Source organism: Pseudophryne corroboree, unplaced genomic scaffold (assembly GCF_028390025.1).
Source record: "Pseudophryne corroboree isolate aPseCor3 unplaced genomic scaffold, aPseCor3.hap2 scaffold_1932, whole genome shotgun sequence".
In the NCBI taxonomy this organism is placed as follows: Eukaryota; Metazoa; Chordata; class Amphibia; order Anura; family Myobatrachidae; genus Pseudophryne; species Pseudophryne corroboree.
Window position 1 is genome coordinate 16,994 of NW_026968572.1, and position 67,039 is coordinate 84,032.

General features: G+C 46.0%; 26 non-coding genes and 2 pseudogenes across 26 annotated transcripts; 2 read left to right on the forward strand and 26 right to left on the reverse strand.

Moving 5' to 3' along the window:
* Positions 1 to 32,129: 32,129 nt before the first annotated feature.
* LOC135004397 (U1 spliceosomal RNA) lies at positions 32,130 to 32,308 on the reverse strand (annotated as a pseudogene).
* A 3,497-nt stretch (positions 32,309 to 35,805) lies between these two features.
* On the forward strand, positions 35,806 to 35,969 carry LOC135004378 (U1 spliceosomal RNA). Its single transcript, XR_010205153.1, has one exon. It is a non-coding gene; the product is annotated as a U1 spliceosomal RNA (small nuclear RNA).
* A 152-nt stretch (positions 35,970 to 36,121) lies between these two features.
* LOC135004385 (U1 spliceosomal RNA) lies at positions 36,122 to 36,284 on the forward strand. The gene has a single exon (XR_010205159.1). It is a non-coding gene; the product is annotated as a U1 spliceosomal RNA (small nuclear RNA).
* Positions 36,285 to 36,582: 298 nt separating this feature from the next.
* On the reverse strand, positions 36,583 to 36,745 carry LOC135004391 (U1 spliceosomal RNA). Its single transcript, XR_010205165.1, has one exon. It is a non-coding gene; the product is annotated as a U1 spliceosomal RNA (small nuclear RNA).
* A 152-nt stretch (positions 36,746 to 36,897) lies between these two features.
* On the reverse strand, positions 36,898 to 37,061 carry LOC135004377 (U1 spliceosomal RNA). The gene has a single exon (XR_010205152.1). It is a non-coding gene; the product is annotated as a U1 spliceosomal RNA (small nuclear RNA).
* A 674-nt stretch (positions 37,062 to 37,735) lies between these two features.
* On the reverse strand, positions 37,736 to 37,896 carry LOC135004395 (U1 spliceosomal RNA). The gene has a single exon (XR_010205169.1). It is a non-coding gene; the product is annotated as a U1 spliceosomal RNA (small nuclear RNA).
* Positions 37,897 to 38,048: 152 nt separating this feature from the next.
* Positions 38,049 to 38,212, reverse strand: LOC135004399 (U1 spliceosomal RNA). Its single transcript, XR_010205172.1, has one exon. It is a non-coding gene; the product is annotated as a U1 spliceosomal RNA (small nuclear RNA).
* A 674-nt stretch (positions 38,213 to 38,886) lies between these two features.
* LOC135004390 (U1 spliceosomal RNA) lies at positions 38,887 to 39,049 on the reverse strand. The gene has a single exon (XR_010205164.1). It is a non-coding gene; the product is annotated as a U1 spliceosomal RNA (small nuclear RNA).
* Positions 39,050 to 39,201: 152 nt separating this feature from the next.
* Positions 39,202 to 39,365, reverse strand: LOC135004373 (U1 spliceosomal RNA). The gene has a single exon (XR_010205148.1). It is a non-coding gene; the product is annotated as a U1 spliceosomal RNA (small nuclear RNA).
* Positions 39,366 to 40,039: 674 nt separating this feature from the next.
* LOC135004387 (U1 spliceosomal RNA) lies at positions 40,040 to 40,202 on the reverse strand. Its single transcript, XR_010205161.1, has one exon. It is a non-coding gene; the product is annotated as a U1 spliceosomal RNA (small nuclear RNA).
* A 152-nt stretch (positions 40,203 to 40,354) lies between these two features.
* On the reverse strand, positions 40,355 to 40,518 carry LOC135004379 (U1 spliceosomal RNA). The gene has a single exon (XR_010205154.1). It is a non-coding gene; the product is annotated as a U1 spliceosomal RNA (small nuclear RNA).
* A 674-nt stretch (positions 40,519 to 41,192) lies between these two features.
* On the reverse strand, positions 41,193 to 41,355 carry LOC135004392 (U1 spliceosomal RNA). The gene has a single exon (XR_010205166.1). It is a non-coding gene; the product is annotated as a U1 spliceosomal RNA (small nuclear RNA).
* A 152-nt stretch (positions 41,356 to 41,507) lies between these two features.
* On the reverse strand, positions 41,508 to 41,671 carry LOC135004374 (U1 spliceosomal RNA). The gene has a single exon (XR_010205149.1). It is a non-coding gene; the product is annotated as a U1 spliceosomal RNA (small nuclear RNA).
* A 674-nt stretch (positions 41,672 to 42,345) lies between these two features.
* LOC135004389 (U1 spliceosomal RNA) lies at positions 42,346 to 42,508 on the reverse strand. Its single transcript, XR_010205163.1, has one exon. It is a non-coding gene; the product is annotated as a U1 spliceosomal RNA (small nuclear RNA).
* A 152-nt stretch (positions 42,509 to 42,660) lies between these two features.
* On the reverse strand, positions 42,661 to 42,824 carry LOC135004375 (U1 spliceosomal RNA). Its single transcript, XR_010205150.1, has one exon. It is a non-coding gene; the product is annotated as a U1 spliceosomal RNA (small nuclear RNA).
* A 674-nt stretch (positions 42,825 to 43,498) lies between these two features.
* On the reverse strand, positions 43,499 to 43,661 carry LOC135004393 (U1 spliceosomal RNA). The gene has a single exon (XR_010205167.1). It is a non-coding gene; the product is annotated as a U1 spliceosomal RNA (small nuclear RNA).
* A 152-nt stretch (positions 43,662 to 43,813) lies between these two features.
* Positions 43,814 to 43,977, reverse strand: LOC135004376 (U1 spliceosomal RNA). Its single transcript, XR_010205151.1, has one exon. It is a non-coding gene; the product is annotated as a U1 spliceosomal RNA (small nuclear RNA).
* A 674-nt stretch (positions 43,978 to 44,651) lies between these two features.
* On the reverse strand, positions 44,652 to 44,814 carry LOC135004382 (U1 spliceosomal RNA). The gene has a single exon (XR_010205156.1). It is a non-coding gene; the product is annotated as a U1 spliceosomal RNA (small nuclear RNA).
* A 152-nt stretch (positions 44,815 to 44,966) lies between these two features.
* On the reverse strand, positions 44,967 to 45,130 carry LOC135004372 (U1 spliceosomal RNA). Its single transcript, XR_010205147.1, has one exon. It is a non-coding gene; the product is annotated as a U1 spliceosomal RNA (small nuclear RNA).
* A 674-nt stretch (positions 45,131 to 45,804) lies between these two features.
* On the reverse strand, positions 45,805 to 45,967 carry LOC135004386 (U1 spliceosomal RNA). Its single transcript, XR_010205160.1, has one exon. It is a non-coding gene; the product is annotated as a U1 spliceosomal RNA (small nuclear RNA).
* A 152-nt stretch (positions 45,968 to 46,119) lies between these two features.
* On the reverse strand, positions 46,120 to 46,284 carry LOC135004388 (U1 spliceosomal RNA). Its single transcript, XR_010205162.1, has one exon. It is a non-coding gene; the product is annotated as a U1 spliceosomal RNA (small nuclear RNA).
* A 671-nt stretch (positions 46,285 to 46,955) lies between these two features.
* LOC135004384 (U1 spliceosomal RNA) lies at positions 46,956 to 47,118 on the reverse strand. The gene has a single exon (XR_010205158.1). It is a non-coding gene; the product is annotated as a U1 spliceosomal RNA (small nuclear RNA).
* Positions 47,119 to 47,270: 152 nt separating this feature from the next.
* Positions 47,271 to 47,436, reverse strand: LOC135004381 (U1 spliceosomal RNA). The gene has a single exon (XR_010205155.1). It is a non-coding gene; the product is annotated as a U1 spliceosomal RNA (small nuclear RNA).
* Positions 47,437 to 48,408: 972 nt separating this feature from the next.
* On the reverse strand, positions 48,409 to 48,572 carry LOC135004394 (U1 spliceosomal RNA). Its single transcript, XR_010205168.1, has one exon. It is a non-coding gene; the product is annotated as a U1 spliceosomal RNA (small nuclear RNA).
* Positions 48,573 to 49,246: 674 nt separating this feature from the next.
* Positions 49,247 to 49,409, reverse strand: LOC135004396 (U1 spliceosomal RNA). The gene has a single exon (XR_010205170.1). It is a non-coding gene; the product is annotated as a U1 spliceosomal RNA (small nuclear RNA).
* A 152-nt stretch (positions 49,410 to 49,561) lies between these two features.
* LOC135004398 (U1 spliceosomal RNA) lies at positions 49,562 to 49,725 on the reverse strand. The gene has a single exon (XR_010205171.1). It is a non-coding gene; the product is annotated as a U1 spliceosomal RNA (small nuclear RNA).
* Positions 49,726 to 50,417: 692 nt separating this feature from the next.
* LOC135004380 (U1 spliceosomal RNA) lies at positions 50,418 to 50,559 on the reverse strand (annotated as a pseudogene).
* Positions 50,560 to 50,711: 152 nt separating this feature from the next.
* LOC135004383 (U1 spliceosomal RNA) lies at positions 50,712 to 50,875 on the reverse strand. Its single transcript, XR_010205157.1, has one exon. It is a non-coding gene; the product is annotated as a U1 spliceosomal RNA (small nuclear RNA).
* Positions 50,876 to 67,039: the final 16,164 nt, after the last annotated feature.

Here is a 67,039-nt window from a genome sequence, read left to right on the forward strand (position 1 = left end):
ATAGCCCTGCATTTTCCAATGCCTAGCTCTTTGCAAAAGAGAGATATTGGCAAGGAAAAGCTGTATTGTACCTTTGCATTTTTCTCCCAAACGAAAGACACTAGAATGAAAATTTTAAAGCCTCCTGTTAGTGCTTCATCTACGCGTTATAGCCCTGAATTTTCCAATGCCTATCTCTTTGCCAAATAGAGATATCGGCAAGGAAAAACTGTATTGTACCTTTGCATTTTTCTCCCAAACGAAAGACACTAAAATGAAAATTTTAAAGCCTCCTGTTAGTGCTTCATCTACACGTTATAGCCCTGAATTTTCCAATGCCTATCTCTTTGCCAAAGAGAGATATCGGCAAGGAAAAACTGTATTGTACCTTTGCATTTTTCTCCCAAACGAAAGACACTAGAATTAAAATTTTAAAGCCTCCTGTTAGTGCTTCATCTACACGTTATAGCCCTGAATTTTCCAATGCCTATCTCTTTGCAAAAGAAAGATATCGGCAAGGAAAAGCTGTATTGTACCTTTGCATTTTTCTCCCAAACGAAGGACACTAGAATGAAAATTTAAAAGCCTCCTGTTAGTGCTTCATCTACACGGTATAGCCCTGAATTTTCCAATGCCTAGCTCTTTGCAAAAGAGAGATATTGGCAAGGAAAAGCTGTATTGTACCTTTGCATTTTTCTCCCAAACGAAAGACACTAGAATTAAAATTTTAAAGCCTACTGTTAGTGCTTCATCTACACGTTATAGCCCTGAATTTTCCAATGCCTAGCTCTTTGCAAAAGAGAGATATCGGCAAGGAAAAGCTGTATTGTACCTTTGCATTTTTCTCCCAAACGAAAGACACTAGAATGAAAATTTTAAAGCCTCCTGTTAGTGCTTCATCTACACGTTATAGCCCTGAATTTTCCAATGCCTATCTCTTTGCAAAAGAGAGATATCGGCAAGGAAAAGCTGTATTGTACCTTTGCATTTTTCTCCCAAACGAAGGACACTAGAATGAAAATTTAAAAGCCTCCTATTAGTGCTTCATCTACACGGTATAGCCCTGAATTTTCCAATGCCTAGCTCTTTGCAAAAGAGAGATATTGGCAAGGAAAAGCTGTATTGTACCTTTGCATTTTTCTCCCAAACGAAGGACACTAGAATGAAAATTTTAAAGCCTCCTGTTAGTGCTTCATCTACACGTTATAGCCCTGAATTTTCCAATGCCTAGCTCTTTGCAAAAGAGAGATATCGGCAAGGAAAATCTGTATTGTACCTTTGCATTTTTCTCCCAAACGAAAGACACTAGAATGAAAATTTTAAAGCCTCCTGTTAGTGCTTCATCTACACGTTATAGCCCTGCATTTTCCAATTGCTATCTCTTTGCAAAAGAGAGATATCGGCAAGGAAAAGCTGCATTGTACTTTTGCATTTTTCTCCCAAACGAAAGACACTAGAATGAAAATTTTAAAGCCTCCTGTTAGTGCTTCATCTACGCGTTATAGCCCTGAATTTTCCAATGCCTATCTCTTTGCCAAAGAGAGATATCGGCAAGGAAAAACTGTATTGTACCTTTGCATTTTTCTCCCAAACGAAAGACACTAGAATGAAAATTTTAAAGCCTCCTGTTAGTGCTTCATCTACACGTTATAGCCCTACATTTTCCAATGCCTAGCTCTTTGCAAAAGAGAGATATTGGCAAGGAAAAGCTGTATTGTACCTTTGCATTTTTCTCCCAAACGAAAGACACTAGAATGAAAATTTTAAAGCCTCCTGTTAGTGCTTCATCTACGCGTTATAGCCCTGAATTTTCCAATGCCTATCTCTTTGCCAAAGAGAGATATCGGCAAGGAAAAACTGTATTGTACCTTTGCATTTTTCTCCCAAACGAAAGACACTAGAATGAAAATTTTAAAGCCTCCTGTTAGTGCTTCATCTACACGTTATAGCCCTTAATTTTCCAATGCCTATCTCTTTGCCAAAGAGAGATATCGGCAAGGAAAAACTGTATTGTACCTTTGCATTTTTCTCCCAAACGAAGGACACTAGAATGAAAATTTAAAAGCCTCCTGTTAGTACTTCATCTACACGGTATAGCCCTGAATTTTCCAATGCCTAGCTCTTTGCAAAAGAGAGATATTGGCAAGGAAAAGCTGTATTGTACCTTTGCATTTTTTCTCTCAAACGAAAGACACTAGAATGAAAATTTTAAAGCCTCCTGTTAGTGCTTCATCTACACGTTATAGCCCTGCATTTTCAAATGCCTATCTCTTTGCAAAAGAGAGATATCGGCAAGGAAAAGCAGCATTGTACTTTTGCATTTTTCTCCCAAACGAAAGACACTAGAATGAAAATTTTAAAGCCTCCTGTTAGTGCTTCATCTACACGTTATAGCCCTGAATTTTCCAATGCCTATCTCTTTGCAAAAGAGAGATATCGGCAAGGAAAAGCTGTATTGTACCTTTGCATTTTTCTCCCAAACGAAAGACACTAGAATGAAAATTTTAAAGCCTCCTGTTAGTGCTTCATCTACACGTTATAGCCCTGAATTTTCCAATGCCTATCTCTTTGCAAAAGAGAGATATCGGCAAGGAAAAGCTGTATTGTACCTTTGCATTTTTCTCCCAAACGAAAGACACTAGAATGAAAATTTTAAAGCCTCCTGTTAGGGCTTCATCTACACGTTATAGCCCTGAATTTTCCAATGCCTATCTCTTTGCAAAAGAGAGATATCGGCAAGGAAAAGCTGTATTGTACCTTTGCATTTTTCTCCCAAACGAAGGACACTAGAATGAAAATTTAAAAGCCTCCTGTTAGTGCTTCATCTACACGGTATAGCCCTGAATTTTCCAATGCCTAGCTCTTTGCAAAAGAGAGATATTGGCAAGGAAAAGCTGTATTGTACCTTTGCATTTTTCTCCCAAACGAAGGACACTAGAATGAAAATTTTAAAGCCTCCTGTTAGTGCTTCATCTGCACGTTATAGCCCTGAATTTTCCAATGCCTATCTCTTTGCAAAAGAGATATATTGGCAAGGAAAAACTGTATTGTACCTTTGCATTTTTCTCCTAAACGAAAGACACTAGAATGAAAATTTTAAAGCCTCCTGTTAGTGCTTCATCTACACGTTATAGCCCTGAATTTTCCAATGCCTAGCTCTTTGCAAAAGAGAGATATTGGCAAGGAAAAGCTGTATTGTACCTTTGCATTTTTCTCCCAAACGAAAGACACTAGAATGAAAATGTTAAAGCCTACTGTTAATGCTTCATCTACACGTTATAGCCCTGAATTTTCCAATGCCTATCTCTTTGCAAAAGAGAGATATCGGCAAGGAAAAGCTGTATTGTACCTTTGCATTTTTCTCCCAAACGAAGGACACTAGAATGAAAATTTTAAAGCCTCCTGTTAGTGCTTCATCTACACGTTATAGCCCTGAATTTTCCAATTCCTATCTCTTTGCAAAAGAGAGATATCGGCAAGGAAAAGCTGTATTGTACCTTTGCATTTTTCTCCCAAACGAAAGACACTAGAATGAAAATTTTAAAGCCTCCTGTTAGTGCTTCATCTACACGTTATAGCCCTGAATTTTCCAATGCCTATCTCTTTGCAAAAGAGAGATATCGGCAAGGAAATGCTGTATTATACCTTTGCATTTTTCTCCCAAACGAAAGACACTAGAATGAAAATTTTAAAGCCTCCTGTTAGTGCTTCATCTACACGTTATAGCCCTGCATTTTCCAATGCCTATCTCTTTGCAAAAGAGAGATATCGGCAAGGAAAAGCTGCATTGTACTTTTGCATTTTTCTCCCAAACGAAAGACACTAGAATGAAAATTTTAAAGCCTCCTGTTAGTGCTTCATCTACACGTAATAGCCCTGAATTTTCCAATGCCTATCTCTTTACAAAAGAGAGATATCGGCAAGGAAATGCTGTATTGTACCTTTGCATTTTTCTCCCAAACGAAAGACACTAGAATGAAAATTTTAAAGCCTCCTGTTAGTGCTTCATCTACACGTTATAGCCCTGAATTTTCCAATGCCTATCTCTTTGCAAAAGAGAGATATCGGCAAGGAAAAGCTGTACTGTACCTTTGCATTTTTCTCCCAAACGAAAGACACTAGAATGAAAATTTTAAAGCCTCCTGTTAGTGCTTCATCTACACGTTATAGCCCTGAATTTTCCAATGCCTATCTCTTTGCCAAAGAGAGATATCGGCAAGGAAAAACTGTATTGTACCTTTGCATTTTTCTCCCAAACGAAAGACACTAGAATTAAAATTTTAAAGCCTCCTGTTAGTGCTTCATCTACACGTAATAGCCCTGAATTTTCCAATGCCTATCTCTTTACAAAAGAGAGATATCGGCAAGGAAATGCTGTATTGTACCTTTGCATTTTTCTCCCAAACGAAAGACACTAGAATGAAAATTTTAAAGCCTGCTGTTAGTGCTTCATCTACACGTTATAGCCCTGCATTTTCCAATGCCTATCTCTTTGCAAAAGAGAGATATCGGCAAGGAAAAGCTGCATTGTACTTTTGCATTTTTCTCCCAAACGAAAGACACTAGAATGAAAATTTTAAAGCCTCCTGTTAGTGCTTCATCTACACGTTATAGCCCTGAATTTTCCAATGCCTATCTCTTTGCCAAAGAGAGATATCGGCAAGGAAAAACTGTATTGTACCTTTGCATTTTTCTCCCAAACGAAAGACACTAGAATTAAAATTTTAAAGCCTCCTGTTAGTGCTTCATCTACACGTTATAGCCCTGAATTTTCCAATGCCTATCTCTTTGCAAAAGAGAGATATCGGCAAGGAAAAGCTGTATTGTACCTTTGCATTTTTCTCCCAAACGAAGGACACTAGAATGAAAATTTAAAAGCCTCCTGTTAGTGCTTCATCTACACGGTATAGCCCTGAATTTTCCAATGCCTAGCTCTTTGCAAAAGAGAGATATTGGCAAGGAAAAGCTGTATTGTACCTTTGCATTTTTCTCCCAAACGAAAGACACTAGAATGAAAATTTTAAAGCCTACTGTTAGTGCTTCATCTACACGTTATAGCCCTGAATTTTCCAATGCCTAGCTCTTTGCAAAAGAGAGATATCGGCAAGGAAAAGCTGTATTGTACCTTTGCATTTTTCTCCCAAACGAAAGACACTAGAATGAAAATTTTAAAGCCTCCTGTCAGTGCTTCATCTACACGTTATAGCCCTGAATTTTCCAATGCCTATCTCTTTGCAAAAGAGAGATATCGGCAAGGAAAAGCTGTATTGTACCTTTGCATTTTTCTCCCAAACGAAGGACACTAGAATGAAAATTTAAAAGCCTCCTGTTAGTGCTTCAACTACACGGTATAGCCCTGAATTTTCCATGCCTAGCTCTTTGCAAAAGAGAGATATTGGCAAGGAAAAGCTGTATTGTACCTTTGCATTTTTCTCCCAAACGAAGGACACTAGAATGAAAATTTTAAAGCCTCCTGTTAGTGCTTCATCTACACGTTATAGCCCTGAATTTTCCAATGCCTAGCTCTTTGCAAAAGAGAGATATCGGCAAGGCTAATCTGTATTGTACCTTTGCATTTTTCTCCCAAACGAAAGACACTAGAATGAAAATTTTAAAGCCTCCTGTTAGTGCTTCATCTACACGTTATAGCCCTGCATTTTCCAATGCCTATCTCTTTGCAAAAGAGAGATATTGGCAAGGAAAAGCTGTATTGTACCTTTGCATTTTTCTCCCAAACGAAAGACACTAGAATGAAAATTTTAAAGCCTACTGTTAGTGCTTCATCTACACGTTATAGCTCTGAATTTTCCAATGCCTAGCTCTTTGCAAAAGAGAGATATCGGCAAGGAAAAGCTGTATTGTACCTTTGCATTTTTCTCCCAAACGAAAGACACTAGAATGAAAATTTTAAAGCCTCCTGTTAGTGCTTCGTCTACACGTTATAGCCCTGAATTTTCCAATGCCTATCTCTTTGCAAAAGAGAGATATCGGCAAGGAAAAGCTGTATTGTACCTTTGCATTTTTCTCCCAAACGAAAGACACTAGAATGAAAATTTTAAAGCCTCCTGTTAGTGCTTCATCTACACGTTATAGCGCTGCATTTTCCAATGCCTATCTCTTTGCAAAAGAGAGATATCGGCAAGGAAAAGCTGCATTGTACTTTTGCATTTTTCTCCCAAACGAAAGACACTAGAATGAAAAATTTAAAGCCTCCTGTTAGTGCTTCATGTACACGTAATAGCCCTGAATTTTCCAATGCCTATCTCTTTGCAAAAGAGAGATATCGGCAAGGAAATGCTGTATTGTACCTTTGCATTTTTCTCCCAAACGAAAGACACTAGAATGAAAATTTTAAAGCCTCCTGTTAGTGCTTCATCTACACGTTATAGCCCTGCATTTTCCAATGCCTATCTCTTTGCAAAAGAGAGATATCGGCAAGGAAAAGCTGCATTGTACTTTTGCATTTTTCTCCCAAACGAAAGACACTAGAATGAAAATTTTAAAGCCTCCTGTTAGTGCTTCATCTACACGTTATAGCCCTGAATTTTCCAATGCCTAGCTCTTTGCAAAAGAGAGATATCGGCAAGGAAAAGCTGTATTGTACCTTTGCATTTTTCTCCCAAACGAAAGACGCTAGAATGAAAATTTTAAAGCCTCCTGTTAGTGCTTCATCTACAATTTATAGCCCTGAATTTTCCAATGCCTATCTCTTTGCAAAAGAGAGATATCGGCAAGGAAAAGCTGTATTGAACCTTTGCATTTTTCTCCCAAACGAAGGACACTAGAATGAAAATTTTAAAGCCTCCTGTTAGTGCTTCATCTACACGTTATAGCCCTGAATTTTCCAATGCCTATCTCTTTGCAAAAGAGAGATATCGGCAAGGAAAAGCTGTATTGTACCTTTGCATTTTTCTCCCAAACGAAAGACACTAGAATGAACATTTTAAAGCCTCCTGTTAGTGCTTCATCTACACGTTATAGCCCTGAATTTTCCAATGCCTATCTCTTTGCAAAAGAGAGATATCGGCAAGGAAATGCTGTATTGTACCTTTGCATTTTTCTCCCAAACGAAAGACACTAGAATGAAAATTTTAAAGCCTCCTGTTAGTGCTTCATCTACACGGTATAGCCCTGAATTTTCCAATGCCTAGCTCTTTGCAAAAGAGAGATATCGGCAAGGAAAAGCAGCATTGTACCTTTGCATTTTTCTCCCAAACGAAAGACACTAGAATGAAAATTGTAAAGCCTCCTGTTAGTGCTTCATCTACACGTTATAGCCCTGCATTTTCCAATGCCTAGCTCTTTGCAAAAGAGAGATATTGGCAAGGAAAAGCTGTATTGTACCTTTGCATTTTTCTCCCAAACGAAAGACACTAGAATGAAAATTTTAAAGCCTCCTGTTAGTGCTTCATCTACACGTTATAGCCCTGAATTTTCCAATGCCTAGCTCTTTGCAAAAGAGAGATATTGGCAAGGAAAAGCTGTATTGTACCTTTGCATTTTTCTCCCAAACGAAGGACACTAGAATGAAAATTTTAAAGCCTACTGTTAGTGCTTCATCTACACGTTATAGCCCTGAATTTTCCAATGCCTAGCTCTTTGCAAAAGAGAGATATCGGCAAGGAAAAGCTGTATTGTACCTTTGCATTTTTCTCCCAAACGAAAGACACTAGAATGAAAATTTTAAAGCCTCCTGTTAGTGCTTCATCTACACGTTATAGCCCTGCATTTTCCAATGCCTAGCTCTTTGCAAAAGAGAGATATTGGCAAGGAAAAGCTGTATTGTACCTTTGCATTTTTCTCCCAAACGAAAGACACTAGAATGAAAATTTTAAAGCCTCCTGTTAGTGCTTCATCTACGCGTTATAGCCCTGAATTTTCCAATGCCTATCTCTTTGCCAAAGAGAGATATCGGCAAGGAAAAACTGTATTGTACCTTTGCATTTTTCTCCCAAACGAAAGACACTAGAATGAAAATTTTAAAGCCTCCTGTTAGTGCTTCATCTACACGTTATAGCCCTGAATTTTCCAATGCCTATCTCTTTGCCAAAGAGAGATATCGGCAAGGAAAAACTGTATTGTACCTTTGCATTTTTCTCCCAAACGAAGGACACTAGAATGAAAATTTAAAAGCCTCCTGTTAGTGCTTCATCTACACGGTATAGCCCTGAATTTTCCAATGCCTAGCTCTTTGCAAAAGAGAGATATTGGCAAGGAAAAGCTGTATTGTACCTTTGCATTTTTTCTCTCAAACGAAAGACACTAGAATGAAAATTTTAAAGCCTCCTGTTAGTGCTTCATCTTCACGTTATAGCCCTGCATTTTCAAATGCCTATCTCTTTGCAAAAGAGAGATATCGGCAAGGAAAAGCAGCATTGTACTTTTGCATTTTTCTCCCAAACGAAGGACACTAGAATGAAAATTTAAAAGCCTCCTGTTAGTGCTTCATCTACACGGTATAGCCCTGAATTTTCCAATGCCTAGCTCTTTGCAAAAGAGAGATATTGGCAAGGAAAAGCTGTATTGTACCTTTGCATTTTTCTCCCAAACGAAGGACACTAGAATGAAAATTTTAAAGCCTCCTGTTAGTGCTTCATCTGCACGTTATAGCCCTGAATTTTCCAATGCCTATCTCTTTGCAAAAGAGATATATTGGCAAGGAAAAGCTGTATTGTACCTTTGCATTTTTTCTCTCAAACGAAAGACACTAGAATGAAAATTTTAAAGCCTCCTGTTAGTGCTTCATCTACACGTTATAGCCCTGAATTTTCCAATGCCTATCTCTTTGCAAAAGAGAGATATCGGCAAGGAAAAGCTGTATTGTACCTTTGCATTTTTCTCCCAAACGAAGGACACTAGAATGAAAATTTAAAAGCCTCCTGTTAGTGCTTCATCTATACGGTATAGCCCTGAATTTTCCAATGCCTAGCCCTTTGCAAAAGAGAGATATTGGCAAGGAAAAGCTGTATTGTACCTTTGCATTTTTCTCCCAAACGAAGGACACTAGAATGAAAATTTTAAAGCCTCCTGTTAGTGCTTCATCTGCACGTTATAGCCCTGAATTTTCCAATGCCTATCTCTTTGCAAAAGAGATATATTGGCAAGGAAAAACTGTATTGTACCTTTGCATTTTTCTCCTAAACGAAAGACACTAGAATGAAAATTTTAAAGCCTCCTGTTAGTGCTTCATCTACACGTTATAGCCCTGAATTTTCCAATGCCTAGCTCTTTGCAAAAGAGAGATATTGGCAAGGAAAAGCTGTATTGTACCTTTGCATTTTTCTCCCAAACGAAAGACACTAGAATGAAAATTTTAAAGCCTACTGTTAATGCTTCATCTACACGTTATAGCCCTGAATTTTCCAATGCCTAGCTCTTTGCAAAAGAGAGATATCGGCAAGGAAAAGCTGTATTGTACCTTTGCATTTTTCTCCCAAACGAAAGACACTAGAATGAAAATTTTAAAGCCTCCTGTTAGTGCTTCATCTACACGTTATAGCCCTGAATTTTCCAATGCCTATCTCTTTGCAAAAGAGAGATATCGGCAAGGAAAAGCTGTATTGTACCTTTGCATTTTTCTCCCAAACGAAGGACACTAGAATGAAAATTTTAAAGCCTCCTATTAGTGCTTCATCTACACGTTATAGCCCTGAATTTTCCAATTCCTATCTCTTTGCAAAAGAGAGATATCGGCAAGGAAAAGCTGTATTGTACCTTTGCATTTTTCTCCCAAACGAAGGACACTAGAATAAAAATTTTAAAGCCTCCTGTTAGTGCTTCATCTACACGTTATAGCCCTGAATTTTCCAATGCCTATCTCTTTGCAAAAGAGAGATATCGGCAAGGAAAAGCTGTATTGTACCTTTGCATTTTTCTCCCAAACGAAAGACACTAGAATGAAAATTTTAAAGCCTCCTGTTAGTGCTTCATCTACACGTTATAGCCCTGAATTTTCCAATGCCTATCTCTTTGCAAAAGAGAGATATCGGCAAGGAAATGCTGTATTGTACCTTTGCATTTTTCTCCCAAACGAAAGACACTAGAATGAAAATTTTAAAGCCTCCTGTTAGTGCTTCATCTACACGTTATAGCCCTGCATTTTCCAATGCCTATCTCTTTGCAAAAGAGAGATATCGGCAAGGAAAAGCTGCATTGTACTTTTGCATTTTTCTCCCAAACGAAAGACACTAGAATGAAAATTTTAAAGCCTCCTGTTAGTGCTTCATCTACACGTTATAGCCCTGCATTTTCCAATGCCTAGCTCTTTGCAAAAGAGAGATATTGGCAAGGAAAAGCTGTATTGTACCTTTGCATTTTTCTCCCAAACGAAAGACACTAGAATGAAAATTTTAAAGCCTCCTGTTAGTGCTTCATCTACGCGTTATAGCCCTGAATTTTCCAATGCCTATCTCTTTGCCAAATAGAGATATCGGCAAGGAAAAACTGTATTGTACCTTTGCATTTTTCTCCCAAACGAAAGACACTAGAATGAAAATTTTAAAGCCTCCTGTTAGTGCTTCATCTACACGTTATAGCCCTGAATTTTCCAATGCCTATCTCTTTGCCAAAGAGAGATATCGGCAAGGAAAAACTGTATTGTACCTTTGCATTTTTCTCCCAAACGAAAGACACTAGAATTAAAATTTTAAAGCCTCCTGTTAGTGCTTCATCTACACGTTATAGCCCTGAATTTTCCAATGCCTATCTCTTTGCAAAAGAAAGATATCGGCAAGGAAAAGCTGTATTGTACCTTTGCATTTTTCTCCCAAACGAAAGACACTAGAATGAAAATTTTAAAGCCTCCTGTTAGTGCTTCATCTACACGTTATAGCCCTGAATTTTCCAATGCCTATCTCTTTGCAAAAGAGAGATATCGGCAAGGAAAAGCTGTATTGTACCTTTGCATTTTTCTCCCAAACGAAGGACACTAGAATGAAAATTTAAAAGCCTCCTATTAGTGCTTCATCTACACGGTATAGCCCTGAATTTTCCAATGCCTAGCTCTTTGCAAAAGAGAGATATTGGCAAGGAAAAGCTGTATTGTACCTTTGCATTTTTCTCCCAAACGAAGGACACTAGAATGAAAATTTTAAAGCCTCCTGTTAGTGCTTCATCTACACGTTATAGCCCTGAATTTTCCAATGCCTAGCTCTTTGCAAAAGAGAGATATCGGCAAGGAAAATCTGTATTGTACCTTTGCATTTTTCTCCCAAACGAAAGACACTAGAATGAAAATTTTAAAGCCTCCTGTTAGTGCTTCATCTACACGTTATAGCCCTGCATTTTCCAATTGCTATCTCTTTGCAAAAGAGAGATATCGGCAAGGAAAAGCTGCATTGTACTTTTGCATTTTTCTCCCAAACGAAAGACACTAGAATGAAAATTTTAAAGCCTCCTGTTAGTGCTTCATCTACGCGTTATAGCCCTGAATTTTCCAATGCCTATCTCTTTGCCAAAGAGAGATATCGGCAAGGAAAAACTGTATTGTACCTTTGCATTTTTCTCCCAAACGAAAGACACTAGAATGAAAATTTTAAAGCCTCCTGTTAGTGCTTCATCTACACGTTATAGCCCTACATTTTCCAATGCCTAGCTCTTTGCAAAAGAGAGATATTGGCAAGGAAAAGCTGTATTGTACCTTTGCATTTTTCTCCCAAACGAAAGACACTAGAATGAAAATTTTAAAGCCTCCTGTTAGTGCTTCATCTACGCGTTATAGCCCTGAATTTTCCAATGCCTATCTCTTTGCCAAAGAGAGATATCGGCAAGGAAAAACTGTATTGTACCTTTGCATTTTTCTCCCAAACGAAAGACACTAGAATGAAAATTTTAAAGCCTCCTGTTAGTGCTTCATCTACACGTTATAGCCCTTAATTTTCCAATGCCCATCTCTTTGCCAAAGAGAGATATCGGCAAGGAAAAACTGTATTGTACCTTTGCATTTTTCTCCCAAACGAAGGACACTAGAATGAAAATTTAAAAGCCTCCTGTTAGTGCTTCATCTACACGGTATAGCCCTGAATTTTCCAATGCCTAGCTCTTTGCAAAAGAGAGATATTGGCAAGGAAAAGCTGTATTGTACCTTTGCATTTTTTCTCTCAAACGAAAGACACTAGAATGAAAATTTTAAAGCCTCCTGTTAGTGCTTCATCTACACGTTATAGCCCTGCATTTTCAAATGCCTATCTCTTTGCAAAAGAGAGATATCGGCAAGGAAAAGCTGTATTGTACCTTTGCATTTTTCTCCCAAACGAAAGACACTAGAATGAAAATTTTAAAGCCTCCTGTTAGTGCTTCATCTACACGTTATAGCCCTGAATTTTCCAATGCCTATCTCTTTGCAAAAGAGAGATATCGGCAAGGAAAAGCTGTATTGTACCTTTGCATTTTTCTCCCAAACGAAAGACACTAGAATGAAAATTTTAAAGCCTCCTGTTAGGGCTTCATCTACACGTTATAGCCCTGAATTTTCCAATGCCTATCTCTTTGCAAAAGAGAGATATCGGCAAGGAAAAGCTGTATTGTACCTTTGCATTTTTCTCCCAAACGAAGGACACTAGAATGAAAATTTAAAAGCCTCCTGTTAGTGCTTCATCTACACGGTATAGCCCTGAATTTTCCAATGCCTAGCTCTTTGCAAAAGAGAGATATTGGCAAGGAAAAGCTGTATTGTACCTTTGCATTTTTCTCCCAAACGAAGGACACTAGAATGAAAATTTTAAAGCCTCCTGTTAGTGCTTCATCTGCACGTTATAGCCCTGAATTTTCCAATGCCTATCTCTTTGCAAAAGAGATATATTGGCAAGGAAAAACTGTATTGTACCTTTGCATTTTTCTCCTAAACGAAAGACACTAGAATGAAAATTTTAAAGCCTCCTGTTAGTGCTTCATCTACACGTTATAGCCCTGAATTTTCCAATGCCTAGCTCTTTGCAAAAGAGAGATATTGGCAAGGAAAAGCTGTATTGTACCTTTGCATTTTTCTCCCAAACGAAAGACACTAGAATGAAAATGTTAAAGCCTACTGTTAATGCTTCATCTACACGTTATAGCCCTGAATTTTCCAATGCCTATCTCTTTGCAAAAGAGAGATATCGGCAAGGAAAAGCTGTATTGTACCTTTGCATTTTTCTCCCAAACGAAGGACACTAGAATGAAAATTTTAAAGCCTCCTGTTAGTGCTTCATCTACACGTTATAGCCCTGAATTTTCCAATTCCTATCTCTTTGCAAAAGAGAGATATCGGCAAGGAAAAGCTGTATTGTACCTTTGCATTTTTCTCCCAAACGAAAGACACTAGAATGAAAATTTTAAAGCCTCCTGTTAGTGCTTCATCTACACGTTATAGCCCTGAATTTTCCAATGCCTATCTCTTTGCAAAAGAGAGATATCGGCAAGGAAATGCTGTATTATACCTTTGCATTTTTCTCCCAAACGAAAGACACTAGAATGAAAATTTTAAAGCCTCCTGTTAGTGCTTCATCTACACGTTATAGCCCTGCATTTTCCAATGCCTATCTCTTTGCAAAAGAGAGATATCGGCAAGGAAAAGCTGCATTGTACTTTTGCATTTTTCTCCCAAACGAAAGACACTAGAATGAAAATTTTAAAGCCTCCTGTTAGTGCTTCATCTACACGTAATAGCCCTGAATTTTCCAATGCCTATCTCTTTACAAAAGAGAGATATCGGCAAGGAAATGCTGTATTGTACCTTTGCATTTTTCTCCCAAACGAAAGACACTAGAATGAAAATTTTAAAGCCTCCTGTTAGTGCTTCATCTACACGTTATAGCCCTGAATTTTCCAATGCCTATCTCTTTGCAAAAGAGAGATATCGGCAAGGAAAAGCTGTACTGTACCTTTGCATTTTTCTCCCAAACGAAAGACACTAGAATGAAAATTTTAAAGCCTCCTGTTAGTGCTTCATCTACACGTTATAGCCCTGAATTTTCCAATGCCTATCTCTTTGCCAAAGAGAGATATCGGCAAGGAAAAACTGTATTGTACCTTTGCATTTTTCTCCCAAACGAAAGACACTAGAATTAAAATTTTAAAGCCTCCTGTTAGTGCTTCATCTACACGTAATAGCCCTGAATTTTCCAATGCCTATCTCTTTACAAAAGAGAGATATCGGCAAGGAAATGCTGTATTGTACCTTTGCATTTTTCTCCCAAACGAAAGACACTAGAATGAAAATTTTAAAGCCTCCTGTTAGTGCTTCATCTACACGTTATAGCCCTGCATTTTCCAATGCCTATCTCTTTGCAAAAGAGAGATATCGGCAAGGAAAAGCTGCATTGTACTTTTGCATTTTTCTCCCAAACGAAAGACACTAGAATGAAAATTTTAAAGCCTCCTGTTAGTGCTTCATCTACACGTTATAGCCCTGAATTTTCCAATGCCTATCTCTTTGCCAAAGAGAGATATCGGCAAGGAAAAACTGTATTGTACCTTTGCATTTTTCTCCCAAACGAAAGACACTAGAATTAAAATTTTAAAGCCTCCTGTTAGTGCTTCATCTACACGTTATAGCCCTGAATTTTCCAATGCCTATCTCTTTGCAAAAGAGAGATATCGGCAAGGAAAAGCTGTATTGTACCTTTGCATTTTTCTCCCAAACGAAGGACACTAGAATGAAAATTTAAAAGCCTCCTGTTAGTGCTTCATCTACACGGTATAGCCCTGAATTTTCCAATGCCTAGCTCTTTGCAAAAGAGAGATATTGGCAAGGAAAAGCTGTATTGTACCTTTGCATTTTTCTCCCAAACGAAAGACACTAGAATGAAAATTTTAAAGCCTACTGTTAGTGCTTCATCTACACGTTATAGCCCTGAATTTTCCAATGCCTAGCTCTTTGCAAAAGAGAGATATCGGCAAGGAAAAGCTGTATTGTACCTTTGCATTTTTCTCCCAAACGAAAGACACTAGAATGAAAATTTTAAAGCCTCCTGTCAGTGCTTCATCTACACGTTATAGCCCTGAATTTTCCAATGCCTATCTCTTTGCAAAAGAGAGATATCGGCAAGGAAAAGCTGTATTGTACCTTTGCATTTTTCTCCCAAACGAAGGACACTAGAATGAAAATTTAAAAGCCTCCTGTTAGTGCTTCAACTACACGGTATAGCCCTGAATTTTCCATGCCTAGCTCTTTGCAAAAGAGAGATATTGGCAAGGAAAAGCTGTATTGTACCTTTGCATTTTTCTCCCAAACGAAGGACACTAGAATGAAAATTTTAAAGCCTCCTGTTAGTGCTTCATCTACACGTTATAGCCCTGAATTTTCCAATGCCTAGCTCTTTGCAAAAGAGAGATATCGGCAAGGAAAATCTGTATTGTACCTTTGCATTTTTCTCCCAAACGAAAGACACTAGAATGAAAATTTTAAAGCCTCCTGTTAGTGCTTCATCTACACGTTATAGCCCTGCATTTTCCAATGCCTATCTCTTTGCAAAAGAGAGATATTGGCAAGGAAAAGCTGTATTGTACCTTTGCATTTTTCTCCCAAACGAAAGACACTAGAATGAAAATTTTAAAGCCTACTGTTAGTGCTTCATCTACACGTTATAGCTCTGAATTTTCCAATGCCTAGCTCTTTGCAAAAGAGAGATATCGGCAAGGAAAAGCTGTATTGTACCTTTGCATTTTTCTCCCAAACGAAAGACACTAGAATGAAAATTTTAAAGCCTCCTGTTAGTGCTTCGTCTACACGTTATAGCCCTGAATTTTCCAATGCCTATCTCTTTGCAAAAGAGAGATATCGGCAAGGAAAAGCTGTATTGTACCTTTGCATTTTTCTCCCAAACGAAAGACACTAGAATGAAAATTTTAAAGCCTCCTGTTAGTGCTTCATCTACACGTTATAGCGCTGCATTTTCCAATGCCTATCTCTTTGCAAAAGAGAGATATCGGCAAGGAAAAGCTGCATTGTACTTTTGCATTTTTCTCCCAAACGAAAGACACTAGAATGAAAAATTTAAAGCCTCCTGTTAGTGCTTCATGTACACGTAATAGCCCTGAATTTTCCAATGCCTATCTCTTTGCAAAAGAGAGATATCGGCAAGGAAATGCTGTATTGTACCTTTGCATTTTTCTCCCAAACGAAAGACACTAGAATGAAAATTTTAAAGCCTCCTGTTAGTGCTTCATCTACACGTTATAGCCCTGCATTTTCCAATGCCTATCTCTTTGCAAAAGAGAGATATCGGCAAGGAAAAGCTGCATTGTACTTTTGCATTTTTCTCCCAAACGAAAGACACTAGAATGAAAATTTTAAAGCCTCCTGTTAGTGCTTCATCTACACGTTATAGCCCTGAATTTTCCAATTCCTATCTCTTTGCAAAAGAGAGATATCGGCAAGGAAAAGCTGTATTGTACCTTTGCATTTTTCTCCCAAACGAAGGACACTAGAATGAAAATTTTAAAGCCTCCTATTAGTGCTTCATCTACACGTTATAGCCCTGAATTTTCCAATGCCTATCTCTTTGCAAAAGAGAGATATCGGCAAGGAAAAGCTGTATTGTACCTTTGCATTTTTCTCCCAAACGAAGGACACTAGAATGAAAATTTTAAAGCCTCCTATTAGTGCTTCATCTACACGTTATAGCCCTGAATTTTCCAATGCCTATCTCTTTGCAAAAGAGAGATATCGGCAAGGAAAAGCTGTATTGCACCTTTGCATTTTTCTCCCAAACGAAGGACACTAGAATGAAAATTTTAAAGCCTCCTGTTAGTGCTTAATCTACACGTTATAGCCCTGAATTTTCCAATGCCTATCTCTTTGCAAAAGAGAGATATCGGCAAGGAAATGCTGTATTGTACCTTTGCATTTTTCTCCCAAACGAAAGACACTAGAATGAAAATTTTAAAGCCTCCTGTTAGTGCTTCATCTACACGTTATAGCCCTGCATTTTCCAATGCCTATCTCTTTGCAAAAGAGAGATATCGGCAAGGAAAAGCTGCATTGTACTTTTGCATTTTTCTCCCAAACGAAAGACACTAGAATGAAAATTTTAAAGCCTCCTGTTAGTGCTTCATCTACACGTAATAGCCCTGAATTTTCCAATGCCTATCTCTTTGCAAAGAGAGATATCGGCAAGGAAATGCTGTATTGTACCTTTGCATTTTTCTCCCAAACGAAAGACACTAGAATGAAAATTTTAAAGCCTCCTGTTAGTGCTTCATCTACACGTTATAGCCCTGCATTTTCCAATGCCTATCTCTTTGCAAAAGAGAGATATCGGCAAGGAAAAGCTGCATTGTACTTTTGCATTTTTCTCCCAAACGAAAGACACTAGAATGAAAATTTTAAAGCCTCCTGTTAGTGCTTCATCTACACGTTATAGCCCTGAATTTTCCAATGCCTATCTCTTTGCAAAAGAGAGATATCGGCAAGGAAAAGCTGTATTGTACCTTTGCATTTTTCTCCCAAACGAAGGACACTAGAATAAAAATTTTAAAGCCTCCTGTTAGTGCTTCATCTACACGTTATAGCCCTGAATTTTCCAATGCCTATCTCTTTGCAAAGAGAGATATCGGCAAGGAAAAGCTGTATTGTACCTTTGCATTTTTCTCCCAAACGAAGGACACTAGAATGAAAATTTTAAAGCCTCCTGTTAATGCTTCATCTACACGTTATAGCCCTGAATTTTCCAATGCCTATCTCTTTGCAAAAGAGAGATATCGGCAAGGAAAAGCTGTATTGTACCTTTGCATTTTTCTCCCAAACGAAAGACACTAGAATGAAATTTTAAAGCCTCCTGTTAGTGCTTCATCTACTTGTTATAGCCCTGAATTTTCCAATGCCTATCTCTTTGTTATCATGCTGTTAACTGGGTTCAGATCACAAGTTGTACGGTGTGATTGGTGTGGCTGGTATGAGTCTTACCCGGGATTCAAAATCCTTCCTTATTGTGTACGCTCGTCCGGGCACAGTATCCTAACTGAGGCTTGGAGGAGGGTCATAGGGGGAGGAGCCAGTGCACACCAGCTAGTCCTAAAGCTTTTACTTTGTGCCCAGTCTCCTGCGGAGCCGCTATTCCCCATGGTCCTTTCGGAGTCCCCAGCATCCACTACGGACTATGAGAAATAGAATTATCGGTAAGTAAATTCTTATTTTCTGGACTGTGTCCAGGATCATCCTTAGGAATAGAAGACGTGTCGTCGGGATCAGCTGCGATTTTGGAATATTAAGAATCCAACCGTGCTGCCGCAACACTACCTGAGATAGTGCTACCCCGACTACCAACTGTTCCCTGGATCTTGCCCTTATCCGGAGATCGTCCAAGTAAGGGATAATTAAAACTCCCTTCCTTCGAAGGAGTATCATCATTTCGGCCATTACTTTGGTAAAGACCCGGGGTGCCGTGGACAAACCAAACGGCAGCGTCTGAAACTGATAGTGACAGTTCTGTACCACAAACCTGAGGTACCCTTGGTGAGAAGGGTAATTTGGGACATGGAGATAAGCATCCTTGATGTCCAGAGACACCATATAATCCCCTTCTTCCCGGTTTGCCATCACCGCTCTGAGTGACTCCATCTTGAATTTGAACCTTTGTATGTAAGTGTTCAAGGATTTCAGATTTAAATTAGGTCTCACCGAGCCGTCCGGCTTCGGTACCACAAACAGCGTGGAATAATACCCCTTTCCCTGTTGTAGGAGGGGTACCTTGATTATCACCTGCTGGGAATACAGCTTGTGAATGGCTTCCCATACCGCCTCCCTGTCGGAGGGAGACGTCGGTAAAGCAGACTTTAGGAAAACGGCGAAGGGGAGACGTCTCGAATTCCAATTTGTACCCCTGAGATACCACCTGAAGGATCCAGGGGTCCACCTGTGAGTGAGCCCACTGCACGCTGAAATTTATGAGACGGGCCCACACCGTTTCTGTTCCTGGGAACTGGCTGTTTGCTGCAGCCTTTTTCCTCTCCCTCTGCCACGGGGCAGAAATGAGGAGCCTTTTGCCCGCTTGCCCTTATGGGGCCCAAAGGACTGCGCCTGATAATACGGCGTCTTCTTATGTTGAGAGGCTACCTGGGGTAAAAATGTGGATTTCCCAGCCGTTGCCGTGGCCACCAGGTCTGTTAGACCTACCCCAAATAACTCCTCCCTTTTATAAGGCGATACTTCCATATGCCTTTTGGAATCAGCATCACCTGACCACTGTCTTGTCCATAACCCTCTTCTGGCAGAAATGGACAGCGCACTTACTCTTGATGCCAGTCGGCAAATATCCCTCTGTGCATCACGCATATATAGAAAGCATATTTTAAATGCTCTATAGTCAGTAATATACTGTCCCTATCTAGGGTATCAATATTGTCAGTCAGGGAATCCGACCAAGCCACCCCAGCACTGCACATCCAGGCTGAGGCGATTGCTGGTCGCAGTATCACACCCGTGTGAGTGTATATACATTTTAGGATATTTTACTGCTTTCTGTCAGCAGGTTCCTTAAGGGCGGCCGTATCCGGGGACGGTAGTGCCACCTGTTTAGACAAGCGTGTGAGCGCTTTATTCACCCTAGGGGGTGTTTCCCAATGTGCCCTATCCTCTGGCGGGAAGGGGTATGATGCTAATAACTTTTTAGGAATTAACAGTTTTTATCGGGGGAAACCCACGCATCATCACACACTTCATTTAATTCCTCAGATGCAGGAAAAACTACAGGCAGTTTTTTCTCACCCAACATAGGCCCTCATTCCGAGTTGTTCGCTCGGTATTTTTCATCGCATCGCAGTGAGAATTCTCTTAGTGCGCATGCGTAATGTTCGCACTGCGCATGCGTCAAGTAACTTTACTAAGAAGAAAGTAATTTTACTCACGGCTTTTTCGTCGCTCCGGAGAACGCATTGTGATTGACAGGAAATGGGTGTTACTGGGCGGATGTACGGCGTTTTAGGGGCGTGTGGCAGGAAACGCTACCGTTTCCGGAAAAAACGCAGGCGTGTCTGGAGAAACGGTGGGAGTGCTTGGGCGAACGCTGGGTGTGTTTATGACGTCAGCCGGGACCGAAAAGCACTGAATTGATCGCACAGGCAGAGTAAGTCTGGAGTTACTCAGAAACTGCTAACTCGGTTTTGATCGCAATATTGCGAATACATCGGTCGCACATTTAAGATGTTTAGATTCACTCCCAGTAGGCGGCGGCTTAGCGTGTGTAACTCTGCTATAATCGCCTTGCGAGCGAACAACTCGGAATGAGGGCCATAATACCCTTTTTAGTGGTACTGGTATTATCAGAAATGTGTAAAAACATTTTCCATAGCCTCAATCATGTAACGTGTGGCCCTACTGGAAGTCACATTCGTCTCTTAATCGTCGACACTGGAATCAGTATCCGTGTCGGCGTCTGTATCTGCCATCTGCGGTAACGGGCGTTTTAGAGCCCCTGATGGCTTTTGAGACACCTGGACAGGCACAGGCTGAGTAGCCGGCTGTCTCATGTCATCAATCTTTTGTAAAGAGCTGACACTGTCACGTAATTCCTTCCATAAGCTCAGCCACTCAGGTGTTGACTCCCTAGGGGGTGACAACTCCATTACAGGCAATTGCTCCGCCTCCACACCATTTTCCTCCTCATACATGTCGACACAATCGTACCGACACACAGCACACACACAGGGAATGCTCTGATAGAGGACAGGACCCCACTAGCCCTTTGGGGAGACAGAGGGAGAGTATGCCAGCACACACCAGAGCGCTAATAATATATATACAGGGATAACCTTATATAAGTGTTTTTCCCCTTATAGCTGCTGTATTGTTATACTACGCCTAATTAGTGCCCCCCTCTCTTTTTTAACCCCTTTCTGTAGTGTAGTAACTGCAGGGGAGAGCCAGGGAGCTTCCCTCCAACGGAGCTGTGAGAGAAAATGGCGCCAGTGTGCTGAGGAGATAGGCTCCGCCCCCTTCTCGGCGGCCTTTTCTCCCGTTTTTCTGTGGAATCTGGCAGGGGTTAAAATTCATCCATATAGCCCTGGGGGCTATATGTGATGTATTTTCGCCAGCCAAGGTGTTTCTATTGCTGCTCAGGGCGCCCCCCCCTAGCGCCCTGCACCCTCAGTGACCGAAGTGTGAAGTGTGCTGAGGAGCAATGGCGCACAGCTGCAGTGCTGTGCGCTACCTTGGTGAAGACAGGATGTCTTCTGCCGCCGATTTTCCGGACCTCTTCTTGCTTCTGGCTCTGTAAGGGGGCCGGCGGCGCGGCTCTGGGACCGAGCTCCGAGGCTGGGCCTGTGTTCGGTCCCTCTGGAGCTAATGGTGTCCAGTAGCCTAAGAAGCCCAATCCACTCTGCACGCAGGTGAGTTCGCTTCTTCTCCCCTTAGTCCCTCGATGCAGTGAGCCTGTTGCCAGCAGGTTTCACTGAAAATAAAAAACCTAAAACTAAACTTTCACTAAGAAGCTCAGGAGAGCCCTAGTGTGCACCCTTCTCGGCCGGGCACAAAAATCTAACTGAGGCTTGGAGGATTGTCATAGGGGGAGGAGCCAGTGCACACCAGGTAGTCCTAAAGCTTTACTTTTGTGCCCAGTCTCCAGCGGAGCCGCTAATCCCCATGGTCCTTATGGAGTTCCCAGCATCCACTAGGACGTCAGAGAAACACTGATAGAGTACATTATATTTATGAATTAATTGCTTCCAGATTCTGCAGCAGCATCATCAGCACCACCAGTGTTACTCACAGTCACTTCACACTGACTGCTGCACAACACATCACTTAATTTCCGGGCCGCCCGCCACCTGGTGAAGAGACATGGGAGATGAAGGACCAGCAGTGCCACGTTGAGCGGAAGTATTGTGAATTAGTTACCCACACACTCCTTGTGACACCTGCTCCCCGTCTGCCCTCCCACCCGCCGCCTGCCGTCCGGAACCCGCACTGACAAGTAAGTCTCAGCAGAATGTGTCTGCCAGCAGCTCCCAGTCCCTCCTAGAGGAACACTGCCAGTGGTGTGACGGCCGCGGCACACTAGGACTGAGAGACCGCAGCAGGAGGAAAGCACAGGTGGGCGGGAGGAGAGCATGGGCGGACATCACCATGTCACATTGCAAGGTGACGCCAGTCCCCCCAGTGAGGCCGCCGACGAATGCACTCAGCATAGTATTAGCAGCAGGCAGAGGGGGGTCGGGTGCAGCGGTGGTGGGAGGTACGGAAATGAGCTGCAGGCTAGGCTCCACCGATCACACACTCAGCGATCACTGTGCTACAGCAAGCGTGGCGTGCAGCGGTGCTGGACATTAGGGAGTGCCTGTGCGCACCAGGCACCCCCTGTACGCACGCCTATGCGCTACCACCACCCATATGCCACACTACATCACTATGCTACAGCCCTCCCATATGCTGCACTTCATAATTACACTATACCCCCCATACAACATACTACATCACCACACTACACTACTCACAATAAAATTAAAACATCCCAGTTCCTCATTCTTAATGAGCTCACGTGAGTTCTCTCCCCAACGGAGCTCCAGACCAAGTAACAATGAAGACACCAGCAGCGTGTAGGGGGCAGGCCTGGTCCACTTGTCAGGAGAGAGCAGTCACAGGAGGGTAAGAAGGGGGCGGGGCCTAGTCCTACAGACGGGAGAGAGCACAGACAGGAGAGAGCAAGGTACAGGGGTAGAAGGGGACGGAGCCTATTCTTACACGCTTTCAAATTCGACTTTAAAATTCGACATTTGACAAATTCGACTTTTCTGCAATGGTACAAATGCGGCAATTCGACAAAAGTATATTCAATTGAAGTTTGTAAATTCGACAACAGTGCTTTTAAACAGTAAATTCGTCATTTTCAATCCGCCACACTTTGCTGGCGGAATCTAATAAAAAAAATTTAAAAACATGTTTTTTTTTTGCAGTTTTTTTTTTTTGGTAATAGCATATCTATTTATATTAGAAGGGATTTTTTGGAGGCACAAGTATTATTTATATATTTTTTAAAATATTATTTATTTTTTAAATGGAATGTGAAAAACCCGAAAAAAAATTGCGTGGGTCCCCCCTCCAAAGCATACCAGCCTCGGGCTCTTCGAGCCGGTACTGGTTCTAAAAATCTGGGGGAAAAACGGACAGGGGATCCCCCGTATTTTTAAAACCAGCACCGGGCTCTGCGCCTGGTGCTGGTGCAAAAAATACGGGGAACAAAAAGAGTAGGGGTCCCCCGTATTTTTTACACCAGCATCGGGCTCCACTAGCTGGACAGATAATGCCACAGCCGGGGGTCACTTTTATACAGTGCCCTGCGGCCGTGGCATTAAATATCCAACTAGTCACCCCTGGCCGGGGGTACCCTTGGGGAGTGGGGACCCCTTCAATCAAGGGGTCCCCCCCAGCCACCCAAGGGCCAGGGGTGAAGCCCGAGGCTGTCCCCCCCATCCAAGGGCTGCGGATGGGAGGCTGATAGCCTTGAGAAAATTTAAATAATATTGTTTTTTCTAGTAGTACTACAAGTCCCAGCAAGCCTCCCCCGCAAGCTGGTACTTGGAGAACCACAAGTACCAGCATGCAGGAGAAAAACGGGGCCCGCTGGTACCTGTAGTTCTACTGGGGAAAAAATACCCAAATAAAAACAGGACACAGACACCGTAAAAATTTAACTTTATTTCCCACCTGCCGACACACCCATACTTACCTATGTTGACATGAAGCAGTCGGTCTCTTCTCCAAGTAGAATCCACGGGTACCTGAAAATAAAAGATAATTATACTCACCTGATCCAGGTTCCAGATTAAATCCACGTACTTGGCAAAACAACAAACCGAACACCCGGACCAGACGGACTGAAAGGGGTCCCATGTTTACACATGGGATCCCTTTCCACGAATGCAGACATCCGAATCTCGCGAGAATCCGACAGCGGGATGATGACGTTCGTGCGCGCTCGGGCTAGCCGAGCAAGGCGGGAAGGTTCGAACCTGCCTCGGACCCGTGTAAAATGGGTGAAGTTCGGGGGGTTCGGATTCCGACGAACCGAACCCACTCATCACTAGTATGTACGTGAGTGTCAGGTGCCGTGCGCGTACATACGTGTCAGTGCCGTGCGTGTACGTACGTGTGTGTCAAGTGTCGTGCGTGTACGTGTGTGTGTGTGTGTGTGTCAGGTGGCGCGTACCTACATGTGTGTATGTCAGGTGCTGTGCATGTGTGTACGTACAGGCGTGTGTCAGGTGCCGCGCGTGTACGTACGTGTGTGTGTGTGCCAGGAGCCGCGCGTGTACATGCGTGTGGGTGTCAGGAGCCGTGCGTATACGTACATACGTGTAGGTGTCAGGTGCCGTGCGTATACGTATATACGTGTGTGTGTCAGGAGCCGCGCGTGTTCGTACATGTGTGTGTGTGTCAGGAGCCACGCGTGTGTGTGTGTGTGTCAGGAGCCGCGCGTGTTCGTACATGTGTGTCAGGTGCCGCACGTGTATGTGTGTGTGTGTGTTAAATTCCGCGTGTGTACGTACGTATGTGTGTGCCTGGAGCCGCGCGTGTACATACATGTGTGTGTGTGTCAGGTGCTGTACGTGTATGTGTGTGTCTCAGGTGCTGCACGTGTATATGTGTGTATCTCAGGTGCTGCATTTGTATGCGTCAGCTGCCACGTGGGTGTCAGGTGTTGAGCGTGTATGTGTTTTGTGTCGCATCTGTATGTGTGTGACTGTCAGGTGCTGCACGTGTATGTGTGTGTCAGGTGCTGCATGTATATATGTGTGTGTTAGGTGCTGTTCATGTATGTGGGAGTGGCAGGTGCTACATGTGTATATATGTGTGAGTGGCAGGTGCTGCGTGTGTATACGAGTGTGTGTGAGGTGCTGCGAGTGTATGTGTGTGTTAGGTGCTCTGAGTGTATATGATTGTGTGTCAGGTGCTGTGCGTGTGTGCGTTAAATGCCACATGTATGTATGTATGTGTGTCAGGTGCTGCGTGTGTGTGTGGGTGTGTCAGGTGCTGCATGTCTGTGTGTGTGGGTGTGTCAGGTGCTGCATGTGTGTGTGTGTGTGTGTGTCTGTCAGGTGCTGCATGTGTGTGTCAGGTGCTGCATGTATGCGTGTGTGTCAGGCGCTGCATGTCTGTGTCAGGTGCTGCGTGTGTGTGTGTGTGTGTCAGGTGCTGTGTGTGTGTGTGTGTGTGTGTGTGTGTGTGTCAGGTGCTGCGTGTCTGCGTGTGTGTGTCAGGTGCTGCGTGTCTGCGTGTGTGTGTCAGGTGCTGCGTGTGTGTGTGTGTGTGTGTGTCAGGTGCTGCGTGTCTGCGTGTGTGTGTCAGGTGCTGCATGTCTGCGTGTGTGTGTCAGGCGCTGCATGTCTGTGTGTCAGGTGCTGCGTGTGTGTGTGTCAGGTGCTGTGTGTGTGTGTCAGGTGCTGCGTGCCGTGTGCGTGTGTCAGGTGCGTGAGTGTGCGTGTGTCAGGTGCGTGAGTGTGTGTGTGTCAGGTGCGTGAGTGTGTGTGTGTGTGTCAGGTGCGTGAGTGTGTGTGTCAGGTGCGTGAGTGTGTGTGTGTCAGGCGCTGCGTGTCTGTGTGTGTCAGGCGCTGCGTGTCTGTGTGTGTAAGGCGCTGCGTGTGAGTGTGTGCGTGTGTGTCAGGTCCGTGTGAGTGTCAGGTGCTGCGTCTGTGTGTGTGTGTCAGGTGCTGCGTGTGTGCGTGTGTGTCAGGCGCTGCGTGTGCGTGTGTCAGGCGCTGCAGGGAGGGCGGGGGGGACGGACAGCAGGGAGGGCGGGGGGGGGGACGGACACACAGCAGGGAGGGCGGGGGGAGAACGGACACACAGCAGAGAGGAGGAGGGGGGGTGGCCGGACACAGCGGGAGGAGGGGGGGTGGCCGGACACAGCGGGAGGAGGGGGGTGGCCGGACACAGCGGGAGGAGGGGGGGGTGGCCGGACACAGCGGGAGGAGAGGGGGTGGCCGGACACGGCGGGAGGGGGGGGTGGCCGGACACAGCGGGAGGGGGGGTGGCCGGACACAGCGGGAGGGGGGGTGGACGGACACAGCGGGAGGGGGGGGGTGGCCGGACACAGCGGGAGGGGGGGGTGGCCGGGACACAGCGGGAGGAGAGGAGGGTGGCCGGACACAGCGGGAGGGGGGGGGTGGCCAGACACAGCGGGAGGGGGGGGGTGGCCGGACACAGCGGGAGGGGGGGGGTGGCCGGACACAGCGGGAGGGGGGGTGGACGGACACAGCGAGAGGGGGGGGTGGCCGGACACAGCGGGAGGGGGGGGGTGGCCGGACACAGCGGTGAGGAGGGGGAGGGTGGCCGGACACAGCGGGAGGAGGGGAGGGTGGCCGGACACACAGCAGGGAGGGCGCGGGGGGGAACACACTGCAGGGAGGAGGGGGGGGGACACACAGCAGGGAGGGCAAGGGGGGGCGACGGACACACAGCAGGGGGGGGGAGGGAGACGGACACACAGCAGGGAGGGCGAGAGGGGGAGGGGGGGGTGACTGGTGACCATAGAGACCTTGATAAATACCGCATACTGCACGGAGGGAGGGCCGGACACAGCGGGAGGAGGAGGAGGGAGGAGTGGCCGGACACAGCTGCCCGAGGCGCCTCCTACTGCCAGCCGCACTACAGACGCGGGGGAGGAGACGCAGGCAGCCACCAGGGAAGGTCCGGCGGGCGGCCGGGCACACAGCGGGGCGAGCGGGCGGGCGAGCGGCGCGGGCGGGCGGGCGGGAGGGGAGGGTGGCCGGGCGGGCGGGGAGGGGAGGGTGGCCGGACACGCGGGGGGAGAAGTGGAAGCTGGGTACACAGCGGTGGGCTGCCTGACAGAACTCACCCAGTGCTACGCAGCTCCGGCGATCTCCTCCCGCTTCATGGACCTCAATGAACCTCACACGCCGGGAACCGCTGGCTGTCCTCCTGCAGCTCCACGTGACTCCTTCCCGCTCTGTCTCCTCGTGCCCAACTGCCAGAGCTACTCTCTGTACACCCCCTGCTGGCGGTCACTGCGCAGGCGCAACAAATTGAAATGCCCTATCTCTATAATGGGGCATATTTCTCTTAATTAAAAAAACCCTATAACTTTCTGAAAAACCACAACCCCAAAAGGCACTACACTGGGGCATACTCTATCTAGTAAAACAAACCCCAAGTCTTAATTCGTCCTCTATCCTGACTTATGCCTTCCCAAAAAAATCTTCATTCACTCTATGGGAAAACGTTGTCAAAAAGCCACAGAGGGAGTGGCAGAAAAAAACTGACAGTTGGAAATTTAGCTTACTCCCAATTCCTCATTTTTTATTATTTTGCCCTGAAATTTGTCCTGCAGCAGCGGGTGACGATTCTACGCGTCCATACCAAATTTCAGCTCAGTACGTCCAATCAGTTTTGAGGTGTAGCCCCTCAAACACCATGCCCCCATCTCAGAAGTTCCCTATGGGAGAATTCCGTTTGTTCGATTCAGCCTTAATATAAGGGCACGACCGTGCCCTTATAATTGACTGTATTGTTTTCTTTCAAAAATCCACTTAATTTTCTTTACCCGATTATTAAAATGGTAATTGACAAAAACAAACTACATTGTCACCAGAAGAGCAATACAAAATGTACAAGTGATATATTAAAATCATCTTTCCAGCTTGAATTTCAATGATGCATTGGGGCAACGATTTTGTGAGAAACATCTTCACCCTTAAATAAAGATTTTCTTAATTCCTTACCTGTGTGCTAATTAGATATCACCTTGTTTTCACATTAAACAGACTTCCACATGAGAAAACAGCAAAGATGCAGTGGCGTTAATGTTTCCTGGTGTCAACCTGTATTATTTCCGTAGATATTGAAATGAGGATGCATCTTGCTGCCTTTCCAATGAAGCAAGTTTAATTTAGTAATAGGTGAAAAACCATCCCTACAAAGATGTTAATCAGATACTTGGCTTTGTGGACACTTTTCAGAGAACAAATTTGTTATTATAAAAATAAAGCCAGAAAATGAAGAGCTGTTTAATCACTCAATTGGATTTTTCTGCCAGCATTTTTCTTTTTCTCTGCAACCCACTGCTAAATTGTGCTTCCTAGCTGTTTTTTTATAAAATCACTTAATCAAATCTAACTCTGATTACATCAGAGAAGGCCAGGTACCCTACACCATAAGAGGGGGTTTGCAATTTTGACTTGTCTACTTAAATATCACCAAAATCTGATCACAAGGTCAATTACGTCCCTGGGTGGGATTGAACCACCAACCTTTTGATTAATAGCTGAACACACTAACCGATTGCGCCACAGAGACACTTTGCAAAAACTATATACTGACAAAGACTAATAAGCATTCATCTAGAACGTTTCCTAGAAAAACTTTAAAAAGTCAATAATCTGGAGAGTTTTTGTAAGATGTTTCTTCCAGCAACCAATGAAGAAACACATTGGTACTTTCGCATGATGTGTGAGTGCTTCAGGATCTCTTGCACTTACATGTGCAGCAGAGTACTGCAATGGAAGCATGCTGGGCCCATAACCCAGAGGTAGGCAGATTGAAACTATCCTTTGCTATATGCATTTTTTTTTGTTCATTAAAGTAATCCAAAACTGGGATTGATATTTTAGCTTTTATTTTTACTTAAAGTACAATAACTTTTACCATTTTAATTTGTTTTAATAGTATATTGACAGTATTGTTTTCTTTCAAAAATCCACTTAATTTTCTTTACCCTATTATTAAAATGGTAATTGACAAAAACAAACTACATTGTCACCAGAAGAGCAATACAAAATGTACAAGTGATATATTAAAATCATCTTTCCAGCTTGAATTTCAATGATGCATTGGGGCAACGATTTTGTGAGAAACATCTTCACCCTTAAATAAAGATTTTCTTAATTCCTTACCTGTGTGCTAATTAGATATCACCTTGTTTTCACATTAAACAGACTTCCACATGAGAAAGCAGCAAGGATGCAGTGGCGTTAATGTTTCCTGGTGTCAACCTGTATTATTTCAGTAGATATTGAAATGAGGATGCATCTTGCTGCCTTTCCAATGAAGCAAGTTTAATTTAGTAATAGGTGAAAAAACCATCCCTACAAATATGTTAATCAGATACTTGGCTTTGTGGACACTTTTCTGAGAACAAATTTGTTATCATAAAAATAAAGCCAGAAAATGAAGAGCTGTTTAATCACTCAATTGGATTTTTCTGCCAGCATTTTTCTTTTTCTCTGCAACCCACTGCTAAATTGTGCTTCCTAGCTGTTTTTTTATAAAATCACTTAATCAAATCTAACTCTGATTACATCAGAGAAGGCCAGGTACCCTACACCATAAGAGGGGGTTTGCAATTTTGACTTGTCTACTTAAATATCACCAAAATCTGATCACAAGGTCAATTACGTCCCTGGGTGGGATTGAACCACCAACCTTTTGATTAATAGCTGAACACACTAACCGATTGCGCCACAGAGACACTTTGCAAAAAGTACATACTGACAAAGACTAATAAGCATTCATCTTGAACGTTTCCTAGAAAAACTTTAAAAAGTCAATAATCTGGAGAGTTTTTGTAAGATGTTTCTTCCAGCAACCAATGAAGAAACACATTGGTACTTTCGCATGATGAGTGAGTGCTTCAGGATCTCTTGCACTTACATGTGTAGCAGAGTACTGCACTGGAAGCATGCTGGGCCCATAACCCAGAGGTAGGCAGATTGAAACTATCCTTTGCTATATGCATTTTTTTTTGTTCATTAAAGTAATCCAAAACTGGGATTGATATTTTAGCTTTTATTTTTACTTAAAGTACAATAACTTTTACCATTTTAATTTGTTTTAATAGTATATTGACAGTATTGTTTTCTTTCAAAAATCCAATTAATTTTCTTTACCCGATTATTAAAATGGTAATTGACAAAAACAAACTACATTGTCACCAGAAGAGCAATACAAAATGTACAAGTGATATATTAAAATCATCTTTCCAGCTTGAATTTCAATGATGCATTGGGGCAACGATTTTGTGAGAAACATCTTCACCCTTAAATAAAGATTTTCTTAATTCCTTACCTGTGTGCTAATTAGATATCACCTTGTTTTCACATTAAACAGACTTCCATATGAGAAAACAGCAAAGATGCAGTGGCTTGGATTTTTGAAAGAAAACAATACTGTCAATATACTATTAAAACAAATTAAAATGGTAAAAGTTATTGTACTTTAAGTAAAAATAAAAGCTAAAATATCAATCCCAGTTATGAATTACTTTAATGTACAAAAAAATAATGCATATAGCAAAGGATAGTTTCAATCTGCCTACCTCTGGGTTATGGGCCCAGCATGCTTCCATTGCAGTACTCTGCTGCACATGTAAGTGCAAGAGATCCTGAAGCACTCACTCATCATGCGAAAGTACCAATGTGTTTCTTCATTGGTTGCTGGAAGAAACATCTTACAAAAACTCTCCAGATTATTGACTTTTTAAAGTTTTTCTAGGAAACGTTCTAGATGAATGCTTATTAGTCTTTGTCAGTATGTATTTTCTGCAAAGTGTCTCTGTGGCGCAATCGGTTAGTGTGTTCAGCTATTTATCAAAAGGTTGGTGGTTCAATCCCACCCAGGGACGTAATTGACCTTGTGATCAGATTTTGGTGATATTTAAGTAGACAAGTCAAAATTGCAAACCCCCTCTTATGGTGTAGGGTACCTGGCCTTCTCTGATGTAATCAGAGTTAGATTTGATTAAGTGATTTTATAAAAAAAACAGGTAGGAAGCACAATTTAGCAGTGGGTTGCAGAGAAAAAGAAAAATGCTGGCAGAAAAATCCAATTGAGTGATTAAACATCTCTTCATTTTCTGGCTTTATTTTTATGATAACAAATTTGTTCTCAGAAAAGTGTCCACAAAGCCAAGTATCTGATTAACATCTTTGTAGGGATGGTTTTTCACCTATTACTAAATTAAACTTGCTTCATTGGAAAGGCAGCAAGATGCATCCTCATTTCAATATCTACGGAAATAATACAGGTTGACACCAGGAAACATTAACGCCACTGCATCTTTGCTGTTTTCTCATGTGGAAGTCTGTTTAATATGAAAACAAGGTGATATCTAATTAGCACACAGGTAAGGAATTAAGAAAATCTTTATTTAAGGGTGAAGATGTTTCTCACAAAATCGTTGCCCCAATGCATCATTGAAATTCAAGCTGGAAAGATGATTTTAATATATCACTTGTACATTTTGTATTGCTCTTCTGGTGACAATGTAGTTTGTTTTTGTCAATTACCATTTTAATAATCGGGTAAAGAAAATTAATTGGATTTTTGAAAGAAAACAATACTGTCAATATACTATTAAAACAAATTAAAATGGTAAAAGTTATTGTACTTTAAGTAAAAATAAAAGAGCAAAAATATCAATCCCAGTTTTGGATTACTTTAATTAACAAAAAAAAATGCATATAGCAGAGGATAGTTTCAATCTGCCTACCTCTGGGTTATGGACCCAGCACTTCCATTACAGTACTCTGCTGCACATGTAAGTGCAAAAGATCCTGAAGCACTCACTCATCATGGGAAAGTACCAATGTGTTTCTTCATTGGTTGATGGAAGAAACATCTTACAAAAACTCTCCACATTATTGACTTTTTAAAATGTTTCTAGGAATCGTTCTAGATGAATGCTTATTAGCATTTCTCAGTATGGACTTTTGCAAAGTGTTGCTGTGGCGCAATCAGTTAGTGTGTAAGGCTATTAACCAAAAGGTTGGTGGTTCAATCCCACCCAGAGACTTAATTGACCTTGTTATCAGATTTTGGTGATCTTTAAGTAGACAAGTCAAAATTTCAAACCCCCTGTTATGGTGTAGGGTACCTGGCCTTCTCTGATGTAATCAGAGTTAGATTTGATTCAGTGATTTTATAAAAACAGCTAGGAAGCACAATTTAGCAGTGGGTTGCAGAGAAAAAGAAATATGCTGGCAGAAAAATCCAATTGAGTGATTAAACAGCTCTTCATTTTCTGGCTTTATTTTATGCTAACAAATTTGTGCTCTGAAAAGTGTCCACAAAGCCAAGTATCTGATTAACACCTTTGTAGGGATGGTTTTTCACCTATTATTAAATTAAACTTGCTTCATTGGAAAGGCAGCAAGTGATGTCATCCAAGCAGTGGGTCAAAGTTGGCTTCAAACCTCGTCTGCTTATGAAAAGAGAAAAGGGGTATGCAGGGCATGGCGGCCTTTTGCGGTGCTTGGATGACCCCTAGTTCGCATTAAATAATGCAGTCGAGTTTCCCACATTTGGGGAAATCACAGGGGTCAGCATACCCAGAATGCAATGAATGAACCGCTCCCTGGGAGAACAGTCTTCATGACCATGGTATCTCCTATGCAAAATAAGTATGATTTGGGATAGGGCTGGGGAGGGCCGCTGCTCAGGCACATCTCTGTCAAGTAAAGGAGATTCAACTGAGGCAGCACAAGGGAACTCTCATCTGGGGACAACAACTGCAGGGAGAACACATATTTTCAGATGAACATGGGAGGGCAGAAGGCTGCCTAATACTGAAGCACCCCCAAACAACAAACCAAATGCAACAACTAGTGCAAGCATTCCTGGGGGAAGGCCTGCAGCAGATGGATTTGCATATGGCGATGTCATCCAAGCAGTGGGTCAAAGTTGGCTTCAACCCTCGTCTGCATATGAAAAGAGAAAAGGGGCGTGCAGGGCATGGCGGCCTTTTGCGGCACTTGGATGACCCCTAGTTCACATTTCTTGCAGCAGCTGGGCACTGTAACAGCTCCAGAGCTGCTCTGTAAGGCAAGTAAAAGGGTGTGGGCCCTGCAGCACTACCTGTAGTTCGCATTGTGCGAGACCCCTAGTTCGCATTAAACACCCCCACCCTCCTTCGGTGTGGGGCTCATGTTGGCCATGCCCCAGCCCCTGAAGCATTCACGCTGATTTCTTGCAGCAGCTGGGCACTGTAACAGCTCAAGAGCTGCTCTGTAAGGCAAGTAAAAGGGTGTGGGCCCTGCAGCACTAACTGTAGTTTGCATTGTGCTTTGGAAGGCACAAAGTAAGCAGACGGGAAGAGAAGTCAGGATAGTGCACAAGGGTATAGACGGGAGGGGCTCAAGAAAAAAGAAGTGGAAACAGACAGCAAACTAGGCTTCCAATGCACAATGCAAACTACAGGTAGTGCTGCAGGGCCCACACCCTTTTACTTGCCTTACAGAGCAGCTCTGGAGCTGTTTAATCACTCAATTGGATTTTTCTGCCAGCATAATTTTTCTCTTACGTCCTAGAGGATGCTGGGGACTCCGTAAGGACCATGGGGGATAGACGGGCTCCGCAGGAGACATGGGCACTTTAAGAAAGACTTTAGATCTGGGTGTGCACTGGCTCCTCCCTCTATGCCCCTCCTCCAGACCTCAGTTTACTACTGTGCCCAGAGGAGACTGGGTGCTTTTCAGGGAGCTCTCCTGAGTTTCCTGACAGAAAGTATATTTGTTAGATTTTTTTATTTTCAGGGAGCCTGCTGGCAACAGACTCCCTGCATCGAGGGGCGGAGGGGAGAGATGCACACCTACTTCTGTGAGTTGATAGGCTCTGCTTCTTAGGCTACTGTACAGCATTAGCTCCAGAGGGATCGGTACGCAGGTCTCACCCTCGCCGTCCGTCCCAGCGCCGCGCCGCCGTCCCCCTCGCAGAGCCGGAAGATAGAAGCCGGGTGAGTATGAGAAGAAAAGAAGACTTCAGAGGCGGCGGAAGACTTCATGATCTTCACTGAGGTAACGCACAGCAGTAAAGCTGTGCTCCATTGCTCCCATACACCTCTCACACGGCAGTCAGTGTAAGGGTGAAGGGCGCAGGGGGGACGCCCTGGGCAGCAATATAGACCTCTCTTTGGCAAAATAAATATATATGCAGCTAGGCACTGTATATATATATAAGAGCCCCCGCCTTTTTTTTACTATATTTGAGCGGGACAGAAGCCCGTCGCTGAGGGGGTGGGGCTTCTCCCTCAGCACTCACCAGCGCCATTTTCTCCACAGCACCGCTGAGGGGAAGCTCCACGGACTCTCCCCTGCTTATACCACGGTAGAAAGAGGGTCTTAAAGAAGAGGGGGGCACATAATTAGGCGCATATATATATGGAAATACAGCGCTACTGGGTAAACATAAAATTATTGTGTTTTTTTCCTGGGTCATATAGCGCTGGGGTGTGTGCTGGCATACTCTCTCTCTCTGTCTCTCCAAAGGGCCTTGTTGGGGAACTGTCCTCAGATAAGAGGATTCCCTGAGTGTATGGTGTGTCGGTACACGTGTGTCGACATGTCTGAGGTAGAAGGCTCTCCTAGAGAGGAGCAGGAGCAAATTAATGTGGTGTCTCCATCGACAACGCCGACACCTGACTGGATGGATATGTGGAATGTTTTAAGTGCTAATGTAAACTTATTACACAAGAGATTAGACAAAGCTGAAGCTAGGGAACAGTCAGGGAGTCAACCCATGCCTGTCCCTATGTCGCAGGGACCTTCGGGGTCTCAAAAGCGCCCACTATCCCAAATAGTTGACACAGATACCGACACGGATTCTGACTCCAGTGTCGACTACGATGATGCAAAGTTACAGCCAAAATTGGCTAAATGTATTCGATATATGATTATTGCACTAAAAGATGTTTTGCACATCACAGAGTCCCCGGTCCCTGACACGAGGGTACACATGTATAAGGGAAAGAAACCTGAGATAACCTTTCCCCCCTCACATGAGTTGAACGAATTATGTGAAAAAGCTTGGGAATCTCCAGACAAAAAGCTGCAGATTCCCAAAAGGATTCTTATGGCGTATCCTTTCCCGCCAATGGACAGGATACGGTGGGAATCCTCCCCTAGGGTGGATAAAGCATTGACACGCTTATCCAAAAAGGTAGCGCTGCCATCCCAGGATACGGCTACCATCAGGGACCCTGCTGACCGCAAGCAGGAGGTTACCCTAAAGTCCATTTACACACATTCTGGTACCTTACTCAGACCGGCAATTGCGTCGGCCGGGGTTGTAGCGCGGTGGCAGCGGAATTGCAGACCCGTCCTCAATTCCTGCTAAAAGTGGAATCATCCTTTCATATGAACCAACCTATTGTGATGCCTGTGGCTACGCGTGACTTGGAGGATTCCGAGTCCCTTGATGTGGTCAGGGCTTTGAAAATTTACGTGGCCAGAACGGCTAGAGTCAGAAAAACAGAAGCACTGTTTGTCCTGTATGCAGCCAACAAGATTGGCACCCCTGCTTCAAAGCAGACTATTGCTCTCTGGATCTGTAACACGATTCAGCAGGCGCATTCTATGGCGGCAAACCCATCTGCGAACTACAGGTAGTGCTGCAGGGCCCACACCCTTTTACTTGCCTTACAGAGCAGCTCTGGAGCTGTTACAGTGCCCAGCTGCTGCAAGAATTCAGCTTGAATGCTTCAGGGGCTGGGGCATAGCCAACATGAGCCCCACACCAAAGGAGGGTGGAGGTGTTTAATGCAAACTAGGGGTCAGCCAAGCGCCGCAAAAGGCCACCATGCCCTGCACGCCCCTTTTCTCTTTTCATATGCAGACGAGGGTTGAAGCCAACTTTGACCAACTGCTTGGATGACATCACCATATGCAAATCCATCTGCGGCAGGCCTTCCCCCAGGAATGCTTGCACTAGTTGTTGCATTTGGTTTGTTGTTTGGGGGTGCTTCAGTATTAGGCAGCCTTCTGCCCTCCCATGTTCATCTGAAAATATATGTTCTCCCTGCAGTTGTTGTCCCAAGATGAGAGTTCCCTTGTGCTGCCTCAGTTGAATCTGCTTTACTTGACAGAGATGTGCATGAGCAGCGGCCCTCCCCAGCCCTATTCCAAATCATACTTATTTTGCATAGGAGATACCATGGTCATGAAGATTTTTCTCCCAGGGTGAGGTTCATTCATTGCATTTTGGGTATGCTGACCCCTGTGATTTCCCCAAATGTGGGAAACTCGACTGCATTATTTGTGGTAGTGGGAGGCTGTGTTTGTGATTTCTTCTGGTCAGCTCTGGTAAAAGTCAGATTTCTTTGTTTCAGATTTTCCTTTAGCCTTGTTCTTCTTTCGAGAGTTCCCTTGTGCTGCCTCAGTTGGATCTCCTTCACTTAACAGGGGGGTGCCCGAGCAGCGACCCTCCCCAGCTCTAGCCCAACTCCTACTTACCTGCCAGGTGAGATACTATGATCATGAAGGTGCTTCTCCCAGGGCAAGGCTCACCCATTGCACTCTGGGTGTGCTGCCCCTGCGATTTCCCCAAATGTGGGAAACTTGACTGCATAATTTGTGTTTCCCCTGGTCGGCTCTCGTATAATTCAGATATCTTTGTCTCAGATCTCTCTCCAGCCTAGTTTGCTGTCTGTTTCCACTTCTCTTTTCTTCAGCCGCTCCCTTCTATACCCTTGTGCACTATCCTGACTTCTCCTCCCGTCTGCTTACTTTGTGCCTTCCAATGCACAATGCAAACTACAGGTAGTGCTGCAGGGCCCACACCCTTTTACTTGCCTTACAGAGCGTCTCTGGAGCTGTTACAGTGCCCAGCTGCTGCAAGAAATCTGCTTGAATGCTTCAGGGGATGGGACATGGCCAACAGGCTGGAGAGAGACCTGAGACAAAGAGATCTGAATTATACGAGAGCCGACCAGGGGAAACACAAATTATGCAGTCAAGTTTCCCACATTTGGGGAAATCGCAGGAGCAGCACACCCAGAGTACAATGGGTGAGCCTTGCCCTGGGAGAAGCACCTTCATGATCATAGTATCTCACCTGGCAGGTAAGTAGGAGTTGGGCTAGAGCTGGGGAGGGTCGCTGCTCGGGTACCCCCCTGTAAAGTGAAGGAGATCCAACTGAGGCAGCACAAGGGAACTCTCGAAAGAAGAACAAGGCTAAAGGAAAATCTGAGACAAAGAAATCTGACTTTTACCAGAGCTGACCAGAAGAAATCACAAACACAGCCTCCCACTACCACAAATAATGCAGTCAAGTTTCCCACATTTGGGGAAATCACAGGGGTCAGCATACCCAAAATGCAATGAATAAACCTCACCCTGGGAGAAAAATCTTCATGACCATGGTATCTCCTATGCAAAATAAGTATGATTTGGAATAGGGCTGGGGAGGGCCGCTGCTCATGCACATCTCTGTCAAGTAAAGGAGATTTAACTGAGGCAACACAAGGGAACTCTCATCTGGGGACAACAACTGCAGGGAGAACATATATTTTCAGATGAACATGGGAGGGCAGAAGGCTGCCTAATACTGAAGCACCCCCAAACAACAAACCAAATGCAACAACTAGTGCAAGCATTCCTGGGGGAAGGCCTGCCGCAGATGGATTTGCATATGGTGATGTCATCCAAGCAGTGGGTCAAAGTTGGCTTCAACCCTCGTCTGCATATGAAAAGAGAAAAGGGGCGTGCAGGGCATGGTGGCCTTTTGCGGCGCTTGGCTGACCCCTAGTTTGCATTAAACACCTCCACCCTCCTTTGGTGTGGGGCTCATGTTGGCTATGCCCCAGCCCCTGAAGCATTCAAGCTGATTTCTTGCAGCAGCTGGGCACTGTAACAGCTCCAGAGCTGCTCTGTAAGGCAAGTAAAAGGGTGTGGGCCCTGCAGCACTACCTGTAGTTCGCATTGTGCGTTGGAAGGCACAAAGTAAGCAGACAGGAGGAGAAGTCAGGATAGTGCGCAAGGGCATAGAAGGGAGCGGCTCAAGAAAAGAGAAGTGGAAACAGACAGCAAACTAGGCTGGAGAGAGACCTGAGACAAAGAGATCTGAATTATACGAGAGCCGACCAGGGGAAACACAAATTATGCAGTCAAGTTTCCCACATTTGGGGAAATCGCAGGAGCAGCACACCCAGAGCAATGGGTGAGCCTTGCCCTGGGAGAAGCACCTTCATGATCATAGTATCTCACCTGGCAGGTAAGTAGGAGTTGGGCTAGAGCTGGGGAGGGTCGCTGCTCGGGTACCCCCCTGTAAAGTGAAGGAGATCCAACTGAGGCAGCACAAGGGAACTCTCGAAAGAAGAACAAGGCTAGAGGAAAATCTGAGACAAAGAAATCTGACTTTTACCAGAGCTGACCAGAGGAAAGCACAAACACAGTCCCCCACTACCACAAATAATGCAGTCAAGTTTCCCACATTTGGGGAAATCACAAGGGTCAGCATACCCAAAATGCAATGAATGAACCTCACCCTGGGAGAACAATCTTCATGACCATGGTATCTCCTATGCAAAATAAGTATGATTTGGAATAGGGCTGGGGAGGGCCGCTGCTCATGCACATCTCTGTCAAGTAAAGGAGATTCAACTGAGGCAGCACAAGGGAACTCTCATCTGGGGACAACAACTGCAGGGAGAACACATATTTTCAGATGAACATGGGAGGGCAGAAGGCTGCCTAATACTGAAGCACCCCCAAACAACAAACCAAATGCAACAACTAGTGCAAGCATTCCTGGGGGAAGTTCTGCAGAAGACGGATTTGCATACGGTGATGTCATCCAAGCAGTGGGTCAAAGTTGGCTTCAACCCTCATCTGCATATGAAAAGAGAAAAGGGGCGTGCAGGGCATGGCGGCCTTTTGCGGTGCTTGGATGACCCCTAGTTCGCATTAAACACCTCCACCCTCCTTTGGTGTGGGGCTCATGTTGGCCATGCCCCATCCCCTGAAGCATTCAAGCAGATTTCTTGCAGCAGCTGGGCACTGTAACAGCTCCAGAGCTGCTCTGTAAGGCAAGTAAAAGGGTGTGGGCCCTGCAGCACTACCTGTAGTTTGCATTGTGCATTGGAAGGCACAAAGTAAGCAGACGGGAGGAGAAGTCAGGATAGTGCACAAGGGTATAGAAGGGAGCGGCTGAAGAAAAGAGAAGTGGAAACAGACAGCAAACTAGGCTGGAGAGAGACCTGAGACAAAGAGATCTGAATTATACGAGAGCCGACCAGGGGAAACACAAATTATGCAGTCAAGTTTCCCACATTTGGGGAAATCGCAGGGGCAGCACACCCAGAGTGCAATGGGTGAGCCTTGCCCTGGGAGAAGCACCATCATGATCATAGTATCTCACCTGGCAGGTAAGTAGGAGTTGGGCTAGAGCTGGGGAGGGTCTCTGCTCGGGCACCCCCCTGTCAAGTGAAGGAGATCCAACTGAGGCAGCACAAGGGAACTCTCAAAAGAAGAACAAGGCTAGAGGAAGATCTGAAACAAAGAAATCTGACTTTTACCAGAGCTGACCAGAGGAAAACACAAACACAGTCCCCCACTACCACAAATAAAGCAGTCGAGTTTCCCACATTTGGGGAAATCACAGGGGTCAGCATACCCAGAATGCAATGAATGAACCTCACCCTGGGAGAATAATCTTCATGACCATGGTATCTCCTATGCAAAATAAGTATGATTTGGGATAGAGCTGGGGTGGGCCGCTGCTCAGGCACATCTCTGTCAAGTTAAGGAGATTCAACTGAGGCAGCACAAGGGAACTCTCATCTGGGGACAACAACTGCAGGGAGAACACATATTTTCAGATGAACATGGGAGGGCAGAAGGCTGCCTAATACTGAAGCACCCCCAAACAACAAACCAAATGCAACAACTAGTGCAAGCATTCCTGGGGGAAGGCCTGCCGCAGATGGATTTGCATATGGTGATGTCATCCAAGCAGTGGGTCAAAGTTGGCTTCAACCCTCGTCTGCATATGAAAACAGAAAAGGGGCGTGCAGGGCATGGTGGCCTTTTGCGGCGCTTGTCTGACCCCTAGTTTGCATTAAACACCTCCACCCTCCTTCGGTGTGGGGCTCATGTTGGCTATGCCCCAGCCCCTGAAGCATTCAAGCTGATTTCTTGCAGCAGCTGGGCACTGTAACAGCTCCAGAGCTGCTCTGTAAGGCAAGTAAAAGGGTGTGGGCCCTGCAGCACTACCTGTAGTTTGCATTGTGCATTGGAAGGCACAAAGTAAGCAGACGGGAGGAGAAGTCAGGATAGTGCACAAGGGTATAGAAGGGAGCGGCTGAAGAAAAGAGAAGTGGAAACAGACAGCAAACTAGGCTGGAGAGAGACCTGAGACAGAGAGATCTGAATTATACGAGAGCCGACCAGGGGAAACACAAATTATGCAGTCAAGTTTCCCACATTTGGGGAAATTGCAGGAGCAGCACACCCAGAGTACAATGGGTGAGCCTTGCCCAGGGAGAAGCACCTTCATGATCATAGTATCTCACCTGGCAGGTAAGTAGGAGTTGGGCTAGAGCTGGGGAGGGTCGCTGCTCGGGTACCCCCCTGTAAAGTGAAGGAGATCCAACTGAGGCAGCACAAGGGAACTCTCGAAAGAAGAACAAGGCTAAAGGAAAATGTGAGACAAAGAAATCTGACTTTTACCAGAGCTGACCAGAGGAAAGCACAAACACAGTCTCCCACTACCACAAATAATGCAGTCAAGTTTCCCACATTTGGGGAAATCACAGGGGTCAGCATACCCAAAATGCAATGAATGAACATCACCCTGGGAGAAAAATCTTCATGACCATGGTATCTCCTATGCAAAATAAGCATGATTTGGAATAGGGCTGGGGAGGGCCGCTGCTCATGCACATCTCTGTCAAGTAAAGGAGATTCAACTGAGGCAGCACAAGGGAACTCTCATCTTGGGTCAACAACTGCAGGGAGAACACATATTTTCAGATGAACACGGGAGGGCAGAAGGCTGCCTAATACTGAAGCACCCCCAAACAACAAACCAAATGCAACAACTAGTGCAAGCATTCCTGGGGGAAGTTCTGCAGAAGACGGATTTGCATACGGTGATGTCATCCAAGCAGTGGGTCAAAGTTGGCTTCAACCCTCATCTGCATATGAAAAGAGAAAAGGGGCGTGCAGGGCATGGCGGCCTTTTGCGGTGCTTGGATGACCCGTAGTTCGCATTAAACACCTCCACCCTCCTTTGGTGTGGGGCTCATGTTGGCCATGCCCCATCCCCTGAAGCATTCAAGCTGATTTCTTGCAGCAGCTGGGCACTGTAACAGCTCCAGAGCTGCTCTGTAAGGCAAGTAAAAGGGTGTGGGCCCTGCAGCACTACCTGTAGTTTGCATTGTGCATTGGAAGGCACAAAGTAAGCAGACGGGAGGAGAAGTCAGGATAGTGCACAAGGGTATAGAAGGGAGCGGCTGAAGAAAAGAGAAGTGGAAACAGACAGCAAACTAGGCTGGAGAGAGACCTGAGACAAAGAGATCTGAATTATACGAGAGCCGACCAGGGGAAACACAAATTATGCAGTCAAGTTTCCCACATTTGGGGAAATCGCAGGAGCAGCACACCCAGAGTACAATGGGTGAGCCTTGCCCTGGGAGAAGCACCTTCATGATCATAGTATCTCACCTGGCAGGTAAGTAGGAGTTGGGCTAGAGCTGGGGAGGGTCGCTGCTCGGGTACCCCCCTGTAAAGTGAAGGAGATCCAACTGAGGCAGCACAAGGGAACTCTCGAAAGAAGAACAAGGCTAAAGGAAAATCTGAGACAAAGAAATCTGACTTTTACCAGAGCTGACCAGAGGAAAGCACAAACACAGTCTCCCACTACCACAAATAATGCAGTCAAGTTTCCCACATTTGGGGAAATCACAGGGGTCAGCATACCCAAAATGCAATGAATGAACCTCACCCTGGGAGAAAAATCTTCATGACCATGGTATCTCCTATGCAAAATAAGTATGATTTGGAATAGGGCTGGGGAGGGCCGCTGCTCATGCACATCTCTGTCAAGTAAAGGAGATTCAACTGAGGCAGCAAAAGGGAACTCTCATCTTGGGACAACAACTGCAGGGAGAACACATATTTTCAGATGAACATGGGAGGGCAGAAGGCTGCCTAATACTGAAGCACCCCCAAACAACAAACCAAATGCAACAACTAGTGCAAGCATTCCTGGGGGAAGGCCTGCCGCAGATGGATTTGCATATGGTGATGTCATCCAAGCAGTGGGTCAAAGTTGGCTTCAACCCTCGTCTGCATATGAAAACAGAAAAGGGGCGTGCAGGGCATGGTGGCCTTTTGCGGCGCTTGTCTGACCCCTAGTTTGCATTAAACACCTCCACCCTCCTTCGGTGTGGGGCTCATGTTGGCTATGCCCCAGCCCCTGAAGCATTCAAGCTGATTTCTTGCAGCAGCTGGGCACTGTAACAGCTCCAGAGCTGCTCTGTAAGGCAAGTAAAAGGGTGTGGGCCCTGCAGCACTACCTGTAGTTTGCATTGTGCATTGGAAGGCACAAAGTAAGCAGACGGGAGGAGAAGTCAGGATAGTGCACAAGGGTATAGAAGGGAGCGGCTGAAGAAAAGAGAAGTGGAAACAGACAGCAAACTAGGCTGGAGAGAGACCTGAGACAAAGAGATCTGAATTATACGAGAGCCGACCAGGGGAAACACAAATTATGCAGTCAAGTTTCCCACATTTGGGGAAATTGCAGGAGCAGCACACCCAGAGTACAATGGGTGAGCCTTGCCCTGGGAGAAGCACCTTCATGATCATAGTATCTCACCTGGCAGGTAAGTAGGAGTTGGGCTAGAGCTGGGGAGGGTCGCTGCTCGGGTACCCCCCTGTAAAGTGAAGGAGATCCAACTGAGGCAGCACAAGGGAACTCTCGAAAGAAGAACAAGGCTAAAGGAAAATCTGAGACAAAGAAATCTGACTTTTACCAGAGCTGACCAGAGGAAAGCACAAACACAGTCTCCCACTACCACAAATAATGCAGTCAAGTTTCCCACATTTGGGGAAATCACAGGGGTCAGCATACCCAAAATGCAATGAATGAACCTCACCCTGGGAGAAAAATCTTCATGACCATGGTATCTCCTATGCAAAATAAGTATGATTTGGAATAGGGCTGGGGAGGGCCGCTGCTCATGCACATCTCTGTCAAGTAAAGGAGATTCAACTGAGGCAGCACAAGGGAACTCTCATCTTGGGACAACAACTGCAGGGAGAACACATATTTTCAGATGAACATGGGAGGGCAGAAGGCTGCCTAATACTGAAGCACCCCCAAACAACAAACCAAATGCAACAACTAGTGCAAGCATTCCTGGGGGAAGTTCTGCAGAAGACGGATTTGCATACGGTGATGTCATCCAAGCAGTGGGTCAAAGTTGGCTTCAACCCTCATCTGCATATGAAAAGAGAAAAGGGGCGTGCAGGGCATGGCGGCCTTTTGCGGTGCTTGGATGACCCCTAGTTCGCATTAAACACCTCCACCCTCCTTTGGTGTGGGGCTCATGTTGGCCATGCCCCATCCCCTGAAGCATTCAAGCTGATTTCTTGCAGCAGCTGGGCACTGTAACAGCTCCAGAGCTGCTCTGTAAGGCAAGTAAAAGGGTGTGGGCCCTGCAGCACTACCTGTAGTTTGCATTGTGCATTGGAAGGCACAAAGTAAGCAGACGGGAGGAGAAGTCAGGATAGTGCACAAGGGTATAGAAGGGAGCGGCTGAAGAAAAGAGAAGTGGAAACAGACAGCAAACTAGGCTGGAGAGAGACCTGTGACAAAGAGATCTGAATTATACGAGAGCCGACCAGGGGAAACACAAATTATGCAGTCAAGTTTCCCACATTTGGGGAAATCGCAGGAGCAGCACACCCAGAGTACAATGGGTGAGCCTTGCCCTGGGAGAAGCACCTTCATGATCATAGTATCTCACCTGGCAGGTAAGTAGGAGTTGGGCTAGAGCTGGGGAGGGTCGCTGCTCGGGTACCCCCCTGTAAAGTGAAGGAGATCCAACTGAGGCAGCACAAGGGAACTCTCGAAAGAAGAACAAGGCTAAAGGAAAATCTGAGACAAAGAAATCTGACTTTTACCAGAGCTGACCAGAGGAAAGCACAAACACAGTCTCCCACTACCACAAATAATGCAGTCAAGTTTCCCACATTTGGGGAAATCACAGGGGTCAGCATACCCAAAATGCAATGAATGAACCTCACCCTGGGAGAAAAATCTTCATGACCATGGTATCTCCTATGCAAAATAAGTATGATTTGGAATAGGGCTGGGGAGGGCCGCTGCTCATGCACATCTCTGTCAAGTAAAGGAGATTCAACTGAGGCAGCACAAGGGAACTTTCATCTGGGGACAACAACTGCAGGGAGAACACATATTTTCAGATGAACATGGGAGGGCAGAAGGCTGCCTAATACTGAAGCACCCCCAAACAACAAACCAAATGCAACAACTAGTCCTAGCATTCCTGGGGGAAGTTCTGCAGAAGACGGATTTGCATACGGTGATGTCATCCAAGCAGTGGGTCAAAGTTGGCTTCAACCCTCATCTGCATATGAAAAGAGAAAAGGGGCGTGCAGGGCATGGCGGCCTTTTGCGGTGCTTGGATGACCCCTAGTTCGCATTAAACACCTCCACCCTCCTTTGGTGTGGGGCTCATGTTGGCCATGCCCCATCCCCTGAAGCATTCAAGCTGATTTCTTGCAGCAGCTGGGCACTGTAACAGCTCCAGAGCTGCTCTGTAAGGCAAGTAAAAGGGTGTGGGCCCTGCAGCACTACCTGTAGTTTGCATTGTGCATTGGAAGGCACAAAGTAAGCAGATGGGAGGAGAAGTCAGGATAGTGCACAAGGGTATAGAAGGGAGCGGCTGAAGAAAAGAGAAGTGGAAACAGACAGCAAACTAGGCTGGAGAGAGACCTGAGACAAAGAGATCTGAATTATACGAGAGCCGACCAGGGGAAACACAAATTATGCAGTCAAGTTTCCCACATTTGGGGAAATCGCAGGGGCAGCACACCCAGAGTGCAATGGGTGAGCCTTGCCCTGGGAGAAGCACCTTCATGATCATAGTATCTCACCTGGCAGGTAAGTAGGAGTTGGGCTAGAGCTGGGGAAAGTCGCTGTTCGGGCACCCCCCTGTCAAGTGAAAGAGATCCAACTGAGGCAGCACAAGGGAACTCTCGAAAGAAGAACAAGGCTAGAGGAAGATCTGAGACAAAGAAATCTGACTTTTTCCAGAGCTGACCAGAGGAAAGCACAAACACAGTCCCCCACTACCACAAATAATGCAGTCGAGTTTCCCACATTTGGGGAAATCACAGGGGTCAGCATACCCAAAATGCAATGAATGAACCTCACCCTGGGAGAACAATCTTCATGACCATGGTATCTCCTATGCAAAATAAGTATGATTTGGGATAGGGCTGGGGAGGGCCGCTGCTCATGCACATCTCTGTCAAGTAAAGGAGATTCAACTGAGGCAGCACAAGGAAACTCTCATCTGGGGACAACAACTGCAGGGAGAACACATATTTTCAGATGAACATGGGAGGGCAGAAGGCTGCCTAATACTGAAGCACCCCCAAACAACAAACCAAATGCAACAACTAGTACAAGCATTCCTGGGGGAAGTTCTGCAGAAGACGGAATTGCATACGGTGATGTCATCCAAGCAGTGGGCCAAAGTTGGCTGGAACCCTCATCTGCATATGAAAAGAGAAAAGGGGTATGCAGGGCATGGCGGCCTTTTGCGGCGCTTGGATGACCCTTAGTTCGCATTAAACACCCCCACCCTCCTTCGGTGTGGGGCTCATGTTGGCCATGCCCCATCCCCTGAAGCATTCAAGCTGATTTCTTGCAGCAGCTTGGCACTGTAACAGCTCCAGAGCTGTTCTGTTAGGCAAGTAAAAGGGTGTGGGCCCTGCAGCACTACCTGTAGTTTGCATTGCGCATTGGAAGGCACAAAGTAAGCAGACAGGAGGAGAAGTCAGGATAGTGCACAAGGGTATAAAAGGGAGCGGCTCAAGAAAAGAGAAGTTGAAACAGACAGCAAACTAGGCTGGAGAGAGACCTGAGACAAAGAGATCTGAATTATACGAGACCTGACCAGGGGAAACACAAATTATGCAGTCAAGTTTCCCACATTTGGGGAAATCGCAGGGGCAGCACACCCAGAGTGCAATGGGTGAGCCTTGCCCTGGGAGAAGCACCTTCATGATCATAGTATCTCACCTGGCAGGTAAGTAGGAGTTGGGCTAGAGCTGGGGAGGGTCGCTGCTCGGGCACCCCCCTGTCAAGTGAAGGAGATCCAACTGAGGCAGCACAAGGAAACTCTCGAAAAAAGAACAAGGCTAGAGGAAGATCTGAGACAAAGAAATTTGACTTTTACCAGAGCTGACCAGAGGAAAACACAAACACAGTCCCCCACTACCAACAAATAAAGCAGTCGCGTTTCCCACATTTGGGGAAATCACAGGGGTCAGCATACCCAGAATGCAATGAATGAACCTCACCCTGGGAGAGTAATCTTCATGACCATGGTATCTCCTATGCAAAATAAGTATGATTTGGGATAGGGCTGGGGAGGGCCGCTGCTCATGCACATCTCTGTCAAGTAAAGGAGATTCAACTGAGGCAGCACAAGGGAACTCTCATCTGGGGACAACAACTGCAGGGAGAACACATATTTTCAGATGAACATGGGAGGGCAGAAGGCTGCCTAATACTGAAGCACCCCCAAACAACAAACCAAATGCAACAACTAGTGCAAGCATTCCTGGGGTAAGTTCTGCAGAAGACGGATTTGCATACGGTGATGTCATCCAAGCAGTGGGTCAAAGTTGGCTTCAACCCTCATCTGCATATGAAAAGAGAAAAGGGGCGTGCAGGGCATGGCGGCCTTTTGCGGTGCTTGGATGACCCCTAGTTCGCATTAAACACCTCCACCCTCCTTCGGTGTGGGGCTCATGTTGGCTATGCCCCAGCCCCTGAAGCATTCAAGCTGATTTCTTGCAGCAGCTGGGCACTGTAACAGCTCCAGAGCTGCTCTGTAAGGCAACTAAAAGGGTGTGGGCCCTGCAGCACTACCTGTAGTTCGCATTGTGCGTAGGAAGGCACAAAGTAAGCAGACGGGAGAAGTCAGGATAGTGCGCAAGGGCATAGAAGGGAGCGGCTCAAGAAAAGAGAAGTGGAAACAGACAGCAAACTAGGCTGGAGAGAGACCTGAGACAAAGAGATCTGAATTATACGAGAGCCGACCAGGGGAAACACAAATTATGCAGTCAAGTTTCCCACATTTGGGGAAATCGCAGGGGCAGCACACCCAGAGTGCAATGGGTGAGCCTTGCCCTGGGAGAAGCACCTTCATGATCATAGTATCTCACCTGGCAGGTAAGTAGGAGTTGGGCAAGAACTGGGGAGGGTCGCTGCTCGGGAACCCCCCTGTCAAGTGAAGGAGATCCAACTGAGGCAGCACAAAGGAACTCTCGAAAGAAGAACAAGGCTAGAGGAAGATCTGAGACAAAGAAATCTGACTTTTACCAGAGCTGACCAGAAGAAAGCACAAACACAGTCCCCCCACTACCAACAAATAAAGCAGTCGCGTTTCCCACATTTGGGGAAATCACAGGGGTCAGCATACCCAGAATGCAATGAATGAACCTCACCCTGGGAGAGTAATCTTCATGACCATGGTATCTCCTATGCAAAATAAGTATGATTTGGGATAGGGCTGGGGAGGGCCGCTGCTCATGCACATCTCTGTCAAGTAAAGGAGATTCAACTGAGGCAGCACAAGGGAACTCTCATCTGGGGACAACAACTGCAGGGAGAACACATATTTTCAGATGAACATGGGAGGGCAGAAGGCTGCCTAATACTGAAGCACCCCCAAACAACAAACCAAATGCAACAACTAGTGCAAGCATTCCTGGGGGAAGGCCTGCAGCAGATGGATTTGCATACGGTGATGTCATCCAAGCAGTGGGTCAAAGTTGGCTTCAACCCTCGTCTGCATATGAAAAGAGAAAAGGGGCGTGCAGGGCATGGCGGCCTTTTGCGACGCTTGGATGACCCCTAGTTCGCATTAAACACCTCCACCCTCCTTCGGTGTGGGGCTCATGTTGGCTATGCCCCAGCCCCTGAAGCATTCAAGCTGATTTCTTGCAGCAGCTGGGCACTGTAACAGCTCCAGAGCTGCTCTGTACGGCAAGTAAAAGGGTGTGGGCCCTGCAGCACTACCTGTAGTTTGCATTGTGCATTGGAAGGCACAAAGAAAGCAGACAGGAGGAGAAGTCAGGATAGTGCACAAGGGTATAAAAGGGAGGGGCTCATGAAAAAAGAAGTGGAAACAGACAGCAAATTAGGCTGGAGAGAGACCTGAGACAAAGAGATCTGAATTATACGAGAGCCGACCAGGGGAAACACAAATTATGCAGTCAAGCTTCCCACATTTGGGGAAATCAGAGTGCAATGGGTGAGCCTTGCCCTGGGAGAAGCACCTTCATGATCATAGTATCTCACCTGGCAGGTAAGTAGGAGTTGGGCTAGAGCTGGGGAGGGTCGCTGCTCGGGCACCCCCCTGTCAAGTGAAAGAGATCCAACTGAGGCAGCACAAGGGAACTCTCGAAAGAAGAACAAGGCTAGAGGAAGATCTGAGACAAATAAATCTGACTTTTACCAGAGCTGACCAGAGGAAAGCACAAACACAGTCCCCCACTACCACAAATAATGCAGTCGAGTTTCCCACATTTGGGGAAATCACAGGGGTCAGCATACCCAGAATACAATGAATGAACCTCACCCTGGGAGAACAATCTTCATGACCATGGTATCTCCTATGCAAAATAAGTATGATTTGGGATAGGGCTGGGGAGGGCCGCTGCTCAGGCACATCTCTGTCAAGTAAAGGAGATTCAACTGAGGCAGCACAAGGGAACTCTCATCTGGGGACAACAACTGCAGGGAGAACACATATTTTCAGATGAACATGGGAGGGCAGAAGGCTGCTTAATACTGAAGCACCCCCAAACAACAAACCAAATGCAACAACTAGTGCAAGCATTCCTGGGGGAAGGCCTGCAGCAGATGGATTTGCATACGGTGATGTCATCCAAGCAGTGGGTCAAAGTTGGCTTCAACCCTCGTCTGCATATGAAAAGAGAAAAGGGGCGTGCAGGGCATGGCGGCCTTTTGCGGCGCTTGGATGACCCCTAGTTCACATTAAACACCTCCACCCTCCTTCGGTGTGGGGCTCATGTTGGCTATGCCCCAGCCCCTGAAGCATTCAAGCTGATTTCTTGCAGCAGCTGGGCACTGTAACAGCTCCAGAGCTGCTCTGTACGGCAAGTAAAAGGGTGTGGGCCCTGCAGCACTACCTGTAGTTTGCATTGTGCATTGGAAGGCACAAAGTAAGCAGACAGGAGGAGAAGTCAGGATAGTGCACAAGGGTATAAAAGGGAGGGGCTCATGAAAAAAGAAGTGGAAACAGACAGCAAACTAGGCTGGAGAGAGACCTGAGACAAAGAGATCTGAATTATACGAGAGCTGACCAGGGGAAACACAAATTATGCAGTCAAGCTTCCCACATTTGGGGAAATCGCAGGGGCACCACACCCAGAGTGCAATGGGTGAGCCTTGCCCTGGGAGAAGCACCTTCATGATCAAAGTATCTCACCTGGCAGGTAAGTAGGAGTTGGGCTAGAGCTGAGGAGGGTCGCTGCTCTGGCACCCCCCTGTCAAGTGAAAGAGATCCAACTGAGGCAGCACAAGGGAACTCTCGAAAGAAGAACAAGGCTAGAGGAAGATCTGAGACAAATAAATCTGACTTTTACCAGAGCTGTCCAGAGGAAAGCACAAACACAGTCCCCCACTACCACAAATAATGCAGTCGAGTTTCCCACATTTGGGGAAATCACAGGGGTCAGCATACCCAGAATGCAATGAATGAACCTCACCCTGGGAGAACAATCTTCATGACCATGGTATCGCCTATGCAAAATAAGTATGATTTTGTATAGGGCTGGGGAGGGCCGCTGCTCAGGCACATCTCTGTCAAGTAAAGGAGATTCAACTGAGGCAGCACAAGGGAACTCTCATCTGGGGACAACAACTGCAGGGAGAACACATATTTCCAGATAAACATGGGAGGGCAGAAGGCTGCCTAATACTGAAGCACCCCCAAACAACAAACCAAATGCAACAACTAGTACAAGCATTCCTGGGGGAAGGCCTGCAGCAGATGGATTTGCATATGGTGATGTCATCCAAGCAGTGGGTCAAAGTTGGCTTCAACCCTCGTCTGCATATGAAAAGAGAAAAGGGGCGTGCAGGGCATGGCGGCCTTTTGCGGCGCTTGGATGACCCCTAGTTCGCATTAAACACCTCCACCCTCCTTCGGTGTGGGGCTCATGTTGGCTATGCCCCAGCCCCTGAAGCATTCAAGCTGATTTCTTGCAGCAGCTGGGCACTGTAACAGCTCCAGAGCTGCTCTGAACGGCAAGTAAAAGGGTGTGGGCCCTGCAGCACTACCTGTAGTTTGCATTGTGCATTGGAAGGCACAAAGTAAGCAGACGGGAGAAGTCAGGATAGTGCGCAAGGGCATAGAAGGGAGCGGCTCAAGAAAAGAGAAGTTGAAACAGACAGCAAACTAGGCTGGAGAGAGACCTGAGACAAAGAGATCTGAATTATATGAGAGCCGACCAGGGGAAACACAAATTATGCAGTCAAGTTTCCCACATTTGGGGAAATCGCAGGAGCAGCACACCCAGAGTGCAATGGGTGAGCCTTGCCCTGGGAGAAGCACCTACATGATCATAGTATCTCACCTGCCAGGTAAGTAGAAGTTGGGCTAGAGCTGGGGAGGGTCGCTGCTCGGGTACCCCCCTGTCAAGTGAAGGAGATCCAACTGAGGCAGCACAAGGGAACTCTCGAAAGAAGAACAAGGCTAGAGGAAGATCTGAGACAAATAAATCTGACTTTTACCAGAGCTGACCAGAGGAAAGCACAAACACAGTCCCCCACTACCACAAATAATGCAGTCGAGTTTCCCACATTTGGGGAAATCACAGGGGTCAGCATACCCAGAATGCAATGAATGAACCTCACCCTGGGAGAACAATCTTCATGACCATGGTATCTCCTATGCAAAATAAGTATGATTTGGGATAGGGCTGGGGAGGGCCGCTGCTCAGGCACATCTCTGTCAAGTAAAGGAGATTCAACTGAGGCAGCACAAGGGAACTCTCATCTGGGGACAACAACTGCAGGGAGAACACAAATTTTCAGATGAACATGGGAGGGCAGAAGGCTGCCTAATAATGAAGCACCCCCAAACAACAAACCAAATGCAACAACTAGTGCAAGCATTCCTGGGGGAAGGCCTGCAGCAGATGGATTTGCATACGGTGATGTCATCCAAGCAGTGGGTCAAACAACAAACCAAATGCAACAACTAGTGCAAGCATTCCTGGGGGAAGGCCTGCAGCAGATGGATTTGCATACGGTGATGTCATCCAAGCAGTGGGTCAAAGTTGGCTTCAACCCTCGTCTGCATATGAAAAGAGAAAAGAGGCGTGTAGGGCATGGCGGCCTTTTGCGGCGCTTGGATGACCCCTAGTTCGCATTAAACACCTCCACCCTCCTTCGGTGTGGGGCTCATGTTGGCTATGCCCCAGCCCCTGAAGCATTCAAGCTGATTTCTTGCAGCAGCTGGGCACTGTAACAGCTCCAGAGCTGCTCTGTACGGCAAGTAAAAGGGTGTGGGCCCTGCAGCACTACCTGTAGTTTGCATTGTGCATTGGAAGGCACAAAGTAAGCAGGCAAGGTCCAGAGAACAGTTAGAGGTCGGAGTAGCACTATCTCAAGTAGTACTACGACAGCACGGATGGATTCTAAATATTCCAAAATCGCAGCTGATTCCGACGACACGTCTGCTGTTCCTAGGGATGATTCTGGACACAGTACAGAAAAAGGTGTTTCTCCCGGAGGAGAAAGCCAAGGAGTTATCCGACATAGTCAGGAACCTCCTAAGACCAGGCCAAGTGTCAGTACAATGCACAATGGTCCTGGGAAAGATGGTGGCTTCTTACGAAGCGATTCCATTCGGCAGATTCCATGCAAGAACTTTTCAGTGGGATCTGCTGGACAAATGGTCCGGATCGCATCTTCAAATGCATCAGCGGATAACCCTGTCTCCAAGGACAAGGATGTCTCTCCTGTGGTGGTTACAGAGTGCTCATCTCCTAGAGGGCCGCAGATTCGGCATTCAGGATTGGGTCCTGGTGACCACGGATGCCAGCCTGAGAGGCTGGGGAGCAGTCACACAGGGAAGAAATTTCCTGGGCTTGTGGTCAAGCATGGAAACGTCACTTCACATAAATATCCTGGAACTAAGGGCCATTTACAATGCCCTAAGTCAGGCAAGACCTCTGCTTCAGGGTCAGCCGGTGTTGATCCAGTCGGACAACATCACGGCAGTCGCCCACGTAAACAGACAGGGCGGCACAAGAAGCAGGAGGGCAATGATGGAAGTGGCAAGGATTCTTCGCTGGGCGGAGAATCATGTGATAGCACTGTCAGCAGTGTTCATTCCGGGAGTGGACAACTGGGAAGCAGACTTCCTCAGCAGACACGATCTTCACCCGGGGGAGTGGGGACTTCACCCAGAAGTCTTCCACATGATTGTGAACCGTTGGGAAAAACCAAAGGGTGGACATGATGGCGTCCCGCCTCAACAAAAAGCTGGACAGATATTGCGCCAGGTCAAGGGACCCTCAGGCAATAGCTGTGGACTCTCTGGTAACACCGTGGGTGTACCAGTCAGTGTATGTGTTCCCTCCTCTTCCTCTCATACCAAAAGTACTGAGAATCATAAGAAGGAGAGGAGTAAAGACTATACTCGTGGCTCCGGATTGGCCAAGAAGGACTTGGTACCCGGAAATTCAAGAGATGCTCACGGAAGACCCGTGGCCTCTACCTCTAAGAAAGGACCTGCTCCAGCAGGGACCATGTCTGTTCCAAGACTTACCGCGGCTGCGTTTGACGGCATGGCGGTTGAACGCCGGATCCTGAAGGAAAAAGGCATTCCGGATGAAGTCATCCCTACCCTGATCAAAGCCAGGAAGGATGTAACCATACAACATTATCACCGTATTTGGCGTAAATATGTTGCGTGGTGCGAGGCCAGGAAGGCCCCTACAGAGGAATTTCAACTGGGTCGTTTCCTGCATTTCCTGCAAACAGGACTGTCTATGGGCCTCAAATTAGGGTCCATTAAGGTTCAAATTTCGGCCCTGTCAATATTCTTCCAAAAAGAACTGGCTTCTGTTCCTGAAGTTCAGACGTTTGTCAAGGGAGTACTGCATATACAGCCTCCTTTTGTGCCTCCAGTGGCACCTTGGGATCTCAATGTAGTTTTGGGATTCCTAAAATCACATTGGTTTGAACCACTCACCACTGTGGACTTAAAATATCTCACATGGAAAGTGGTAATGCTGTTAGCCCTGGCTTCAGCCAGGCGTGTCTCAGAATTGACCAAAACAAAAAACTGCAACAAACGAGCGCCTAATCATCAAAATAAAAAGTGAAAACCAATACGTGTTTCATAGAATTAAATAATCACAATTTTATGTTCCTGATAGTCTGCGCTTGCCGGAATACTATGTGTAGTATTGTGGTGATAGCATAGAAAAAGAACAAACGGCTGCGCTGAATATCAGGAACGAAACATGATGTACAGAGAGCCAACGTAAAAAATAACAATGTTTATTAATAAAACATATAAAAAGATTAATTGTCAAATAACCGGTGAAAAATATATACAAATATATATAAGAACAGTCACTAGACGTGAACTAGTGGTATATTGTAATGACTCAGCTTATTGGGGTGAAAAGTTCCGTGATTCACTTGTTAGATAGTTGATAAATACCAGGTGTGTTGGTAGGATCCTAATGAATAAAAAAGTCCCTCAGTTGAAATTGATATTCAATACCTTTCCAAAATGGGCTGGTAAGAGCCGAGCGTCCTCGGCTTCAATGTCCTGCAATGCCCATATACGCTGTGCAGCGGAAAGGAATGGACCGTCTCTCTCACAACCCGGTCGTGGCGGCGTGTGCGCTGAAGCCGCTGATGTCGGATGCTGTAGAAGGAGGGTGCAGCGGGGACCAAGGAACACCTGGAAGATTTCACCTGAGCTGAGTGTGGATAGGGGCGGGTCCTGACGCGTTTCGTCACGTTCACGTGACTTTCTCAAAGGTAGAATGTTCTTATATATATTTATATATATTTTTCACCGGTTATTTGACAATTAATCTTTTTATATGTTTTATTAATAAACATTGTTATTTTTTACGTTGGCTCTCTGTACATCGCGTCTCAGAATTGGCGGCTTTATCCTATAAAAGCCCTTACCTAATTTTTCATATGTGGTGCCTGCGGCTACTAGGGACTTGGAGGATTCCAAGTTGCTGGACGTAGTCAGGGCCCTGAAAATATATGTTTCCAGGACGGCTGGAGTCAGAAAATCTGATTCGCTGTTTATCCTGTATGCACCCAGCAAGCTGGGTGCTCCTGCTTCTAAGCAGACGATTGCTCGTTGGATTTGTAGTACAATTCAGCTTGCACATTCTGTGGCAGGCCTGCCACAGCCAAAATCTGTAAAAGCCCATTCCACACGGAAAGTGGGCTCATCTTGGGCGGCTGCCCGAGGGGTCTCGGCTTTACAACTTTGCCGAGCAGCTACTTGGTCAGGGGAAAACATGTTTGCTAAATTCTACAAATTTGATACCCTGGCTGAGGAGGACCTGGAGTTCTCTCATTCGGTGCTGCAGAGTCATCCGCACTCTCCCACCCGGTTGGGAGCTTTGGTATAATCCCCATGGTCCTTTCGGAGTCCCCAGCATCCACTAGGACGTTAGAGAAAATAAGAATTTACTTACCGATAATTCTATTTCTCATAGTCCATAGTGGATGCTGGGCGCCCATCCCAAGTGCGGATTGTCTGCATTACTTGTACATAGTTATTGTTACAAAAATCGGGTTATTGTTGTTGTGAGCCATCTTTTCAGAGGCTCCTTCTGTTATCATGCTGTTAACTGGGTTCAGATAACAAGTTGTACGGTGTGATTGGTGTGGCTGGTATGAGTCTTACCCGGGATTCAAAATCCTTCCTTATTGTGTACGCTCGTCCGGGCACAGTATCCTAACTGAGGCTTGGAGGAGGGTCATAGGGGGAGGAGCCAGTGCACACCAGCTAGTCCTAAAGCTTTTACTTTGTGCCCAGTCTCCTGCGGAGCCGCTATTCCCCATGGTCCTTTCGGAGTCCCCAGCATCCACTACGGACTATGAGAAATAGAATTATCGGTAAGTAAATTCTTATTTTCTGGACTGTGTCCAGGATCATCCTTAGGAATAGAAGACGTGTCGTCGGAATCAGCTGCGATTTTGGAATATTAAGAATCCAACCGTGCTGCCGCAACACTACTTGAGATAGTGCTACCCCGACTACCAACTGTTCCCTTGATCTTGCCCTTATCCGGAGATCGTCCAAGTAAGGGATAATTAAAACTCCCTTCCTTCGAAGGAGTATCATCATTTCGGCCATTACTTTGGTAAAGACCCGGGGTGCCGTGGACAAACCAAACGGCAGCGTCTGAAACTGATAGTGACAGTTCTGTACCACAAACCTGAGGTACCCTTGGTGAGAAGGGTAATTTGGGACATGGAGATAAGCATCCTTGATGTCCAGAGACACCATATAATCCCCTTCTTCCCGGTTTGCCATCACCGCTCTGAGTGACTCCATCTTGAATTTGAACCTTTGTATGTAAGTGTTCAAGGATTTCAGATTTAAATTAGGTCTCACCGAGCCGTCCGGCTTCGGTACCACAAACAGCGTGGAATAATACCCCTTTCCCTGTTGTAGGAGGGGTACCTTGATTATCACCTGCTGGGAATACAGCTTGTGAATGGCTTCCCATACCGCCTCCCTGTCGGAGGGAGACGTCGGTAAAGCAGACTTTAGGAAAACGGCGAAGGGGAGACGCCTCGAATTCCAATTTGTACCCCTGAGATACCACCTGAAGGATCCAGGGGTCCACCTGTGAGTGAGCCCACTGCACGCTGAAATTTATGAGACGGGCCCCCACCGTTTCTGTTCCTGGGAACTGGCTGTTTGCTGCAGCCTTTTTCCTCTCCCTCTGCCACGGGGCAGAAATGAGGAGCCTTTTGCCCGCTTGCCCTTATGGGGCCCAAAGGACTGCGCCTGATAATACGGCGTCTTCTTATGTTGAGAGGCTACCTGGGGTAAAAATGTGGATTTCCCAGCCGTTGCCGTGGCCACCAGGTCTGTTAGACCTACCCCAAATAACTCCTCCCTTTTATAAGGCGATACTTCCATATGCCTTTTGGAATCAGCATCACCTGACCACTGTCTTGTCCATAACCCTCTTCTGGCAGAAATGGACAGCGCACTTACTCTTGATGCCAGTCGGCAAATATCCCTCTGTGCATCACGCATATATAGAAAGCATCTTTTAAATGCTCTATAGTCAGTAATATACTGTCCCTATCTAGGGTATCAATATTGTCAGTCAGGGAATCCGACCAAGCCATCCCAGCACTGCACATCCAGGCTGAGGCGATTGCTGGTCGCAGTATCACACCCGTGTGAGTGTATATACATTTTAGGATATTTTACTGCTTTCTGTCAGCAGGTTCCTTAAGGGCGGCCGTATCCGGGGACGGTAGTGCCACCTGTTTAGACAAGCGTGTGAGCGCTTTATTCACCCTAGGGGGTGTTTCCCAATGTGCCCTATCCTCTGGCGGGAAGGGGTATGATGCTAATAACTTTTTAGGAATTAACAGTTTTTATCGGGGGAAACCCACGCATCATCACACACTTCATTTAATTCCTCAGATGCAGGAAAAACTACAGGCAGTTTTTTCTCACCCAACATAATACCCTTTTTAGTGGTACTGGTATTATCAGAAATGTGTAAAAACATTTTCCATAGCCTCAATCATGTAACGTGTGGCCCTACTGGAAGTCACATTCGTCTCTTAATCGTCGACACTGGAATCAGTATCCGTGTCGGCGTCTGTATCTGCCATCTGCGGTAACGGGCGTTTTAGAGCCCCTGATGGCTTTTGAGACACCTGGACAGGCACAGGCTGAGTAGCCGGCTGTCTCATGTCATCAATCTTTTGTAAAGAGCTGACACTGTCACGTAATTCCTTCCATAAGCTCAGCCACTCAGGTGTCGACTCCCTAGGGGGTGACAACTCCATTACAGGCAATTGCTCCGCCTCCACACCATTTTCCTCCTCATACATGTCGACACAATCGTACCGACACACACACACACAGGGAATGCTCTGATAGAGGACAGGACCCCACTAGCCCTTTGGGGAGACAGAGGGAGAGTATGCCAGCACACACCAGAGCGCTATATATATATATATATACAGGGATAACCTTATATAAGTGTTTTTCCCCTTATAGCTGCTGTATTGTTATACTACGCCTAATTAGTGCCCCCCTCTCTTTTTTAACCCCTTTCTGTAGTGTAGTAACTGCAGGGGAGAGCCAGGGAGTTTCCCTCCAACGGAGCTGTGAGAGAAAATGGCGCCAGTGTGCTGAGGAGATAGGCTCCGCCCCCTTCTCGGCGGCCTTTTCTCCCGTTTTTCTGTGGAATCTGCCAGGGGTTAAAATTCATCCATATAGCCCTGGGGGCTATATGTGATGTATTTTCGCCAGCCAAGGTGTTTCTATTGCTGCTCAGGGTGCCCCCCCCTAGCGCCCTGCACCCTCAGTGACCGAAGTGTGAAGTGTGCTGAGGAGCAATGGCGCACAGCTGCAGTGCTGTGCGCTACCTTGGTGAAGACAGGATGTCTTCTGCCGCCGATTTTCCGGACCTCTTCTTGCTTCTGGCTCTGTAAGGGGGCCGGCGGCGCGGCTCTGGGACCGAGCTCCGAGGCTGGGCCTGTGTTCGGTCCCTCTGGAGCTAATGGTGTCCAGTAGCCTAAGAAGCCCAATCCACTCTGCACGCAGGTGAGTTCGCTTCTTCTCCCCTTAGTCCCTCGATGCAGTGAGCCTGTTGCCAGCAGGTCTCACTGAAAATAAAAAACCTAAAACTAAACTTTCACTAAGAAGCTCAGGAGAGCCCCTAGTGTGCACCCTTCTCGGCCGGGCACAAAAATCTAACTGAGGCTTGGAGGATTGTCATAGGGGGAGGAGCCAGTGCACACCAGGTAGTCCTAAAGCTTTACTTTTGTGCCCAGTATCCTGCGGAGCCGCTAATCCCCATGGTCCTTACGGAGTTCCCAGCATCCACTAGGACGTCAGAGAAACACTGATAGAGTACATTATATTTATGAATTAATTGCTTCCAGATTCTGCAGCAGCATCATCAGCACCACCAGTGTTACTCACAGTCACTTCACACTGACTGCTGCACAACACATCACTTAATTTCCGGGCCGCCCGCCACCTGGTGAAGAGACATGGGAGATGAAGGACCAGCAGTGCCACGTTGAGCGGAAGTATTGTGAATTAGTTACCCACACACTCCTTGTGACACCTGCTCCCCGTCTGCCCTCCCACCCGCCGCCTGCCGTCCGGAACCCGCACTGACAAGTAAGTCTCAGCAGAATGTGTCTGCCAGCAGCTCCCAGTCCCTCCTAGAGGAACACTGCCAGTGGTGTGGCGGCCGCGGCACACTAGGACTGAGAGACCGCAGCAGGAGGAAAGCACAGGTGGGCGGGAGGAGAGCATGGGCGGACATCACCACGTCACATTGCAAGGTGACGCCAGTCCCCCCAGTGAGGCCGCCGACGAATGCACTCAGCATAGTATTAGCAGCAGGCAGAGGGGGGTCGGGTGCAGCGGTGGTGGGAGGTACGGAAATGAGCTGCAGGCTAGGCTCCACCGATCACACAGTCAGCGATCACTGTGCTACAGCAAGCGTGGCGTGCAGCGGTGCTGGACATTAGGGAGTGCCTGTGCGCACCAGGCACCCCTTGTACGCACGCCTATGCGCTACCACCCCCCATATGCCACACTACATCACTATGCTACAGCCCTCCCATATGCTGCACTTCATAATTACACTATACCCCCCATACAACATACTACATCACCACACTACACTACTCACAATAAAATTAAAACATCCCAGTTCCTCATTCTTAATGAGCTCACGTGAGTTCTCTCCCCAACGGAGCTCCAGACCAAGTAACAATGAAGACACCAGCAGCGTGTAGGGGGCAGGCCTGGTCCACTTGTCAGGAGAGAGCAGTCACAGGAGGGTAAGAAGGGGGCGGGGCCTAGTCCTACAGACGGGAGAGAGCACAGACAGGAGAGAGCAAGGTACAGGGGTAGAAGGGGACGGAGCCTATTCTTACAGGCTTTCAAAATTCGACATTTGACAAATTCGACTTTTCTGCAATGGTACAAATGCGGCAATTCGACAAAAGTATATTCAATTGAAGTTTGTAAATTCGACAACAGTGCTTTTAAACAGTAAATTCGTCATTTTCAATCCGCCACACTTTGCTGGCGGAATCTAATAAAAAAAATTTAAAAACATGTTTTTTTTTTGCAGTTTTTTTTTTTTGGTAATAGCATATCTATTTATATTAGAAGGGATTAGGTACTTGGTTTGTCTTTTTTGGAGGCACAAGTATTATTTATATATTTTTTAAAATATTATTTATTTTTTAAATGGAATGTGAAAAACCCGGAAAAAAAATTGCGTGGGTCCCCCCTCCAAAGCATAACCAGCCTCGGGCTCTTCGAGCCGGTCCTGGTTCTAAAAATCCGGGGGAAAAACGGACAGGGGATCCCCCGTATTTTTAAAACCAGCACCGGGCTCTGCGCCTGGTGCTGGTGCAAAAAATACGGGGGACAAAAAGAGTAGGGGTCCCCCGTATTTTTTACACCAGCATCGGGCTCCACTAGCTGGACAGATAATGCCACAGCCGGGGGTCACTTTTATACAGTGCCCTGCGGCCGTGGCATTAAATATCCAACTAGTCACCCCTGGCCGGGGTACCCTGGGGGAGTGGGGACCCCTTCAATCAAGGGGTCCCCCCCCCCAGCCACCTAAGGGCCAGGGGTGAAGCCCGAGGCTGTCCCCCCCATCCAAGGGCTGCGGATGGGAGGCTGATAGCCTTGAGAAAAGTTAAAGAATATTGTTTTTTCTAGTAGTACTACAAGTCCCAGCAAGCCTCCCCCGCAAGCTGGTACTTGGAGAACCACAAGTACCAGCATGCAGGAGAAAAACGGGCCCGCTGGTACCTGTAGTTCTACTGGGGAAAAAATACCCAAATAAAAACAGGACACAGACACCGTGAAAGTATAACTTTATTTCCCACCTGCCGACACACACATACTTACCTATGTTGACATGAAGCAGTCGGTCCTCTTCTCCAAGTAGAATCCACGGGTACCTGAAAATAAAAGATAATTATACTCACCTGATCCAGGTTCCAGATTAAATCCACGTACTTGGCAAAACAACAAACCGAACACCCGGACCAGACGGACTGAAAGGGGTCCCATGTTTACACATGGGATCCCTTTCCACGAATGCAGACATCCGAATCTCGCGAGAATCCGACAGCGGGATGATGACGTTCGTGCGCGCTCAGGCTAGCCGAGCAAGGCGGGAAGGTTCGAACCTGCCTCGGACCCGTGTAAAATGGGTGAAGTTCGGGGGGTTCGGATTCCGACGAACCGAACCCACTCATCACTAGTATGTACGTGAGTGTCAGGTGCCGTGCGCGTACATACGTGTCAGTGCCGTGCGTGTACGTACGTGTGTGTGTCAAGTGTCGTACGTGTACGTGTGTGTGTGTGTGTGTGTCAGGTGGCGCGTACCTACATGTGTGTATGTCAGGTGCTGTGCATGTGTGTACGTACAGGCGTGTGTCAGGTGCCGCGCGTGTACGTACGTGTGTGTGTGTGTGTGTGCCAGGAGCCGCGCGTGTACATGCGTGTGGGTGTCAGGAGCCGTGCGTATACGTACATACGTGTAGGTGTCAGGTGCCGTGCGTATACGTATATACGTGTGTGTGTCAGGAGCCGCGCGTGTTCGTACATGTGTGTGTGTGTGTGTCAGGAGCCACGCGTGTGTGTGTGTCAGGAGCCACGCGTGTTCGTACATGTGTGTCAGGTGCCGCACGTGTATGTGTGTGTGTGTGTTAAATTCCGCGTGTGTACGTACGTATGTGTGTGCCTGGAGCCGCGCGTGTACATACATGTGTGTGTGTGTCAGGTGCTGTACGTGTATGTGTGTGTCTCAGGTGCTGCACGTGTATATGTGTGTATCTCAGGTGCTGCATTTGTATGCGTCAGCTGCCACGTGGGTGTCAGGTGTTGAGCGTGTATGTGTTTGTGTCGCATCTGTATGTGTGTGACTGTCAGGTGCTGCACGTGTATGTGTGTGTCAGGTGCTGCATGTATATATGTGTGTGTTAGGTGCTGTTCATGTATGTGGGAGTGGCAGGTGCTACATGTGTATATATGTGTGAGTGGCAGGTGCTGCGTGTGTATACGAGTGTGTGTGAGGTGCTGCGAGTGTATGTGTGTGTTAGGTGCTCTGAGTGTATATGATTGTGTGTCAGGTGCTGTGCGTGTGTGCGTTAAATGCCACATGTATGTATGTGTGTCAGGTGCTGCGTGTGTGTGTGGGTGTGTCAGGTGCTGCATGTCTGTGTGTGTGGGTGTGTCAGGTGCTGCATGTGTGTGTGTGTGTGTGTGTGTCTGTCAGGTGCTGCATGTGTGTGTCAGGTGCTGCATGTCTGCGTGTGTGTGTCAGGCGCTGCATGTCTGTGTCAGGTGCTGCGTGTGTGTGTGTCAGGTGCTGTGTGTGTGTGTGTGTCAGGTGCTGCGTGCGTGTGTGTGTGTCAGGTGCTGCGTGTCTGTGTCAGGTGCTGCGTGTCTGCGTGTGTGTGTCAGGTGCTGCGTGTCTGCGTGTGTGTGTCAGGTGCTGCATGTCTGCGTGTGTGTGTCAGGTGCTGCGTGTGTGTGTGTGTGTGTCAGGTGCTGCGTGTCTGCGTGTGTGTGTCAGGTGCTGCGTGTCTGTGTGTGTGTGTCAGGCGCTGCATGTCTGTGTGTCAGGTGCTGCGTGTGTGTGTGTGTGTCAGGTGCTGTGTGTGTGTGTCAGGTGCTGCGTGCCGTGTGCGTGTGTCAGGTGCGTGAGTGTGCGTGTGTCAGGTGCGTGAGTGTGTGTGTGTCAGGTGCGTGAGTGTGTGTGTGTCAGGTGCGTGAGTGTGTGTGTCAGGTGCGTGAGTGTGTGTGTGTCAGGCGCTGCGTGTCTGTGTGTGTCAGGCGCTGCGTGTCTGTGTGTGTCAGGCGCTGCGTGTGAGTGTGTGCGTGTGTGTCAGGTCCGTGTGAGTGTCAGGTGCTGCGTCTGTGCGTGTGTGTCAGGCGCTGCGTGTGCGTGTGTCAGGCGCTGCAGGGAGGGCGGGGGGGGGGGGGCACACAGCAGGGAGGGCGGGGGGAGAACGGACACACAGCAGAGAGGAGGAGGGGGGGTGGACAGACACAGCGGGAGGAGGGGGGGTGGCCTGACACAGCGGGAGGAGGGGGGGTGGCCGGACACAGCGGGAGGAGGGGGGGGTGGCCGGACACAGCGGGAGGGGGAGGGTGGCCGGACACAGCGGGAGGGGGGGGTGGACGGACACAGCGGGAGGGGGGGTGGCCGGACACAGCGGGAGGGGGGGGTGGCCGGACACAGCAGGAGGAGGGGAGGGTGGCCGGACACAGCGGGAGGAGGGGAGGGTGGCCGGACACAGCGGGAGGGGGGGGTGGCCAGACACAGCGGGAGTGGGGGGGGGTGGCCGGTCACAGCGGGAGGGGGGGGTGGCCGGACACAGCGGGAGGGGGGGGGTGGACGGACACAGCGAGAGGGGGGGGTGGCCGGACACAGCGGGAGGGGGGGGTGGCCGGACACAGCGGGAGGAGGGGAGGGTGGCCGGACACACAGCAGGGAGGGCACGGGGGGGAACACACTGCAGGGAGGAGGGGGGGACACACAGCAGGGAGGGCAAGGGGGGGGGGGCGACGGACACACAGCAGGGGGGGGAGACGGACACACAGCAGGGAGGGCGAGAGGGGGAAGGGGGGGTGACTGGTGACCATAGAGACCTTGATAAATACCGCATACTGCAGGTAGGGAGGGCCGGACACAGCGGGAGGAGGAGGAGGGAGGAGTGGCCGGACACAGCTGCCCGAGACGCCTCCTACTGCCAGCCGCACCACAGACGCGGGGAGGAGACGCAGGCAGCCACCAGGGAAGGTCCGGCGGGCGGCCGGGCACACAGCGGGCAAGCGGGCGGGCGAGCGGGCGAGCGGGCGGGCGGGCGGGCGGGAGGGGAGGGTGGCCGGGCGGGCGGGAAGGGAGGGTGGCCGGACACGCGGGGGAGAAGTGGAAGCTGGGTACACAGCGGTGGGCTGCCTGACAGAACTCACCCAGTGCTACGCAGCTCCGGCGATCTCCTCCCGCTTCATGGACCTCAATGAACTCACACGCCGGGAACCGCTGGCTGTCCTCCTGCAGCTCCACGTGACTCCTTCCCGCTCTGTCTCCTCGTGCCCAACTGCCAGAGCTACTCTCTGTACACCCCCTGCTGGCGGTCACTGCGCAGGCGCAACAAATTGAAATGCCCTATCTCTATAATGGGGCATATTTCTCTTAATTAAAAAAACCCTATAACTTTCTGAAAAACCACAACCCCAAAAGGCACTACACTGGGGCATACTCTATCTAGTAAAACAAACCCCAAGTCTTAATTCGTCCTCTATCCTGAGTTATGCCTTCCCAAAAAAATCTTCATTCACTCTATAGGAAAACGTTGTCAAAAAGCCACAGAGGGAGTGGCAGAAAAAAACTGACAGTTGGAACTTTAGCTTACTCCCAATTCCTCATTTTTTATTATTTTGCCCTGAAATTTGGCCTGCAGCAGCGGGTGACGATTCTACGCGTCCATGCCAAATTTCAGCTCAGTACGTCCTATCAGTTTTGAGGTGTAGCCCCTCAAACACCATGCCCCCATCTCAGAAGTTCCCTATGGGAGAATTCCGTTTGTTCGATTCAGCCTTAATATAAGGGCACGACCGTGCCCTTATAATTGACAGTATTGTTTTCTTTCAAAAATCCACTTAATTTTCTTTACCCGATTATTAAAATGGTAATTGACAAAAACAAACTACATTGTCACCAGAAGAGCAATACAAAATGTACTAGTGATATATTAAAATCATCTTTCCAGCTTGAATTTCAATGATGCATTGGCGCAACGATTTTGTGAGAAACATCTTCACCCTTAAATAAAGATTTTCTTAATTCCTTACCTGTGTGCTAATTAGATATCACCTTGTTTTCACATTAAACAGACTTCCACATGAGAAAACAGCAAAGATGCAGTGGCGTTAATGTTTCCTGGTGTCAACCTGTATTATTTCCGTAGACATTGAAATGAGGATGCATCTTGCTGCCTTTCCAATGAAGCAAGTTTAATTTAGTAATAGGTGAAAAACCATCCCTACAAAGATGTTAATCAGATACTTGGCTTTGTGGACACTTTTCAGAGAACAAATTAGTTAGCATAAAAATAAAGCCAGAAAATGAAGAGCTGTTTAATCACTCAATTGGATTTTTCTGCCAGCATTTTTCTTTTTCTCTGCAACCCACTGCTAAATTGTGCTTCCTAGCTGTTTTTTTATAAAATCACTGAATCAAATCTAACTCTGATTACATCAGAGAAGGCCAGGTACCCTACACCATAAGAGGGGGTTTGCAATTTTGACTTGTCTACTTAAATATCACCAAAATCTGATCACAAGGTCAATTACGTCCCTGGGTGGGATTGAACCACCAACCTTTTGATTAATAGCTGAACACACTAACCGATTGCGCCACAGAGACACTTTGCAAAAAGTATATACTGACAAAGACTAATAAGCATTCATCTAGAACGTTTCCTAGAAAAACTTTAAAAAGTCAATAATCTGGAGAGTGTTTGTAAGATGTTTCTTCCAGCAACCAATGAAGAAACACATTGGTACTTTCGCATGATGAGTGAGTGCTTCAGGATCTCTTGCACTTACATGTGCAGCAGAGTACTGCAATGGAAGCATGCTGGGTCCATAACCCAGAGGTAGGCAGATTGAAACTATCCTTTGCTATATGCATTTTTTTGTTGTTCATTAAAGTAATCCAAAACTGGGATTGATATTTTAGCTTTTATTTTTACTTAAAGTACAATAACTTTTACCATTTTAATTTGTTTTAATAGTATATTGACAGTATTGTTTTCTTTCAAAAATCCACTTAATTTTCTTTACCCTATTATTAAAATGGTAATTGACAAAAACAAACTACATTGTCACCAGAAGGGCAATACAAAATGTACAAGTGATATATTAAAATCATCTTTCCAGCTTGAATTTCAATGATGCATTGGGGCAACGATTTTGTGAGAAACATCTTCACCCTTAAATAAAGATTTTCTTAATTCCTTACCTGTGTGCTAATTAGATATCACCTTGTTTTCACATTAAACAGACTTCCACATGAGAAAGCAGCAAGGATGCAGTGGCGTTAATGTTTCCTGGTGTCAACCTGTATTATTTCAGTAGATATTGAAATGAGGATGCATCTTGCTGCCTTTCCAATGAAGCAAGTTTAATTTAGTAATAGGTGAAAAACCATCCCTACAAATATGTTAATCAGATACTTGGCTTTGTGGACACTTTTCAGAGAACAAATTAGTTAGCATAAAAATAAAGCCAGAAAATGAAGAGCTGTTTAATCACTCAATTGGATTTTTCTGCCAGCATTTTTCTTTTTCTCTGCAACCCACTGCTAAATTGTGCTTCCTAGCTGTTTTTATAAAATCACTGAATCAAATCTAACTACATCAGAGAAGGCCGGGTACCCTACACCATAACAGGGGGTTTGAAATTTTGACTTGTCTACTTAAAGATCACCAAAATCTGATAACAAGGTCAATTAAGTCCCTGGGTGGGATTGAACCACCAACCTTTTGGTTAATAGCCTTACACACTAACTGATTGCGCCACCGCGACACTTTGCAAAAGTACATACTGACAAAGGCTAATAAGCATTCATCTAGAACGATTCCTAGAAACATTTTAAAAAGTCAATAATGTGGAGAGTTTTTGTATGATGTTTCTTCCATCAACCAATGAAGAAACACATTGGTACTTTCCCATGATGAGTGAGTGCTTCAGGATCTCTTGCACTTACATGTGCAGCAGAGTACTGTAATGGAAGCATGCTGGGTCCATAACCCAGAGGTAGGCAGATTGAAACTATCCTCTGCTATATGCATTTTTTTTTTGTTAATTAAAGTAATCCAAAACTGGGATTGATATTTTTGCTCTTTTATTTTTACTTAAAGTACAATAACTTTTACCATTTTAATTTGTTTTAATAGTATATTGACAGTATTGTTTTCTTTCAAAAATCCAATTAATTTTCTTTACCCGATTATTAAAATGGTAATTGACAAAAGCAAACTACATTGTCACCAGAAGAGCAATACAAAATGTACAAGTGATATATTAAAATCATCTTTCCAGCTTGAATTTCAATGATGCATTGGGGCAACGATTTTGTGAGAAACATCTTCACCCTTAAATAAAGATTTTCTTAATTCCTTACCTGTGTGCTAATTAGATATCACCTTGTTTTCACATTAAACAGACTTCCACATGAGAAAGCAGCAAGGATGCAGTGGCGTTAATGTTTCCTGGTGTCAACCTGTATTATTTCAGTAGATATTGAAATGAGGATGCATCTTGCTGCCTTTCCAATGAAGCAAGTTTAATTTAGTAATAGGTGAAAAACCATCCCTACAAAGATGTTAATCAGATACTTGGCTTTGTGGACACTTTTCAGAGAACAAATTTGTTAGCATAAAAATAAAGCCAGAAAATGAAGAGCTGTTTAATCAGTCAATTGGATTTTTTTGCCAGCATATTTCTTTTTCTCTGCAACCCACTGCTAAATTGTGCTTCCTAGCTGTTTTTATAAAATCACTGAATCAAATCTAACTCTGATTACATCAGAGAAGGCCAGGTACCCTACACCATAACAGGGGTTTTCGAAATTTTGACTTGTCTACTTAAAGATCACCAAAATCTGATAACAAGGTCAATTAAGTCCCTGGGTGGGATTGAACCACCAACCTTTTGGTTAATAGCCTTACACACTAACTGATTGCGCCACCGCGACACTTTGCAAAAGTACATACTGACAAAGGCTAATAAGCATTCATCTAGAACGATTC